Source organism: Medicago truncatula, chromosome 6, assembly GCF_003473485.1.
Source record: "Medicago truncatula cultivar Jemalong A17 chromosome 6, MtrunA17r5.0-ANR, whole genome shotgun sequence".
Taxonomy (NCBI): Eukaryota; Viridiplantae; Streptophyta; class Magnoliopsida; order Fabales; family Fabaceae; genus Medicago; species Medicago truncatula.
In genome coordinates, this window is record NC_053047.1 from 30,420,222 (window position 1) to 30,492,310 (window position 72,089).

The window sequence follows — 72,089 nt, forward strand, 5'->3', positions numbered from 1 at the left end:
CTGAGAACTCCCTGCAACATCCCTCATCTGACCTTTACCTCTTTCCCTCTTTGGGATATGCGCGTTTTGCCTTTCCCGCCTGGCGCTTTGTGTCATAGCATGTCTACCACTTATAAGCTTATATGGATCAATCGGCTGCCCCTGATTCGGATTAGACATATCTACACAAAATTTTAAAAAATTAACACCATTCAACTTAAACACAAACTAAACATCATTCACAACATACATAAACTAAACATTCAACTACATTCATTTTGAAAATCAAAACCACATTCAACATAAACCTAACCTAAACATCATTTCCATTAACTACAATTATCTATAACTACATAAACTAACTAAATAATCAATATAATTCTCATTTGGGCATTTTATCAAACACTTTGTGTGCAAAGTATCAAACATATTCAAATTGTGTTCATTTGTCACCATTCAAAACCACATTATACTTAAAGACAATTCAAACATCAACTACACCAAGTAAATTCATCTATAACATCTTAACAACACATGCAATCTACCAAAAGTTCAATTTCAACATCAACCCTAAACACATGCTAATAACTCTTTGTTTTTTTTTTTAAAAATAAACCTAAACAAACTAACATTATTACAATGATTAATGTGACTTACTTGTGATAATGTGGCGATGATTGGTTTGCAAATCGTGAAAATGGATTTGGTGAGAATTGAAGAGCAGTTGAACAATTTTTGAAGTACAATGAAACTGATATGTTTCTGGTGCTTCAGTTTTTGTATAAAGGATGCATCGGCAGTTAACTGCAGATGGAACCGGCGGTAGTTAACTCCCAAAGATTTCCTCGGTAGTTAACTGTCTCCGGTTCTTTTCCTCGGTAGTTTACTGCCGTCGAGGTACTTAAGTCTTTTACTAGTATTTTTCAGCCTTCTTTAGTGTGTCAACAACAAATTTCCTTTTGTTTTGGGTGCTTTGCAAATCATTGCCCATATTTTGTTTCTTGTCTAAAAATTAAAAAAAGCATGGGCTTTGTTATTTTGTTGGATGGGGCAATAAACGATGAAGGTATTCAACACTTTCTCTTCTTTGATGAGTTGCTAAAATAGAAGATAAAAGCAAAACATTATTTTTCGAGATATAGAAGAAATTTGAAAGATGGTGGAAGAGGTAAAATCTGTTTTATAGCTTTGGTCCTTGAGGAAAAAAGGGAGAACATACGGTTATTTTTCTTCGATTGATGTTGTAATCTGTTAGTGTGCTTACAAAGCATATAATTCCCTGTGATTGTATATTTCCAATGAGTGGGGGTAGTCATGGCACTCCCTATTAATATCATTTGCTTAAAGAAAATGTGCTTGTAAAAAAATGTTTTTCTATAAAATAAATTAAGAAAACGATTGTGCATGTTCACTTTGATTTATGGGTCAAATTAAAATTTGAAACCTCGCTGATGAAATTGGTCCACTGGTTGCAATATGGTTTTAGAATAGACCCTTTTGATAAAAGCATTTCGAAGGTGTTTTGAAGAAATGAATGGCTCTCTTTTAGTTTCATGTAGTCAAAGCAAAGACTCATTTTCACCTCTTCTCTCCACATATATGCGTGCATGCATGATGTGATCAAAGTGTCTCTTTGTTGATATCTCAAGTATTTCATCAAAATGTCTTTTTCTTTCTCAAATTTATTGCATAAACGATGTATCTAGTTTTTATTATCGATCAGATACATCATTTAGCAATGAATTTGAAAAAAAGAAACTTCAGTTATACTTAAGACTAGAGGAAGTTGAGTATATATCATGCTTTACAAATGTAGATTGAAAAATAACCATGTATATCTATCCCTCCGTATTTTATTACAAGTCACTTTAAAAAAAAATATATTTATATTATAGTATAAGTTATTTTACAATACCAATGTATCATCAATGATTTTTTTTCTCTATCATGCATTTCACCATTTATTACTATCTTTTCTTTATATTCATGTAATATCCTTTTCTTATGTCTTTAATAAAGAATAATTTTGTAATATCATTCACAATTTCTCTTTCAATACAAAATTAACTACAATTTTTAATACATGTTAAAATATCAAAACGATTTATAATATTTATAATAAAATACAGATGAAATATTTGTTTTTTATTTTTTAAATTATACACCAAATCATCAATTTTTTCACAAACGCTCATCAGTTTCATCCTGAAGATGCAAACTTCTTAGCTATCATTTATTTAGTGTTTTTTAAATGATAGAAGGTCGAAAATATTGTCCGGTTCTACTCAGTTAATTATTATATGTAATCAATATTTAATAATTATCATTAATTTTTTAAAATATTTTTATTCAAATTTAAAATTTTCAAGTTTAAAAATCGCATCCTTAGGATTCGACCTGAATATTTTAGTTTTTTTTTTTTTTTTTTTTTTGTGGTGGCCGGGGTTTAAACCCCGTACCTTGCATATATTATGTATTGTTCATACCAACTAAGTTAAGTTCATGTTGACGTTTTAGTGTATGACTTGATAAGTGGTATGTGATTTGAAAAAATTCATAATTCTCTCATGATACATATACCATATGAAGTACATATTTTTCAATCTGGATAGTATTATAAAATACAAATAATTTAAAGAAAACTGATATTACTTTTTAGGGTAAATTACATCAGGGGTCCTTTAAGTTTGAGGTTTGTAACAGATTGGTCCTTTAAGTTATTTTGTTCTCACATAAGTCCTTTAAGTTTGTGGTTTGTAACATATTGGTCCTTTAAGTTATTTTGGTCACACATAAGTCCTTTAAGTTTGTAAACGTTTTCAATTTAGTCCTTATGTTAACCAAACATATGATGTGGTAGAAGGACTAAATCGAAAACGTTTATAAACTTAAAGGACTTATGTGGGATCAAAATAACTTAAAGGACCAATCTGTTACAAACCTCAAACTTAAAGGACTTATGTGCAACCAAAATAACTTAAAGGACCAATCTGTTATAAACCTCAAACTTAAAGGACCCTGAGTGTAATTTAGCCTACTTTTTATAATCTCTTTGGGGATATGCATAAGCTATTGAGAGGCCAGGGAAACACTTATTTAGGAATTATGGCCCCTCACATTCATCAGAATTGAAGGAGTTCTGTTTCACTTTAGGGAGACATTCCTTTGAGAAAATGGCCCCAAATTAGCATAAAAATCAATTAGCAAACCAAATAAGCTATATGTGTGATTCTCAATTCTCATCCTATTCGATCTCTTTTCTTTTTTATGTTTCTTAAATCTTCTTTCCCACTTATGAACTATATTGTGTTGTGCACGAGTATGGTCATGATTGGATATATGTGGTAGACCAAATTATTCAAAGAGACCCACGTGCATGAACAACGGCACATGCGGGACAATGGTGATTGGATACCTTATCTATGGATAGTACCTTTGAAGATCTTTTGTTTATTTAAATTCAATTCAATAGATAGGGTGATTAGGGCAATGTGATTGTTTGGCATAAAATTTAAATGATCTTTGGCTTATTTAAACTTTATAAAGTAGGTTTAATTATGGCTATGTTATTGTCTGGTTTAAAAGTCGTTACAATGTTTTATTGAGATGGTTTTTATAACAACAAATTTGTTTGTGTGTGGAGTATTTTTCGACTTTACGATAATTTGCAATCTCAAGAAACACTACTACTCTCGTCTCTATTACACAAGAAATTTACTTTTTATTTTTATTTAATAAGTTGTGTCTTAAATTTTTTTTGTGTGAATATATGGTGAGATTAAAGAGTAGTTAATTTAAAACATTCCCTACAAAAAATTCAAACATGATAAGTGATAATATCAAATGAGTTCACAAGAAAATTAGGTTTAACACTTTCAATCACTTAACATATATATCTACTACGCGGTCTTCCACTATTATGTTGTTGAAGCACATAGTCAATTTCAAAGAATATTTTGATTTGTGGAATCAAGATCTTTCAAAAAGTGTTTAATCAAGAGTTTGTAGAAAGAGAGATTGAAAAGGTTTGAGAGAGTGATTGTAAAATTGATTTTGTAAATGAATATGATAGTGATTCCTTACCAGCTCGTTTGCATGTTTGGTTATCCTTTTGTACTGGACATAATCTTTATAGCTAATGAGGTAGTGGATGTTGCTAAGAAGCTAAAAAATGAGTTGTTGTTATTCAAAGTTGATTTTGAGAAAACTTTTGATTTAGTTGATTGGAAATATCTAGAACTAGTGATGGTAAAATGATTTTTCCTACCCTTTGACGGAAGTGGATCATAGAATGTGTTACTACAGCTTCAGCTTCTCTTCTGAGAGTCCAACTAATTGATAAGTGCTCAAAATGATCTAATTCATGTGTTAGTTTAGGCATGTTTGATGAGTTGTTTTACAAATTATTGATGGAAAAGCCTCAATTATGTACCTTAATGCCATTTATGTTTTGCATGCCTTACTTTACCCTTTTTGTGCAGGAAAATACAAGCAAGGAGCAAGAATTGCCAAAGTTCACAGGGAGTTTCGCTATCAGGGTAGTTGGAGGCGAACACAGGAGGATCAAGTGGATAAGGGCCACGTGGAGCAACTCCATTGGTGCAGAGGCGTATTTCACACATTTCGCTAATAGCGAAATATTTAGCTATTAGCGAAATTTCGCAGAAGTAGCCCATATAAATAGTTTTCTCTTCTCTTTCCAAACATTCCATTACTGTTTTATACATTTTTTCTGGTTTTTAGAGAGAGGTTAGGGCATTTCTAGAGAGAGAAACACAAAGCATGGTAGTTAGGAGTAGATTCAAGCCAAGATTTGTTGAGACATCATAGATCTTGTCATGCATGGAATCTTCATCTTTTCTTCATCCTTTGCAAAGCTATCATAGACATATGTAGCTACATCTAAACTTGTGGTTTTGAGGTATTCAAACAAGCTATTATGTAATCTTTTGATCATTTAATATATGGTTCTAGCTATTTATTCAATATTGTTGTTATTCTTGCTTTTATTGTTTTATTGAGATTCAAAATGATATGGACACATACTTTTGAATCTAGAAATAGAATAACAAACTATCTTAAGTTATCACTCTAGACATGGATGTTAATATTTGATAATCACTTTTAATCTAGACCTTAATGCTTTTGGGTAATTTAATCGGTTGGGAAATCGTCGATTAAAATATCCAATCGACTTTTTGATCGTTTAAATGTTTGAGAAATCGATGTTTAAACGACCTCTTAGCAATAACGATATCATTTGGACACGAATGATATTGTCGAGTGATTGTGATAATATCGTTTAAAAAGCTAGAATCCGTTAATCGATTGAGAGATTGCAGCTGTTACGTTTGGTTGATGTATCTGACCGCAAGCGAAATAGCCCTATCTCTTCTCGATTTACTTTTATGTCGAATAGGAAAATAGTTTTACACAAACAAACAATTTATACCCAAACACTTAATGTGACAAATATTGTGAAAATGCTTATGAAATGCGCACCTCCCTGCGGAAACGATCCTATTATACTCACGTGTAAATAGTTTTATGACATGTAAAAATCTTACATCACTAATGAGTTCAATTTTGAAAGAAGAATTCGACAAGGTAACCCTTTGTCACCTTTTCTTTTCTTAATAGCACTTGAAGGAATTAATGTTTTGGTGAAAAAAACAATGGAGACTGGTCTTTTTACAGGGTACTATCTCAGCCGTTTAGACAACATCTTAGTCTCACACTTACAATTTGTCGATGACACTTTATTTTTGGGAGTCAAAAGTTGGGTTAATGTTCGATCCCTAAAAGTATTACCTATTCTTTTCGAGGAAATCTCAAGCCTTAAAGTTAATTTCAATAAAAGTATGTTGGTCGGTCTTAATGTGGCTACATATTGGCTGGTTGAGGCTGCCTTTGTTTTGAATTGTAAAATGGGGCACATACCTTTCCTTTATTTGAGGCTTCCTATTGGTAGTGACTCCCTTAAGCCGAATTTCTGGCAACCGCACTTTGACCGTATTAAATCTTGATTATCGAGTTAGAAGTGTAGAAACCTATGTTTAGATGGCCGATTGATTCTTCTAAAGTCTGTCATGTCCTCTCTATCGAGTTTGACCGTATTCAAGGCTCCCGCGTGTATCATTTTCTCTATGAAAACTACTTTTTAATTGTTTTTTCTAGGGGGAAGTGAGGATGTTAGGAAAATCTCTTGGATAAAATGGGATATTGTTTGCTGTAATAAGGAGAAAGGAGGGTTGGGGGTTAGGCAGTTAAGTGAATTTAATATGGCTTTGTTAGGAAATTGGTGGTGGAGGTTGAAGGGGGAGTGTGGTAGTTTTTGGTTAAGAGTGTTGTCAGCAAGGTTAGGTAAGGCTGATTGTATTGGGGGGGGGGGGGGGGGGGGGGGTTCGTGTGGTTGAGCAAGGTCAACATTAGTCTTGGTGTTGATATTGCTGTAGGGAGTTGGATTGATGATAATTCTGAGTGTGACTTAGGGGATGATAATTCTTTATTATTTTGGTGGAATTCTTGATTGGAAGGTGTGACTTATAGGTTCAGTCGCTTTTTTGAGTTTTGTGATAACAAAATGGCTACGATGGGTAAGATGAAGCATTTAGGGGGAATAGGCTTGGAAGTGGCGTAGGGGGTTATGAGGTTGGGAGGAGGAGGGCCTAAGGGAGTGTAGTATTATGTTAAACTCTATTATTTTGCATGTTGACGTTAGTGACAGGTGGCTCTGCAATTTCAAGTCTTCAAAAAATACACAATCATTAGTGCTTATAATTTCCTTAATAATCAGCAACTCAAAATGTCATTGCATATGACAACCTTATATTTTGGGATAAAGATGTTTCTTCAAAAGTCAATCTTTTTGTGTAGCATCTCCTTCTCATCCGCCTTCCAACGAAAGACAATTTTTTCAAGCGAGGGGTGATTGCAGCTACTTCTAAATCGTATGTGGTAGGGTGTGGCAATCTAGAGGACGCAATTCTTATTTTTCTTCACTGTGACTTTTTTCGCCAAATCTGGATCGTTGTTTCAGATTGGTTAGGCATCATCATAGTTTTAGTATGTCTCCTTCAGAGTTTTCTCTAATCGCTATTGCGGCATTATTCAATTAATTTGGTTTACTACAATTTGGGTCTTATGGAAAGAAAGAAATTCAGGAATCTTCAAGAATAAAAATAATAATATCTACCACTTGCTTGACAACATAAAAAGTGCAATCTTATGGTTGGCTGAAAACAAAACACAACAACTTCGCTTTTGACTACCATATGTGGTGGCTAAAGCCTCTTAATTTCTTGTAATGATTCTCTTTAAATTCTTTTTCTTGTATGACACATGTACCTTGTTGTGAATTCTGGACTCAAATTTCACACCAATATAAACTATGATGTGTGGAGCAAGTATCAATGGAAACCAACAACCAAAAAATGTTAACCACAAGCAACAACAACAATATAGACCTAGTCTATAAACCAAGTGCATAGCAAAACCACAATCCAACTAAGGAATAAACAAGATAAGGAAAGTAAAGAAAAGATAACAACACCAAGAAATGTTCACCCAGTTCGGTCCAACTTGACCTACTCTGGAGGAGAGATTGATCTCTCCAATCCACTATCAATGAGTTCTTACAAAGAGATACAAATGGGTTACAAGAAATTAGCTTCAACAAGCTCACAAAGAACAACCCTAATTTCTACCCATTTTCCCAATCTCACCAATGAACAAGACACTCATGATTTTCACTCTCCCAAGGTGTTTACAATTGTTTCCCAACTCTAGAATCTAACCCCCAAAAGAGAACCAACCCTTAGCTTTGATTTCCTAAGGATCTTCTCTTTTGGTTTCACAAGACTCACCCAAGTTGCTCAAAAATGACTCTCCACTCATGTGTTTTCCAACCCCATGAATCTTCTCCAAAAGGCACCAACCCTTTCCCCAAGAGCCCCCTCTTTTGGTTCTCCAAGATTCACATCTTAAATCTTTGAACCTCACCCAAAGACCCTCAACATTTAGTATCTAAAACCCTAAAAGTTCTAACCTTTGGTTTCCATGAGATTCACCAAGCTTACCCAACAAATGGGTTATGGAGTGCTTACATAGTGTTCATATCCGGACAAAATCGTGTCACATTTTCCCAAATCGTGACACGGTTGGTACGAACGACCCAAGGTACGACCAACCTTATCCTAAAAACATGCCCAGCAAGCCGAAAATCGTGTCACGTTTTCCCAAAATTGTGTCACGATTGGACACCCTGAAAACCATGCTCACTACCTAGAAAATCGTGACACGGTTGCCAAATCATGTCACGATTCTTCACTTTCACAATTTTTTTTCATTTTTGAGCCACATATCAACATACCTGATGTAACATTACTTTGCTCTTTGATTCTATCTACCACTCCTAGTGCAGAGTAAGTAAAGACGGTTGGTTATTATAATTACATTTTAGCTTCTTTAAAAAAATATCAACTTAGAAAATTATGATTTATTTATTTCATATTTGGAAAGATATTAATGTTTTATTTAATAAATTACGGGTTGTAATATGAGTAATATTATTTCTTTTTAATACATTAAATTATATGGACTTTTAATAAATATCATACATATAGCACAAGCACTAATATTATATATGTAACTCGGGCAATCAAGGAAAAAAAAAATACCAGTATGAAAAAAATATACTCCCTCCATCCTTAATTATAAATAAAAGTTGGACTAATAAAATGGATGTACGTGGTCCTAATTTAGAATCAAATATGAACCATTTTACTTTCTTTGACCAATTTTTGCCATTGGCCTTTTATGGCTACACTGGACTCTACGGTGGCTCCGGCTAAGCCAACGGAATCTGCCAAAACTTTTGCACAAGCACTATCTGGTCCAAGTGATTTCCAGCTTTCTAAACTTCATCCGAAGGTTGTTATGGGGAAAACTGTACGGATAAAAATCACCCAATCTAAATACGAATTTGGACTGATTGACTGCAGTAGCAATATCGATGGCAGGTTGACACTGCGCAAGGGTGATACCCCTTTATCCACTATGGCTTTGAAGACGAAATTGAGAAATTTATGGCCAAACATTCTCAACTGGGATCTTACATCATTGGGAAAGGGTTTTTTTGAATTTCACTTCAATTCCGTTGAGGATATGCGTCGAGTTTAGGCTATGGGGGTTGTTAACATAAAACCAGGTTTGATGAGATTCTTTTGTTGGTCTAATTATTTCTCTACAGAGGCTCAAACTCACGCTCAGATATGGGTTCGATTCTTACACTTGCCTCAAGAGTATTGGCGTACGCAAACCTTACTAGAGATTGCTTCCGAACTCGGGACGCCTCTGATCATTGATGATGCCACACTTCATAGACGTTTAGGGCTCTATGCTAGAGTTTTGGTTGATGTTGATCTCTCTGAACAACTTTTTGAATCTGTTATTGTGGAACGAGAGGGACATGCTCTGTTCGTTATGGTGCAATATGAAAGGCAACCCTCATTTTGTACTCACTGTAAAATGTTGGGACATGACGTTCACAACTGCTTGAAGTTGAGCACTCTTAACATGGTGTAACGCCCACTTTCGTTTAATTAATTATTTAATCGAGTTTAGACGAGTTATATTATATTTATATAATATATGTGTGAATTTTGTTGATTTATGACGATTTAGATGATTTGGCCGATTTTGATGTGTTTTGATGACTTGATGAGATTATGAGACTTATTTTATTGTTAAATAAAATAAGATTTGAAAATAAAATAAAATATTTGGTTGAGGGCTGTTTTGAGATTTTAGAGAGTTTTGGGGGAGAAAGTGAGATAAGATAAGACATTAGGAAGAGATATAAAAGAGAAAACCTAGTTTTAGAAAAAACACTTTGTACGTACGTTCAAAACTTTGGAAAAGGAGGAAAAAGCCATAGAAGGGAGAGGACCAAGAGGAGAGCTGCAATTTTCATCTAACAAGGTAAGGGTGAGACTAATAATTCAGTAATGTTAATTCTTACAATTCTGATGATTAGTTAGCAAGAATTAGGATTGAATTGTAGAAATCGAAAACTAGGTCAAATCCCTAAAATTGATGATCAAACGGTAGAAATTGATTAGATTGTTGTAGAAAACGTCCCTTAACCTTAGAATATGTTTAGGATGAATTCTGGAATCGAAATTAGGCTTTAAACCATGAGTTTAGATGAATTTTTGAAGAAAACTGCATTCTGCCCGAGCCAACATTCATCGCTCGCCCTGGCGAACGATGATCCTCGCCTCGCGAGGGATGAAGTTCATCGCTCGCCACGCGAGCCAATACCCCTCGCCTCGCGAGTTACAAGTCGTAGCTCGCCACAACGAGCAACCTTACTCGCCATAGCGAGCATGACCAGAGAGCATGTTGATTTTCGTATTTTGGACTTTTGAGTTGAACCTTAGATGCTTTTGAGTACCTTTAGATGTTTACTAACGATTAGAGGATGATTTAGAACAAGATTGAACCTGGAACAACCTTAGTTGGAAATCTGGCAAGTACTCGCCATGGCGAGCAGATGCTCTCGCCTCGCGAGCACTTCCAGAACTGAGTGCTTTTGATAATGTCGTGACCTGAGTTGAATGAATTGATTAGGAATGAACATTAGGTAGTAATGAAACCTATTTAAGATGTTAACTGAGACCTGTGAAGTTGTTAAGAACTGTTAAGTTGTTTGTAATGTGATTTAACGATTAAATGCATTACTTGAGTTATTCTCGAATAAACTTGATGTTGTTGAAAATGGATTGTTGTTATGAAATTATAATGTTGTTGTGATCTGATTATGCTGCTGCTGTTATTTAACTAAGTTGCATGAGTCATTATAAGATGAATAGATGTTGTTGAGCTCCAAATTATTGGATGCATATTGAGATGTTGATTAAGATTGTTTTAGATTGATTGAGTCCATGCATTAGCATACTTGTTGGGGGACTCATGCCCTGGAGCTTTGTCCTCACCACGAATTGAGCTTTGTCCTCACCACGATGCCTTAATAGTATATTAATACTATGATTGTTGGGGGCTCATGCCCTGATTGGTACCACATGCATAAAGAGGTTTAGATTTGCATTGTCGCATTTGTCGAGTCAAAAGATGTTTTGTTATTGATGATGATTGAAATGATGTGATTACTTGATAATTGTTTATTGAAGATGCAATGATGCTTAAGATTGATTATGTTGTTAATTATGATTTTGAATTATATTGATTAATATTATTGTGTTATGAAATCTCACCCCTTCTGCTTGAAAATGTTGCTCTTCGTATGAGTAACTTGCAGGTGATCGTGCTTAGTGTGCAGTTTGATGTCGTGAGTGGCTTTGCCTCACTGAGTCGTCTAGGTCGCTCTGATACGTAACGGGATGGGGTCTATGTTATGCATGCTTCATTTCCTTACGTGAATCATTTATGATATGTTATGATGTTGATTATTTAATTGAGATATTTTGATGGGGCCTACGTGCCAAAACGATTTACTGATTTTCGAATTAATTTCCGCTGCAAAGTTTGAGATATTTGTTGAAGTTAAATTGTTATTTAACTGATTTTGGATTATGTTTCGAATGTGATATCCCGTTATTCGATGTTTACTCTGATAATTGTTTAGAAATTTTTATATTGGGAAAACGGGGTGTTACACATGGCAGAAGGTACATCAAAGTCTCTGAAGGCACAACCCGGTCCACGCCCTGTCAATAAGCTTCCTTCACACATTGGGAATGTCACGAAATCAGCTCTGATGAATGAAAAAAGGCATGCTGCCCCTGCTACATTTGCCAAGCCGGTTCAGAAAGTTTCAGCCAGTCCTATTAAGCACCCTGCCATGGTGAATTTAGGCAGTCCTGATGAAGATGTGACCTCTAAGGAAGGAAATACGCGGGATGAGGCTGAGATTGCAGCAATTTCGAAGATTGGGACATCTTCAACAAGTTCTCTTCACAATACATTTGATATTTTAAATGATGACAGGGAACTTCCTTTAGAAGAGGCTAGACAGGCTGTATTGGTGGCCAATCACATTCCTAATGGTGAGTTTATTGAAAAACCTGAAATGTTTGATAATGGCATCACGACGAATGTTGATTTAACTCAAATGGTTCAATCTAAGCTCAATGTTGATTGGGAAAAAGAGCTTCAGACTGACACTTTGATTACAAAATTAACAACTCTTGCACAGTGCAGCAATCCAGGGGTGCTGATAGGCCCTTCTGCTGCATCTGTTTCAGCTAGCCTTGCCAAGTGCTCATCATTTGATTACCATTTTTTTACTGGGGAGTACATTAGCAGATCCAGTATGACAGAAAACACTGAGTTTCAGGCTCTGATCAATGCACCAAAGCATAATACTCTGAGCTTGCAGCATCATGTCTCTCTTTCTTCACCAGACCCTTGTTGCTTAATTGCGAATTCTATGCATTCTGATAGCACTCAGGTTGCTGACAACCAGGCTATTAATATTCACTCTGATCGTGTTGACCACTATTTTGCTCCCTCCATTGATAACACTCCGATATCCAATGCGCCCTGCAGTAAGGCTGGTAAACTGCTACCTACCCATGTCAACACAAAAAGTGCTAATAATTCTGATATGCCTTCTGCTACTCTTGAACAAGCAGTTGTTGTTGTTATAACTGTTTATGATGAGATACTTGGGTCGGATAAAGGCAAGATTTCTGCACCTTCTACTGTCACAAGCAGTTGTTGTTATAACTGTTTATGATGAGATACTTGGGCCGGATAAAGGCAAGATTTTACTCTGTTGATCTACTTCTTTATGTTTTTGTCTTCTTAATGTAACCTGGTACTTTCTTTAGTAGCAGGGTGTGTTAGGCTACTTAGGATGTGACTTTGCTTTACATCTGGTCTTTTTAGTTTAATTGGGTTTTGGCCTAGTCTCCCCAATATTGTACTTTCCCCTTTTCTCTATTATTGCATTTTTTTAACTTTATAAAAAAATAAAAATATTTTTTCTTATAACTTGGGACGGATGATTAGTCATTTATTATCTATTTTAATATGTTATTTAGTTTTGTTTTAATTAGATTTAAGTTTATTTTATCTTAATATTATTTCCTTTTTGAGCTATTTTACTACAATTGCATATTGTTATATTTCAGGAACGAATATTTGATGGATTGAGTCTTGGAGCAAAAGAAACGGGTTTTGGAGCTGATTTGGTACGAAAATACGAAGATTCGGAGACAAAATATATCTCCCTCAAGTCAGAAACTTGGCATAGCCCGTGCTAGGCTTGGCACGGCCGTGCCACCCTCCAGAGCTACTTTTGCTGCTTTTGCTTAAATTTAAGCTACTCTGTTTTAGTTTACTTTGGAACATTCTAGTGATTGCTTAGATTTTAAGTCGAATGTAAACTATAAATAGAGTAGCTAGGCATCACAAATATTCATCTTTTCTTGGAATTCAATAAGTGACAATTGTCTTTCTAATAAAAGTTCTTTTCTTTTCTTTTACTTTCTTGTCATTTACTTTTATGTTTTCTCTCTTCTTCTCCACGTCTACGATGACCATGAGTGAGTAGACTTCTTATGTCTTGGGATTGTTGGATAAGTCTAATGACATAATCCTGACCAAGTCAAGCCTTAAACCTTAGTATTGTATAACCCTAGTTTCTCTTCTAAATTCATCGTTTTAACATGGATTAAATATTATCAAACTGTGGAAACGAAAGTGGAGGGTTTGATAATCGTTAATCCATCATTCCAAATGTTAATTCATAAAACGAAAGTGGAGCTTTAATATTCGATCAAGTGAATTTAGACAAGGATTGCGAAACATGAAAATAGTATAGTGAACCTTGAGACTTATAGAGTTTCGATCTTCAAGGATTCTAATAGTAATCAACCATGAAAATAGGCGTGCTTGCTAGAGGAACACACTCACTGAGACCGATAGGAGATGTGATAGGCTTAAGAGAAACTTGTCTTTAGAAACTAGGTCTAAAAATAAGGTTTAGGTTTAATGGCTTGAGTTGTGAATGATTTTGTCGCCTATGACGGACCAACGATCCCAAGGCTCTCTTTTATTATTATTTTCTCTTTCAAACATTTGAAAACAACAATCTTACACTCTTAATTCTCTTCTAATCACCAACTAAAGTTAATTGAATTAAACAACTCCCTGTCGGAACGATACTCTTTTCATTACTACTTCGGTAAGACCGTGCACTTGCGGTTTTATCTCAACAAATTTTTGGCGCCGCTGCCGGGGAGTAAACTAATTTAATTAACTCTTTCTTTGTGATTAGAACTCTCTCTCCTCCCTCTTTTCTTCTACTTCTTACTTTATTTGTGTTACCATTAACTTCTTGGGTTCTCGATTTCTTATGCGAAGAAGTAAAAGTCTCGGAGAATTTATTCCTGAGATTGAAAGATATTTGCATAAGAAAAAGAGAGAAGCACAAAATAATATTGCTATGGCTGAACGCACTCTCAAAGAGTATGCTACTCCTTCAACGGAAGAGCCACAAGCTATTATCGTGTACCCGACGGTTGAGGGTAACAATTTCCAGATCAAGCCTGCACTACTCAATTTGGTGCAGCAAAATCAGTTTTCTGGATCACCCACTGAGGATCCAAATCTCCATATTTCTTCCTTCCTTAGACTCAGTGGCACTATAAAAGAGAACCAAGAAGCCATAAGACTTCATCTCTTTCCCATTTCCTTAAGGAATAGTGTAACACCCCGTTCCCAATAATCAATTATTTAATAAAATAAACATGCATCAGAGTATTAACCCAACGGGCATGTCACACTTCTAAATCAAAATCTTGTAAACAGAATGTAAAAATCTATTTAATGCACAACCTTCAAAAATCATCATTAATTTTTCAGCGGAAATATTATCTCAACATTAACAACCACAACATATTAAATTCTCCGAATAAAATCCTGGCATAAAAGCCTCTACCATAAAATCCAAACAATCATAGGGCTACAACAACATTATCCAAAATTTGATACATAGGAATGAAAGAAACATTAAAAATCCCATCCCACGTATCAGAGCCCTAGACACTTTGAGCCACCACCTACTACTCAGGATCACCTGCAAGTTACCCATAGGAAGGGCAACATTTTCAAGCAGAAGGGGTGAGATTCTCAGTCAATAAAAATAATATATAATAACATCAATTGAATCTAACAACCTACAATATCAATGATTATTCAATAGGCATAAGTATTTCATAATCAACAACAATCATCCAGATATAGCAATTCAGTCAACAACAACAACTCATGTAAAGACATGACACCCCTCTAAGACTCCTCGATAAATGCAACTATGCATGTGGTACCATATTCAGGGCCGTGACCCACACCGTTGTCGAATGGTTAAAGCATTCTCATCAGGACATAAGTCCTCACCGCTCAACACCGCTTTGAACAACTAGTGTTCCACCGCATTGAACGACAAGGCGTTCCAGAGCCGAAGCTCTCCCACTTTTATGCTTATGCAACTAACCCACTTGTGTATATCTACATACAACTCAACTAATGCATATTTGTATATATGACTTACAACTCCACAATCACAACGACTCCTCAAAACCAATTCAACCATTCCAGAAAATGTACAATTAATAATAGTCAGACCAATGCATCAAGTTCATTCAACATAGTGTTTACTCACTTGGTTCATACTCAATCATCTCCCAATTTACTAAACTCAACGAATTCTATTACCAAAACGTTCCTTTAGGATCCAGCGTATATATAAGGGTTATACAAGTTGAAGGAACCATGTTTCAATGCTCAAAAGGGTCTCCTAATGCATGAGGCAACGTTCAAAAAGTGGCTGACTAAGGTCAACTTCGCTTAAGCGACGTCTAGTTCGCTTAAGCGACCGGCTTACAGTAAGTGTGGGTTCTGCTCGCTTACGGTTCTCTTGAGCGAACTCTTGGCAGAATCAAATTGGTTTTTCGCTTACAAGCTCGCTCACGGTTCGCTTAAGCGAACGGGCAAAATTGTATTCTGGGCAGCTTGCTTGAATGCTCGCTTAAGCGACGGCTGGTTCGCTTAAGCGACCATTCATCTGGGCAGTGCAGAAACCTACGGTTTTCAACCCTCTTCACACTCTAAAACCCAATTTTAATCCCCTGATCACCCAAAACGTTTTCCAGCAGATGTTTACAGGTTCTATACACAACTAGGCATCTAAAGGAAACACAAACAGACATCAACAACAACAATACGGATCATTCCACCATCATACAAAACTTCATCAATTCATTCAATCAATTATATTTTCAATCAATTTATGATCACAGTAACAGTATAGATTAAGATTTCATTCCGAACATCACATTACAACATAATTAACATGATCATTACCCATTCCCCTCAGAATCATCATCAAACCCTAACCCTCAATTTTATCCTCAAGGTTAAGCAGTTAGGTCAATTTTCCGAAATTAAATATTATCTATTAATGAGAGATAGTCTCACCCTTACCTGAATTCAATTGCACAACCAGCTACAGCAAAATCGATCCCTTCTTGTTCTTCTCTCTTGTTCTTGCTTTTCCTCTCCCTTTTCTCCCAAAAGCTAGTTTTCTTACGTAAAAACGTTCTGACTGTTTTCTTTCTTTTTCTAACTCCCAAAACTATAACTCCCCCCTATTTCATTAAACTCCCTTAATTTTTATTAAATCCTAATTAACTCCCTAATTTCTAAAATAATATTAATTTCCACTTATTTTAATTATATTTATAATAAACTATATAATAAAATGCACACACCACATAAATCACCAAAAATCATATAAAATCACATATGAGACTCCAAATAAATCAAAATAAAATAAAATAACAACTAGGGCATTACAACTCTCCCTAACTTAGAGAATTTCGTCCTCGAAATCTTACCTCAAGCAAACAACTCTGGATAAGACTCCCGCATCTTACTTTCCAGCTCCCAAGTCAAACTTTCACCAGTCGCTCCATCCCAAACGACTCTCACAAGAGGTATCTCTTTACCTCTCAAGGAATTCACCTTTCGATCATCAATTCTCAACGGTAAGGTCTCCACCGTAAGGTTGTCTCTAACTTACACATCATCTCTAGGAATAATATGCGAAGGATCCGGTACATACTTCCGTAATTGTGACACATGAAACACGTCATGCAAATTCTAAAGATGAGGCGGCAAACCCACTCTATACGCCACTGTTCCAACCCTCTCAGATATCTGATATGGACCAATAAACTTCGGAGTCAACTTCTTAGATTTTAATGCACGGCCTACACCTGTCAAAGGAGTGACTCTCAAGAACACATGATCTCCCTCTTGAAACTCAAGGTCCTTCCTACGTTTGTCATGATAGCTCTTCTGTCGACTCTACGACGCTTTCATCTGTTCTCTTATCAACTTAACCTTTTATGTAGTCTGCTGAACTATGTCTGGTCCCAACATCACACTTTCTCCTGACTCAAACCAACATAAAGGAGTCCGGCACCTCCGACCGTACAAAGCTTCGAACGGAACCATACCAATACTCGAATGGTAACTATTGATGTAGGTGAACTCTATCAACGGTAGGTGACTATCCCAAGCTCCACCTTGCTCAAGTACACATACTCTCAGCAAATCCTCTAATGATTGGATCGTCCTCTCCGACTGACCATCTGTCTGCGGATGATAAGTCGAACTCAACCTCAACTTCGAACCCAAGGCATCTTGCAAACTCTTCCAAAATCTTGAAGTGAACCTCGAATCTCTATCCTACACAATACTCGACCGTACACCATGAAGCTTAACAATATTATGAATATATATCTCCGCCAACTGAGCTACCAGATAACTGATATTGATCGGAATAAAGTGCGCCGACTTCGTCAACCTATCGACCACAACCCATATAGAATCATGTCCTCTCGGAGTGTTTGGTAAACTTGTCACAAAATCCATAGAAATGTTATCCCATTTCCACTCCGGCACATCCAACGATGTCAACAACCCTGCAAGCTTCTGATGTTCGACCTTAGACTTCTGGCAAGTCAAATATGCATACACAAATTGAGCAACATCACGCTTCAAACCGGACCACCAAAACAATCTCTTCAAGTCATGATACATCTTCGTAGCTCCCGGATGGATGCTTAAGTTACTCCTGTGGCTTTCCTCTAAAATTAACTGTTTCAACTCATCATTATCAGGAATACAAATTCTGCCTCTAAATCTCAACACGCCTTGTTCATCAACCTTGAAATCACTAGCCTCAGCTTGATTACTAGTAACCAATACATCCACAAACTTGACATCAACTTGTTGCGCTTCTCTGATACTTTTCAAGAAATCACTATTGATTTTCAACATACCCAGCTGCACACTCTGAGGTGACAATTCACAAACAAGACTCAAGTCTCTAAACTGTTCAAGCAACTCAAATTCCTTTACCATCATAGCCGACATGTGCAACGTCTTCCTACTCAAAGCATCTGCAACTACATTAGCTTTACCCGGATGGTAATTCAAGCCAAAATCATAATCCTTCAACAATTCAAGCCACCTCCTTTGTCTCATATTCAATTCCTTTTGATCAAACAAATATTTCAAACTTTTGTGATCGCTAAACACCTCAAATCGAGAACCGTACAAATAATGTCTCCAAATTTTCAAAACAAAAACCACCGCAGCCAACTCCAAATCATGGGTAGGATAATTCTTCTCATAAACTCTCAGTTGTCTAGAAGCATACACTACCACCTTACCCTCTTGCATCAAGACACCACCCAAGCCCAACTTAGACACATCACAATAAACAACGAAAGGCTCTTCCGGTTTAGGCAAGATCAAAATAGGAGCAATTGTCAACCTTCTCTTCAACTCACTGAAGCTACTCTCACACTGAGCATCCCACACAAAAGAGTTACCCTTACAGGTCAGCTGAGTCAACGGAAGTGCCAACTTCGAAAACCCCTCAATGAACCTGCGGTAATAACCAGCCAAACCCAAGAAGCTTCTGATTTCAGTCACCGACTTCGGAGTCTCCCATTGCGATACTGCATCAACTTTCGAAGGATCAACAACAATACCACTACCAGAAATAATGTGGCCGAGAAAACTTACTTCAATTAGCCAGAATTCACATTTCGACAACTTAGCATACAACTTCTTTTCTTTCAAAACCTATAATTCAATCCTCAGATGTTCTACATGCTCCTCTTCGGTCTTAGAATAAATCAGAATATCATCAATAAATACAACCATAAATTTATCCAGAAAAGCATGAAAAATTCGGTTCATATACTCCATGAACACACCAGGCGCGTTAGTAACACCGAAAGACATCACTTTGTATTCGTAATGACCATAAAGTGTCCTAAAGGCCGTCTTCTGCATATCTTCATCCTTCACCTTTATCTGATGGTAACCTGACCTCAAGTCAATCTTACTAAAAATCTTTGCACCAAACAATTGATCCATCAAGTCGTCAATCCTCGGCAGCGGATACCTGTTCTTTATCGTCACTTTGTTCAACTAACGGTAGTCTATGCACAATCTCATGCTACCATCCTTCTTCTCTACCAACAATACAGGCGCTCCCCACGGTGAGACACTCGGTCTTACAAACTTCTTATCAAGCAAGTCTTCCAACTGTTTCTTCAATTCAGCCAACTCAGATGCTGACATACGATATGGCGCCATCGACACCGGCTTCGTTCCTGGAACAAGGTCAATCGAGAACTCCACCTCCCTCTCTGGTGGCACATCCGGAATCTCATCAGGAAACACCTCCGGAAATTCATTCACCACTGGTAACCTGTCAATCACAGCCTGATTCTCCAATGACAAAGATGCCATCAAAGAATACATCAGAATTCCATCACGTTTTAACTGCTTCATCTGCTTCGTGGTCAAGAATTCAACTCCACCCTCTTCTTCCGCAGAAGAAAAATGCACCGTCTTACTAAAGCAATTGATATGAACTCGGTTATACTCTAACTAGTTCATTCCAAAAATGACATCCATACCCGTCAACGGTAGACACACTAAGTCGACCACAAAATCTCTACCAAACATAGATATAGGACACCTCAAACAAACAAGAGAAGTAGTTACTGAACCCTTAGCTGGAGTTTCAACAACCATCTCTCCTTTCATGTCAGTTACAATCAAACCCAACTAATATGCACATTCTAAAGCAATGAAACAATGAGTAGTACCAGTGTCTATAATAGCAATTGAATAAGTACTATTAAAGAAACAAGTACCTCTGATAAGCATGTCCTTATTAGTAGTCTGCGTACCAGTCAAAGCAAACACTTTTCCACCGGTTCTAATCTTCTTTGGCTGAGTGCACTGGGAACTGATGTGGCCCTCCTTATCACAATTATAACAAACAACATCACCCCTCTTGCAGTTAGCCAATGTGTGTCCTTTCTGACCACACCTGAAGCACTTCTTCTCATCTTTAGTACAAACATTACTTTTGTGGCCTTTCTTGCCACACTTAAAGCAAACTATTTCAGCAGGAGCATCTCTCCTCTTGGGCCTTCTCTCATCATTCAGTCGTTGCTTTCCCTTGTCAGCAGGGGCACTGTACGGCTTAGGACGACTCTGTTGTCCCTTACTCCTCCGCTCACTCATCACCTTGTAATGAGCTTTTGAATCTTCCTCATAGATTCTACAGCTGCTTACCAACTCAGAAAAAGTCCTGATCTTCTGATAGCCAATGGCCCTCTTGATATCGGCCCTCAACCCATTCTCGAATTTTATACATTTGGAGAATTCAACTGTCTACGCAGTATAGTGAGGGTAGAACTTAGCTAGTTCCACGAACTTCACAGCATACTCTGTGACAGACATGTCACCTTGTTTCAACTCCAGAAACTCGATCTCCTTCTTACCACGGACATCTTCCGGAAAATACCTATTCAGGAATTCCCTCCTGAATACAGCCCAGGTCACCACCGCACCGTCCTGTTCAAGCACGGGTAACAGACTTACTCACCAGTCATCCGCCTCCTCCGCTAACATGTGCGTCTCAAACCGCACCTTTTGCACTTCAGAGCACTGCATGACTCTGAAAATCCTTTCCACTTCCTTCAGCCATAAGTATTTCATAATCAACAACAATCATCCAGATATAGCAATTCAGTCAACAACAACAACTCATGTAAAGACATGACACCCCTCTAAGACTCCTCGATAAATGCAACTATGCACGTGGTACCATATTCAGGGCCGTGACCCACACCGTTGTCGAATGGTTAAAGCATTCTCATCATGACATAAGTCCTCACCGCTCAACACCGCTTTGAACAACTAGTGTTCCACCGCTTTGAACGACAAGGCGTTCCAGAGCCGAAGCTCTCCCACTTTTATGCTTATCCAACTAACCCACTTGTGTATATCTACATACAACTCAACTAATGCATATTTGTATATATGACTTACAATTCCATAATGAAAACGACTCCTCAAAACCAATTCAACCATTCCAGAAAATGTACAATTAATAATAGTCAGACCAATGCATCAAGTTCATTCAACATAGTGTTTACTCACTTGGTTCATACTCAATCATCTCCCAATTTACTAAACTCAACGAATTCTATTACCAAAACGTTCCTTTAGGATCCAGCGTATATATAAGGGTTATACAAGTTGAAGGAACCATGTTTCAATGCTCAAAAGGGTCTCCTAATGCACGAGGCAACGTTCGAAAAGTGGCTGACTAAGGTCAACTTCGCTTAAGCGACGTCTAGTTCTCTTAAGCGACCGGCTTACAGTAAGTCTGGGTTCTGCTCGCTTACGGTTCGCTTACGGTTCGCTTGAGCGAACTCTTGGCAGAATCAAATTGGTTTTTCGCTTACAAGCTCGCTCACGGTTCGCTTAAGCGAACGGGCAAAATCGCATTCTGGGCAGCTTGCTTAAATGCTCGCTTAAGCGACGGCTGGTTCGCTTAAGCGACCATTCATCTGGGCAGTGCAGAAACCTACGGTTTTCAACCCTCTTCACACTCCAAAACCCAATTTTAATCCCCTGATCACCCAAAACATTTTCCAGCAGATGTTTACAAGTTCTATACACAACTAGGCATCTAAAGGAAACACAAACAGAAATCAACAACAACAATACGGATCATTCCACCATCATACAAAACTTCATCAATTCATTCAATCAATTATATTTTCAATCAATTTATGATCACAACAACAGTATAGATTAAGATTTCATTCCGAACATCACATTACAACATAATTAACATGATTATTACCCATTCCCCTCAGAATCATCATCAAACCCTAACCCTCAATTTTATCCTCAAGGTTAAGCAGTTAGGTCAATTTTCCAAAATTACATATTATCTATTAATGAGAGATAGTCTCACCCTTACCTAAATTCAATTGCACAACCAGCTACAGCAAAATCGATCCCTTCTTGTTCTTCTCTCTTGTTCTTGCTTTTTCTCTCCTTTTTCTCCCAAAAGCTAGTTTTCTTACGTAAAAACGTTCTGACTGTTTTCTTTCTTTTTCTAACTCCCAAAACTATAACTCCCCCCTATTTCATTAAACTCCCTTAATTTTTATTAAATCCTAATTAACTCCCTAATTTCTAAAATAATATTAATTTCCACTTATTTTAATTATATTTATAATAAACTATATAATAAAATGCACACACCACATAAATCACCAAAAATCATATAAAATCACATATGAGACTCCAAATAAATCAAAATAAAATAAAATAACAACTAGGGCGTTACAGATAGAGCTAGCGCTTGGTTCCATTCCCTAGAAGTCGGTTCCATCACTTCATGGGATCAAATGAGGCGAGCATTCCTTGCGCGATTCTTTCCCCCCTCTAAAACCGCCAAACTAAGAGACCAAATCACGCGGTTCAACAAAAAAGATGGAGAGTCTCTCTATGATGCGTGGGAGCGTTTCAAGGAAATGCTTAGACTTTGTCCCCGCCATGGTTTAGAAAAGTGGCTCATAGTCCACACTTTTTATAATGGCCTAACATATACCACTAAGATGTCTGTTGATGCAACTCCAGGTGGAGCACTAATGAACAAGAACTATACGGAGGCTTACGCATTGATTGAAGACATGGCTCAGAATCACTATCAATGGACCAACGAAAGAGCCATCACCGCCTCTACGCCCTCCAAAAAGGAGGCAGGTATGTACGAGGTCTCTGATTATGATCACCTTGCTGCTAAGGTTGATGCATTAACTCAAAAATTTAAAAACTTAATGTTAATGCTGTCACACCTTCTCCTACATCTCCTCCTTGTGAAATCTGTGGTATATTTGGTCATATTGGTATTGATTGTCAGTTAGGTAGTGCTACTAATAGTATTGAGCAATTAAACTATGCTCAATACAACTAAGGAACGAGGCCAAATCAAAACTTTTACAAAAACCCTCAAGGTTCCTACGGACAAGTAGCACCACCTGGCTATACAAACAACCAGAGGGTGGCTCAGAAATCAAGTTTGGAAACTTTGTTGGAAAACTGCATGATGAATCAAAATAAGCAAATTCAAGAACTGAAAAACCAAACAGGATTTCTGAACGACTCTCTCTCCAAACTCACTACCAAGGTTGATTCTGTCGCCACACACACTAAATGCTCGAGACCCAAATCTCCCAAGTAGCCCAACAAGTGGCCACCTCTTCTCAAACACCGGGGGTCTTTCCTGGTCAAACCGAAACAAACCCCAAAGCTCATGTCAATGTTATTTCTCTTGGGGGTAGTAAGTTAGAAGAGACCGTTGCTAAAGCCAAAAATGTCAAGGGAGAAAGTGTTAAGCTTCTAGGTAAGAAAGATGTGATAGAAAGTGAGAAACCGCTTGATAAAAACAAAGCCCTTTCCCCATTAAGGCTTACTAAGCTTAACTTGGAGGCTTAATTCGAAAAGTTTGTCAACACCCTTAAGAAGATTTGCATTAAGATTCCCCTTGCGGAAGCTTTGTCTCGAATGCCTCTATATGCCAAGTTTATAAAAGAAATTTTTTCAAAGAAAAAGGTTATAGACCACAAAGAGACAATAGCTTTGACTGGGGAAAGTAGTGCCATCATCAAGAAGCAACCCCAAAAGCTTAGAGATCCAGGTAGTTTTGCCATCCCTTGTGTGATAGGAAAAGAAACCGTAGACAAAGCCTTGTGTGACTTAGGAGCTAGTGTTAGTTTGTTGCCTCTATCCCTTTTTAAAAAGATGGGAATAGGCGAGTTGAAACCTACCGAGATGACATTGAAGTTAGCCGACCGTTCTGTTATCCCCATAGTTGGATACGTTGAGGACATCCCCGTTAAGATAGAAGGGATATACATCCCGACTGACTTTGTGGTTGTTGACATCGTGGAAGACCATGATTACCCTATGATTCTAGGAAGACCCTTCCTCGCCACTGCGGGTGCTATAGTTGATGTTAAGAATGGTAGGATAGTTTTTCAAGTGAGTGATGATATGGTAGGATTTGAGTTCGAGAATGTTATGAAAGGTCCCGCCCTTTATTATTGCAATATGATTAAAGAACATGATGCGAAAGAACGCTTTTTAGCGTCATCTACACAATACGATCTCTTTGATCCTTTCTAATGGACACTTTCTATCGTCAAGCTAATGACTATAAAGAGGCGCTTCGTGGGAGGCAACCCACGCATTTAACCGCTTTTGTTTGTTTCTTTTTTTTGTTATTTTAAGTTGTTTTGTAGGTAATTGTTCGAGCATGATTCAAGAAAATGGAAAATTTTGAAGCCCCGTAGTCCAGAACCTTGGCACGGCCCGTGCTCACACTGACACGGCCGTGCCAGACCTTGCCAAGCCAAACCCATGCCACATTCCAGGAAGTTGGCACGGCCCGTGCTAAGGTTGGCACGGCCGTGCCCGACCATCAGGTAAGAATAACCACATCTTTTGGCCTTCTTCTTCCTTCACTCTCAACCACAAACATCTCTCCACCTTCAAACTTCTCTCTAAAACCTCCATAACCACAAAACCTCAAAACTCCATATCTACCTCAAAACCTCACCAATTCACACAATTTCTCCACCCAATCAATCACAAACACCATTCCAATCATAACCCCCCATTTAGAAACAACTTTCATCCATCCAAACCAACATCACCCAAATTCTTATCCCCTCCTTAACCTAACCCAAAAACCAGAAATTCATCACCAAACTCCACAACCCAGCTCCTAAAACTCACTTCAACCTTCACCACATCACTCAACCAACCTTTTCCACCAAAACAACCCCAAAACCAAACCATCACCAACACCACACCAAATCAAAAGCAAGGTCAAGGCAATGGCTTCAAAGAGAAGTGGAAAAGAAGTTGCAAGCTCATCAGGGGGCCCTCCTCCAAAGAAGAAAGCACAAGCCAAGAATCATGGCATAATCTTCAGGGACAATAAGCAAAGAGATAGGTACAAAATTCTACTATCTAAACCTTTACATCCTTGCAGGTACCTTGATAATTATGACTTGAATAAACTTGGCCTTAAAGACAATGTGTTTAATCTGCTAAGAAGGTTAGGTTGGGTTGATATGTTGAGACCTATGAGAGGGTATGAGAATTTCACCTACGAATTTTTAAGTTCCATTGTTTTTACGAAAGATAGGTTGAATTTCGATAACCCTAACCATAGAGTTTCTTTCCGGCTTATGAATATTGATTATGAGATGTCTCTTCAACACTTCTGTGATGAGATGGGCTTCGCAAATGCGGGGTTCATCCACGACTCTTGGAATCAAAATCTAAAGCCGGTTGACTATCAACCCGCCGCCTTTTGGGAACAAATTACCGGTCTTGGCCAGTTTAACACACGTGCCAACAAAGCTAGCAACATTCACAACCCTGTACTTAGGTACCTTTAAAGGGTTATGGCTTGCACTATTTGCGGAAGGACTGAATTAGGGAACACTAGGAGCGATGAACTCTTCATGTTATGGGCTATGTTGTACAACCACCCCGTTAACACTTGCTTTTACTTACTTGACTACCTTTCCCATATAGGAAATAGGTCTGATGGTAAGGGAGAAATAGTAGTTGGTGGTATCATCACATACATAGCTGGGCAACTAGGAGTGAGTGAGGACCAAGGAATAAACAAGATTGAGGGAAACAATAGGCTAAACATAGACGCCCTTATTTCTATGAACTTCATAAAACCTTGACTCCCCTTTGTTTATACACTCAAACTCAACGTGCCCATTTTGATTTTACTTCCTAACCCATCTCGGACTAACACCGAGGTGGAAGAAAATTTGTTGTATGTTAATGATGACCCAAATGTGCATGTAGACCACGATGATGAAGACGAGGAAGGTGCACACTTGCACCAAGAAGAGGAAGGTGCACAATTGCACCATGATGAGGAGCATCATGACCGTGATGCCGGAGAAACAAATGAAAATGCAAGATGGGCATGGATGCATATCGAGGTCGAGAGGATAAGCACCGAGCAACAAAGGCAAGGTGTTGAATTGTCAGGACTAAGGAATGATGTCCTAAGGGGCAACCGCATATCCGAAGAAAATAACCAAATGCTTCGGAACATGATGCACCACTTTCACCTCCAAGGTCCTCCCTATGGACCTCAATGGAAAAAAAAATGTGAGCTTTCCTCTTCCTCTGTTCCCTTACTCCTCCTCCTTCTTCTTCTTCTTCTTCTTCTTCTTCTTCTTCTTCTTCTCCTTCTTCTCTTTTATTTTTCTTATTTTGAATCATTGAGGACAATGCTTCTCCTAAGTGTGGGGGGAGCCTAATAAAGTGTCTTTAGTCGTAGTGTTTCCAAACTCCCTTGAACTTTACTCTTTTTGTTTTGTTTTATTGTGAAAGACATGATTAAGTAGCTTGTTTTTATTGAAAAATATCATGACATAAATTTTTTATTTGTCTCCTCTTAATTGGTTATTTCTTGTACATGAAAATAAACTCTTGTGTTTTAAGTTTTCTTGATATACCCACATCTTATTTCAAAATGAATAAATTCTCCAATGAGAAATGCACAAGTTGCTTCCCTTGAGTAAATGTATGAGTAAGATATTTTTAGGAACACGTTCTAATTATTAAGGTAAATTAACCCTCAAAAATCCTCAAAGTAAAAGTAGTATAAGTTAGTATAAGGGAGTGTATAAGAAAGCCGAAATCAACCAAAGGTTGACGTTATCTTGAGAAAAACTTTAAAAAGCGTCATTGAATCTAGATTGGGGAAGGGGGTAGGCCCTCCGACTTCCTACGTGAAGATGACGTTCTAAGGGGCACCATTGAATCTAGATTGGGGAAGGGGGTAGGCCCTCCGACTTCCTACGTGAAGGTGTTGTCTCCTTAGATAAAGTATGATTGAAAATCCAAAAATGTGTAAATGGCAAAGATCAAAAGATCACAAATACTCCCATCTCTCTTATATGAAATGAAGAAAGGATTTTTCTCGGTTAATTTAGTCTTAAGATTAGAACATGTTTCCTCATAATACCTATCTTATACAGGAGCAAGAAAAGGGTCGGACTACACACACACACTCATTTGAAACTTGATTGTTGGGTTGAAAAAGGATTACAAAGAATGCTTGAGTTTGTGATTAGTGCACACTTGAAATTAAAGCCTTTGAGGAGACATGTGTTTTAATTAAATTGTCATGAAGTAATCTTGTTTATGCTACCATGTTTATGCCTTTTGCTTGAGGACAAGCAAAGATTCAAGTATGGGGGAGTTTGACGAGTCATTTATTATCTATTTTAATATGTTATTTAGTTTTGTTTTAATTAGATTTAAGTTTATTTTATCTTAATATTATTTCCTTTTTGAGCTATTTTACTACAATTGCATATTGTTATATTTCAGGAACGAATATTTGATGGATTGAGTCTTGGAGCAAAAGAAAGGGGTTTTGGAGCTGATTTGGTACGAAAATACGAAGATTCGGAGACAAAAATATATCTCCCTCAAGTCAGAAACTTGGCACGGCCCGTGCTATGCTTGGCACGGCCGTGCCACCCTCCAGAGCTACTTTTGCTGCTTTTGCTTAGATTTTAAGCTACTCTGTTTTAGTTTACTTTGGAATATTCTAGTGATTGCTTAGATTTTAAGTCGAATGTAAACTATAAATAGAGTAGCTAGCCATCACAAATATTCATCTTTTCTTGGAATTCAATAAGTGACAATTGTCTTTCTAATAAAAGTTCTTTTCTTTTCTTTTACTTTCTTGTCATTTACTTTTATGTTTTCTCTCTTCTTCTCCACGTCTACGATGACCATGAGTGAGTAGACTTCTTATGTCTTGGGATTGTTGGATAAGTCTAATGACATAATCCTGATCAAGTCAAGCCTTAAACCTTAGTATTATATAACCCTAGTTTCTCTTCTAAATTCATCGTTTTAACATGGATTAAATATTATTAAACTGTGGAAACGAAAGTGGAGGGTTTGATAATCATTAATCCATCATTCCAAATGTTAATTCATAAAACGAAAGTGGAGCTTTAATATTCGATCAAGTGAATTTAGACAAGGATTGCGAAACATGAAAATAGTCTAGTGAACCTTGAGACTTATAGAGTTTCGATCTTCAAGGATTCTAATAGTAATCAGCCATGAAAATAGGCGTGCTTGCTAGAGGAACACACTCACTGAGACCGATAGGATATGTGATAGGCTTAAGAGAAACTCGTCTTTAGAAACTAGGTCTAAAATAAGGTTTAGGTTTAATGGCTTGAGTTGTGAATGATTTTGTCGCTTATGACGGACCAACGATCCCAAGGCTCTCTTTTATTATTATTTTCTCTTTCAAACATTTGAAAACAACAATCTTACACTCTTAATTCTCTTTTAATCACCAACTAAAGTTAATTGAATTAAACAACTCCCTGTCAGAACGATACTCTTTTGATTACTACTTCGATAAGACCGTTCACTTGCGGTTTTATCTCATCAACGGACGGGTTATAATAAAGTTTAATAAAAAAATAAATGAGTGGAAGGGATCAACGGAACATTTTTTTAAGTGATAGACATGACATATTGATTAGAGACATATAACATTAAATATAATTTTATAAATGGCTTGTTACAACTCCAAAGTACTAAAAATTATTTAATTAAAGTCAAGAGAGCATGAAATTTTCACTTATAAAATGACCCAAAAGATTTTCTTTATTACATCTAAAGGAGAGAAAATATGGCTCAGTTTCTCATATTTGTTTATACTTTGATCATTTTTATTTCTCTATTTCTAGTTGAAGCGTCACCGCGTATGACATTTTTCACACCATTTTAAATTTTCCCAATTTATTTTTATACACAATATTGTATCATCTTTTAGTAACTTTTTTTCTTAATTGAGAATGCAGTTCAAAGACCCTGTGTTACTGTCGCTGATTGTCCACCGGTAAAAAAACCTCTAAAGATGTGGTGTATTAGACAGACTTGTTTTTATGGTTTTGGAAAACGCCCCGATCTTTAAGTGAATAATAATATTATGTGCGCGTCATAATAGTAACACGATGCGCTCTTTTTTTTCTTCCTTTTGTATTATCCCACTAAGTTTTCTGCTAGCAAGGATTTTAACGACATTGTTGTCTGTAATATGTATCCCTTAGTAATATAATACTTCCTCCGTCCCAAATTGTATGTCGTTTTAGGGAAAAAAATTTAACCTAAATTATATGTCGTTTTACAATCCAATACAAGATTCATTTATCTTTTCATATAGTTAGTAAGCCCATCTGTAAACAAATATGAGAATTTATTTTTCCACTCTCGATGCATCTTGCACGTCCTTCAAATTCAAAAAATGCCCTCATATCTTTTTATTATAAAATTCAAAATGAGTTTTTTTTATTGCACTTTCAAAGTTTAAGAAATTATCCATGGTCGTTTCAGCAATAGTTCAATTGTGTGTAACTTTTTTTTTTCTCGCTAAATTTATATCATAAAATCCACTTTGGATTTATTAATAAGGTAAATTAGTCCACTTTGGATTTTAAATTATCCAAAAAAATTAGTACTTTACATTTATTAATAAGGTAAATTAGTCCACTTTGGATTTTAAATTCAAAATTTTATACATTCTTCGAGTCCCTCTTGTGTCAAAATTAAATTAATATTTACTCTCATGATTTGATTTTTGCAAAGGGGTTCAAAGGATATATAAGGAAGTGTTTGGATTCTAAAATCCAAAATATTTTTTTGGATTTTATTTTCTGAATTGGTGCAAAGTGCAAACACTTAGCTACGGTTAAAACACAATCCATCTCTGATCAAATGAAAGAAGGTTACTATTATTAGTTTAGCCACAGTTGAAAAAAAATGAAAAGAAGGTAGCCACAAACCGCGGTATATCGAATTATTAGTTACTAACTTTATATCGACATGTTGATATTATATTTTTTATCTTTACCGGTTAGTTTATCAGTCTCCTTAATTTGTTCTCAACAGCCTATCATCTTTTCACTATTTTGGTTAGATTTTGTTAAAAGTCGTGGATAAAAGTAATAAGTATTTTCTAATTAAAAAATCCAGTAACAATGATAAATTGTGTTTATTATGGAAATATATATGATTTATATGTAAACCTAGAATCCATATAGAGTCATTTTGATGTGATTTGTTTCATTCATGTATTCCTTGCCTAGAAATATGCTGGGAGCACTCGTTGCATGTGTCATGTTCATTAACGTTCACTCCCCTCCCTTGTCGGCCTCAGGCGTCACATACCTACCAACTTCAATTAGGTTCGTCTCCAAACCACATTACACTAAAAAAGGTCTGCTCTACAACCATTTGTGACACCCTAAACTGCTTTTAGGATTATCTACCGACCATAGAAATCAACACGAGTCTTTTCAGCGTCCTTTGTCCTCACCTGCACGCCTTCTACGATATTTCCTATGAAGTGTGATAGAGGAAAAAACACATTGAAAAGACTCGTGTTGGTTTTGGGGGTAAGTCGGTAATCCTAAAAGCAATCTAGGCTGTTATAAATGGTATCAGAGGATACGTTTATCAGTGCCACAAGGTTTGGGGACGAACTAAACATAATTTGGTGGGCATGTGAACTTTGAGGTTGATGAGAGATGGGAGTGGTCGTCAATAAATATGGAATGTAATATGAGCGGCTCCTGCAATGCTTTTAGATAGGGGATACATGAATGAATCTAATCACATTGGAATGACAAGGATTCTGAGACCGTGTAGATATAAGATTTCTTTTAGGATTGATTTGTATTACATATAACAATATGATGCATATTTTTTTTTTCTTCCAGTAGCTCAAACCATAAGAACTCTATAGTTAATATAAAGTCACGGATTTTGATCCAAGACATTAAGTCTATTTTTTCTTTTTAGAAAGATAGAAAAACAAAATTTGTTTAATAATAGTCATCAATAATAAATTCTTAACAGAAACTTACATAAAAATCTTAAAATAAATTAATTGGAAACTTATTATTTCAAGACGAGTTAACAACGAAAAACTAATAAACTTCAAAATGTAATTTAAATTACAATTCATTTAAAAACACAATTTTGTTTCCCTCGCGTAAGAACTTCAAACAAAAACATCAATCCCACATCATCACTACTTTGGTACCTAATATGTTGATTGTAAGGGTTAATCTTCAACACCTATGAAATAAAATCAATAATAAAGTAAGACACTTATTAAAATCATGTTACGACCCTTCTTTTAGTGTAAATTATTCATTCTCCAAGAATTTACTTTAGGACATAAAATGAAGTTGATTTTTTTTTCTTTATTCGGCATGCTTAGGATGATAAAATATGAATTTACACAAAAAATTAGATTTTTCCGACTCTGGACGGATTAATTATGAATTTTTATTTCCCGTAAGTATCAATTTCTTAAAAAATTCATAATTAATTTGTATCTTGTTAAATAACTCCAAAATTTTATGGTGAAAGTTCTTTTGATGTTCTAAACATGAATGCCTACTAAATTAGGGAACAAAATTTGACCCGTTAATATATGCTTACTCGGAACAAAGTATGTATTTTGCATGTTTTTGTTGAAAGATTTAAATAATAGTTAATAGTTCTTTATCCCCTCTAATATAGGCAATTTCCCGATTTCACCCTGTAAAAAAAAAAATTGGATTCGGTCCTTGTAAAAAAAAATTGTTTCAAAATACCCCTTAGGTCATTTGACTGTACAAAGTTGATAATATGGCACAGGGTAAACTGAAATTTTCTCAAATTACAGGGGGCGTAATTTTCCATGAAGGTCCAAAACAAAACAAAAAATTACAAGGACGAAAACCCAAAAAAAAATTACAGGATGGAAAACCGGAAATGGCCTATATTACAGGAGAAGTAAAGCACTATTAACCCTTTAAATAAATCAAAACTTCTTAAAAATGCTATTAAATTTTGTAGATATTTTTATGTATTATTATAGATGTATATGCAAACAATCAATTCAAAATTCAATTTCTAAGTCAAGATTTTTGTTGTTTTGTTTGTTAGTTTTTGGCACTTTAAAAATTCACAATTAATTTGTCCCTTGTCAAAAAATTCTAATTTTTCTGTAAAGCTATATTTTAACATCCTTAACATGTTTGTAAAAAATCATAAAATAATTCAAACTCTATATCATTTTATTGGACTTTGTGTATAATAGAAGGTCATAAATAATAAGAATCACAAATTACAGGGTTATACTATATGTTTTTTTATTCACAAGGTTATTTTTATGATTTTGCGTATATTATAAGGTCAATTTCAACAATTAACCCTAAAATGAATTGTCCATTTGGAACTCTTATCAAATTTTAGTCACTTCTAAACCACGTAATTTATCAAATCCACATATTCACTTAAATTAATGAACTTTTACATATTCATCAAATCACATATTTTAAAAAAATTGCAAATCACATATTCTTATATTTATCAACCATGAAAATAAAAATAAAAATAAAACCTAATAAATATTTTCACTTAAATCAAGAAACATATCAAATTCACATTAAAAACAAGAAATTCCAAATTTAATATCATAACCTATTATTTTCATCTAAATATGGTTAAGACAATACACCTTCCTACAACGTTCTAAGACACAAAGCGTTCCCACAAGAAGAAGGTTTGGCAGTTTAAACTAAACCAAAATTGACAAGAACAGATGTCATGAACTTCTTGATGATTTGAGAATTAGGAGATTGAGCTGTGATTACAACATGACAACCTTGAGTTTCTACTCTTATTTTTTCTTTTCTTTTCTAGTCCCTTACTATAAAGCCAAACATGCCAAGCTGGCAGTAAACCCTAATCACCTTAAGTTTTCCCTCCTAAGCTAACATTAAGTTAGATTAAAAAAGAAACAGAGAGATGAGAGAGAGCGATAGCGAGGAAGAGAGAAAGGGTCGGCGGCGTTTTCGTCGTGCGCAGCCCGGCCGGCGTTCTTCTTCGCCGTTTGAGAGAACACAGAGGGGGGGATGGGGGCCAAGCTGGGTGCCACAAATCTGGGGGGAGGGAGACGATTGGCTTGACTGGTAGAGGGAGGTAAATCGGTTCAGCAAAGGGAGAGCTTCAGGCAACCGTCAGTTTAGGTTCAGGGGTTCCCGTGAGGATTCCGGCGGAAGCAAAACGGATGATTTCCTTCGTAGGAAGGCTGTTAGGCGCGATTCGGATTCAGATTGGGATGGGGGTAACCGTACGAATGTCACACGCGATGGGCGATTGAGCTGGAGAGGGGCACGTGACCAGCCAACAGCACAAGGAAGGAACAGGGGCGCTGCTGGTAGGGGGATCAGGTGTTGGCTGTGCGGGGAAGGAGGAGTTTTAAGGAGGTTCTTGGAGGAGCTGAAGCGGTGCGCGGTGGTGATTTCAAAAGTGCAGCTTTCAAAGAAGTTGTCGTTGTTCGGGGAAGGGAGGCGGACAACAATGGTACCGGTAACGTCATTCAATCGCGTAAGTTTGTCACTTTCTATTTTACTAATTTTCCGCCGTACTTATCGAACTTCTATTTACGGAAAGGGTTAGAAGTTTGTGGGATGTTAGAGGATGTGGTCGTTCTGGCTAGGCGTAATGTGGCTGGGGAAGTTTATGGATTTGTGAGGTATTCGAACGTCCGTGATGTGTGTAAATTGTTGAAAGCTGTTAATTCTGTTTGTTTCGGAATTTTCAATATCGTAGCTAAGGTTGCTAGGTTTGATAGGGCGGCGGCGCTAGAGGTTGCGAAGGGTTGCGTAGATGGAGGAGGAGCCGTTGTGGTGAGGAAGGACAAGGGGCTGGACGATGATGGGGGAGCTAAGAGTGCAGAGAAGGTGATTGTGAAAGAGGTTAATGAATCTAAGGTAGCGTCCAAGGGAGGTAAGGTTGCTAACGTGGGGAGCGTAAAGGGAGGTGGCGTGGAGGTTGGAAAAGGTTTATCTAGTGAGCCTGTGTTTGTAGAGGGGGAAGGAACGTTGGCTAAGGTAAGGGATTCGACGAAGGGAGTGAGGGTAGGAGATGTGATGGTTAGTATGTATCAGAGTAAGCCTTGCCCAAAGAAGTTTGTGAGCGCTAAGAAGGGGTCAAAATTTGGAGTTTGTGGTTATTCCACGGACCATAAGGGGCAACCTTCAATCCAAAAATTGGTTCGTAATTATAAATCTTGTAAGGAGGACATTCAGTGGGCAAGTAAAGGGGTGGTGGCGTCTGTGGTTAATGGGGAATCCATTCCGGAGGTTCAGAATAGAATTGCGGACGCGGGTTTTTCAAACATTGAGATTACACCGATGGGAGCGGATAGGGTGTTGATACGCAGTTCTTCTGATGTTCTTGTCCACACAATTATTAAGGATGCTAAGGAATTCTTTGATCATTTTTTTAAGAATATTGTGAGGTGGGAAAAGAAAATTTTGCCGTTTCAGAGGGGAGCTTGGCTGAGGATTTATGGGGTCCCGATTCACGCGTGGAATGTAAGTTTTTTTAAATTGTGTGTTCTTGATTGTGGACGGTATCTTCGTACCGACGCTTGCTCGGTGGAGAAAGAAAGATTTGATTACGCGCGAATCTTGGTATCTACATCTTCATTCGAGATTCTTAATTGTTGTGAGGAGGTTTTGATTGACGGGGAGTTGGTCTCGGTGAAGATTATTAAGGAGTGGGGTTTTAATATTGGTGATGATGGTTGTCTTTACGAAGAAGAGGATGAAGTGAGAGAAACCCAGTCCGATCAGGAAGAGGATCAAGTGGATCACATTCTGGATGGGAATGGGGAGTTATTGGTAGAAAAGTTAGTTAATGACATGGTGGGTTTAGAGGGGCAACGTAAACTGAGTGAAGAAGTGGGGAGTTTGGTCGGTTCAAAGTCGAGTTTTGATGCTTGTGAAGGCGGCATTTCTAAACATAAAACCGGAGGCGAGATTCCTGTTGTTAAAATGGTCGAGATGGATCTCTCCAAGTCAGTGGCTTCACAACCGGTTGAATGTGCGTCATCGAACAATGTTGTTGATGACCAGGGTCTTGATGGGTGTAGTGTTGATCATGGGAGGGACAAGGCGATGTGTGGGGATGGTCAGGAGGTTAATCTTTGCGCTGGTAGTGATGAGGAGGTTAAGAGGAGATTTAGACGATCAAGGACGGTATCTTGTCCTCCAAGGGCTGATCGATCAGTTGTTTCTGGGCCGTGGAGCTTGGAATGGTTATGTGATCAACATCACAGTGAGGAAGGGGTCGTATCTTCATCTCGAAAATGTCTTAAAAGTGGGGTTAGGCCAAAAGGAAGAAGTCGTCAGGTTGATGCTTTTACTCAGAAAAGAAAGAAAGTGAATGGGGTGTTGAGGCATTCAGTGCATAGCTTGAAAAAAGTAGCTAGGCTTCCTGTTAAAGACCGAACTAAGGTTATGCAAATCTTAAAGAAAAGTGAACGGAAGTTTCAAGGTTCGACTAAACTGAAAAAAGCGGTGTCGATGATTTCTAAGGATGTGTCCGATGGTAGTTCTGCTTCTAACTCATTGTTTGATGATTGGAAGAATTGGGTGGTTATGCATGGGAGCGAGAAGGTGTTGAGGGAAGACGTTAGGAATTTGGGAGAATCTATAGGTGTGAGTTTTAATGGGTCTCTTAATAGGTTTGGTGTCTTCGCTAAGAGAGGTTCAGGGAAAAAGAAAGATTTGGTTGAGGGGAAGGGAGATCCTAGGGGATCGGGTACGACTGCTTAGTAGGTGGAGTAGGCGAAGGGGATCAGGGGGAGAGTGTGGGAGATGAAGTTGGTGTCTTGGAATGTTAGGGGGCTGGGAGGGTGTGAAAAGAGAAAGGATGTTCGCTCGTTGGTGCAGGAGAAGCGTTCTTGGATTTTTTGCCTTCAAGAAACTAAATTAGGTAGGTGTGATGATGGTTTGCGTCTTGCGGTTTGGGATGGTCAGTCGGTGGCGTTCTCTTTTCGTCCGTCTCTTGGGGCGTCGGGTGGTTTGATGACTTTATGGGATTCGTCGGAGGTCGAGGTGTGGTCCTCAAGCAGTTTTGATCATGTTCTTAGTATACATGGCCGTTTTATTTCTTCTAATTAGGAGTTTCACTTGTTCAATGTGTACGCTCCCTGTAACAGTAATGATAGACAAGTTTTATGGGATTCTTTGTCGAGTCGTCTTCAAATGCTGCGGGGTAAAAAGGTGTGTGTTTGTGGGGATTTTAATGCGGTTAGGAACAGGGAAGAAAGACGTTCAGTGAGTGCTTCTGGAGGTATGTTGGATTTTGAAGCTTTTAACCAGTTCATTGTTGAAAATGCGTTGTTTGACTTGCCACTGTGTGGCCGAAATTTTACCTGGTTTAAAGGAGATGGTAAGTCGATGAGTCGCATTGACCGGTTTCTTTTGTCTGAAGACTGGTGTTTAGCCTGGCCGAATTGTGTTCAAGTCGCTTATCTGAGAGGTTTATCTGATCACTGTCCTTTCACTCTTTCGGTGGATGAAGAAAATTGGGGACTGCGTCCTTCTCGATTTCTTAAGTGCTGGTCGGACAATCCAGGATATAAGGAATTTGTGAGGAATACGTGGAGTTCTTTTCAAGTGGAAGGGTGGGGCGGCTATGTGTTAAAAGAAAAGTTCAAATTAATCAAATTGGCGTTGAAAAATTGGCATGGGTCTCATTCGCAAAATTTACCTGCTAAAATTGCAGCTTTAAAAGAGAGAATGGCTGTTTTAGATGGTAGAGGAGATATTGAAGAGATGTCTGTTGACGATTGTAAAGAGTTGCATGATGTTTCGGCTAACTTGCACTCTATGTCTAGGCTTAACACCAATATCTGTTGGCAGCAATCGAGGAATCAATGACTCCGAGAAGGCGATGCTAATACTAAATATTTTCATTCTATGTTGTCGTCGCGTCGGCGCCGAAACGTTATTTGCTCTGTACTGGTAGACGGTGAGAGGATTGAAGGGGTTCATCCAATTAGACAGGCGATGTTCAATCATTTTTCGCAACATTTTCAGGCGCAGGATGTGGAGAGACCCAGTATTTCTAATCTTCAGTTTCAGACTCTATCGGTGGGGGAGGAAGGCAGTTTAATTCAACCTTTTTCGGAGGGTGAAGTTAAGGAGGCTATTTGGGATTGTGATAGTTTTAAAAGCTCGGGCCCGGATGGAGTCAGTTTTGGTTTTATAAAAGAATTCTGGTCTGAGCTGAAAGTTGACGTGATGAGGTTTGTTTCCGAGTTTCACAGGAATGGTAAGTTGGCTAAAGGTATTAATGCAACTTTCATCGTGCTTATTCCGAAGGTGGATAATCCTCAGAGGTTAAATGATTTTCGTCTGATATCCTTGGTGGGAAGTATGTATAAAATTTTAGCAAAGTTCTTAGTTAACAGATTGAGGGTAGTGATGAGTAGTGTGGTGGCGGAGACGCAGTCTGCTTTTGTTAAAAATCGCCAAATTCTTGACGGTATCCTTATTGCTAATGAGATTGTTGATGAGGCTCGTAAGGATAAGAAGGAACTCATGTTATTTAAAGTGGATTTTGAAAAAGCATATGATTCTGTTGACTAGGGCTATTTGGATTCGATTATGAAAGGCATGTCTTTTCCGGTTCTGTGGCGGAAGTGGATCCGTGAGTGTGTGAGTACTGTCTCAGCTGCTGTTCTTGTTAATGGCAGCCCTACTGATGAGTTTCTTTTTCAGAGAGGCTTGCGTCAGGGGGATCCTCTGTCCCCTTTTTTGTTTTTGCTTGCGGCTGAAGGCCTTAACGTTTTGATGAAAGCTATGGTCGCGAATAATTTTTTCAAGGGGTTTTTGGTTGGTTCGGGTAATCAGGTTGAGGTGACTCTTCTTCAATTTGCGGATGATACTTTATTATTAGGAGAAAAAAGTTGGGCTAATGTGAGGGACCTTCGTGCTGTTCTTGTTTTATTTGAATCTTTGTCTGGCTTGAAAGTGAATTTTAATAAAAGCTTGTTGGTGGGTATTAATATTTCTGATTTGTGGTTGTTTGAGGCAGCGTCGATTTTGAGTTGTAAAGTGGGTAGAATTCCTTTTTTGTACCTAGGCCTGCCTATAGGTGGTAATCCACGGAGACTTCAGTTTTGGGAACCGATCTTGAATCGCATTAAATCTAGACTGACGGTTGGAATAGTAGATTTCTCTCTTTTGGTGGCCGCTTGATTCTCCTCAAATCAGTTCTGACATCTCTGCTTGTCTATGCTCTTTCTTTCTTCAAAGCTCCAACAGGTATAATCTCTTCCATTGAATCTTTATTGAATAATTTTTTTTGGGGTGGGAGTGAGGACTGTAGAAAAATACTTGGATAGGTTGGGATACATTGTGTTCTAAAAAGGAGCATGGAGGTTTGGGGGTGAGGAGATTGAAGGAGTTTAATATTGCTTTACTAGGTAAATGGTGTTGGAGGATGTTAGTTGATAGATAAGGGTTGTGATATCAGATTTTAGTCGCCCGTTATGGCGAAGTAGATGGGAGGTTGGAGGTGGGGGGTCGGAGTGTTTCTTTGTGCTGGCGGGAGGTAGGCAGGATACATGATGGTGCTGGTGACTTAGGTGGCGGGTGGTTCGGTGATAGTGTTAGATGGAGGGTGGGTGATGGTTCTGCGACTTTGTTCTGGTCGCATAGGTAGCTTGGAGGTTCTCCGTTTTGTGTGCGGTTTCCCCGCTTGTTTGACTTAGCAGAGAACAAAACCATTACAGTAGCCTCTTTGTTCTCTTTGGGTATGGAGCAGGAGGGGGAGGGGTGGAGTTGGAGGCGTAGACTTTGGGCGTGGGAGGAGCTTTTACTAGAGGAGTGTAGAGCGTTACTATTTGATATCTCTCTGGTTACTAATGTTTCAGATACTTGGGAGTGGCTTCCGGATACTGCAGAGGGATATTCTGTGAGAGGTGCCTATGATTTGTTGACGATAGGGGAGGATTCTCAGATGGGATTACCGTTTGAGTTGGTGTGGCATCCTCAGGTTCCTTTGAAGGTTTCAGTTTTTGCGTGGCGGCTTATTCGAGATCGATTACCAACGAAAGCAAACCTGGCGAATCGTGGTGTTCTTTCCGCAAATGATATCTTTTGTGTGTCTGGTTGCGGTCATGTGGAGACAGCTGATCATTTATTTGTATCTTGTAATACGTTTGCATCTCTGTGGCAGTAGGTGCGTGATTGGATTGGTATTTTAGGAGTGGACCCTATTATCATTACAGATCATCTGGTGCAGTTTACTCATTTGGCGAGTGTTGGTAAAGCTAAAAGATCGTTCTTACAGCTTATTTGGCTTTTGTGTTCTTGGGTTTTGTGGAGTGAACGTAACAACCGTCTTTTCAATAAGTCTGTTAATCTTGTCCCTCAATTGTTAGATAAGGTTAAATTGTATTATTTGGGGTGGCTGAAAGCTAAAAATGTTGTGTTTGCTTATGGTACACAGAGATGGTGGTCAGACCCTTTGGTTTGTTTAGGCTTGGCTAACTAGTGTTATTTCTGGTTGTTGTATTTATTAAACTCTTGTAACTTTTAGTGGTTTCCTAAGCACACCTTGTGCTTGGGGACTGCTGTTTGGTGTGTTATTTAATTTCATTTTGATTTCTTCAAAAAAAAGATGCGAGCTAATCTCCCAACTAACCACTAAACCATAACGCATATGGTTTTCAAATTCTCCCAATCAGCATCCCTTATTTATGACTTTCGACCGCCACACTTTATTTTATCATTTTCCAATGTTCCTTGATGGTATGTTCACGCGGTTCAAATTTCTTTTGATCAAGTTTTCTCTTTCTCTTTTATGTCTGTGAACAAATAAAATTTGCATCTTCTCTCATTTTCACTAGATTCTCATCGCTTCCTTTTGATACATTCTTGGTCAATCTTCTCTCTATTATGTTCCCATCGCTTCCTTTCATTTTCTTAGTTCATCATCTATTTTGAAAACCTCACCGCCACCGTCATCAGAAGACCATCATTGATGGACACCATCGTCGATGGAGGTATGCAATTTATTCTTTCTCAATTTCTTATTCAGTTTTTTCTTTCTCAATTTGATATCGATTTTGATTTACGATTTCACTGACAATTCCATTGTTAGTTATACTATTCCAATTCCATTTTTATTTTGGTTTATCATTCCAATGCGGATTTCAGCTTTTGATTTGTTTCAACTATAGGTTTAAGATTGTATCATGTACCATGGTGCTATGGATGGGAGAACCAAGTCTGAAAGTTAGTGCGGTGAGTTTTATTGTATCTCTATTAATATATTTTATGTTGAAAGTTAATTCTCAGATTTTTTGTGTATTTCTCTATTCATGCCAATCGCCCTTTTGGTTCACTTTTATACAACTTTTCTAATGTATTTTTGTTCTTTTTTTTAGGGGAATGTGTTTTTGTTCTTATTTTCTTCTCTTTTTATAATATTGAATATTATGTTTTCAGTAAATTTGGTAATATTAAAGCATCCCAAAGAACAATTTGAATGTGATTAAGTTTTTCTCCTTGGCTGTCAAATAGAGAAAAGACTCTAGATATTATCATCAAATGATTGTTAATTCCTTTACTGAAAGTTTAGTTTTTCTTCCTACCATCAGTGTAAGAAATTTCCGACTTTTGAGAGGATTGTTCCCCATACGTACAAACCTGTGTGGTCAATAGGTGCAACTCAACAGATGGTAGGAAATGAAACCCCGCGAACTCATCACTTATTCAAAAGACGTAAATCCAAGCGCATGGCATGTGCTCAAGGCACCTGAGTGTGCAAGTTTGCACATAATCACTTGTTTCTTCGACTTTTTGGGTGTTTCTTCCATATAAGATGTCTTGGTGGGACTTGCGAACAAAATTCCTCCCTTTGTAATGTCTTTTGAGGCCTCTTGAATCTTCGTTTATGGTGTTCCCAAAGTCTTCACAAGTCTTGAAATGTTTAGCTTTGTCGATTCATGATTTCTTCTTGAATTACACTAAAACACCCTAGAATTGCTATGTTTCGAGGAAAACTAGAATTACATGACTTGATATAGAAAATATTACAAATGTCCCAAAAACAATAAGAAAATTTTCTAATACTCCTTTACTCTAGATGAAAACTGACTAAAAATAATTGACCTGCTAATTACTTCGCATATCAATTTTTTGGAATACTCCTCTAATACCATTAATAAATAAACCCCCTATTTTTATCTTATGGCTGGCTGAAAGCGAAACACAACAACTTCACTTTTGACTACCACATATGGGGGCTAAATCCTTTTAATTTTTTGTAATGGTTTTATTTGCATTCTTTTTGTTGTATCGCACATGTATCTGATGTAACATTATATTGCTCTTTGCTTCTCTCTATCACTCCTTGTGCAGTGTAAGTAAATTCGGTTGGTTATTATAATTCCATTTCAGCTTCTTTTTTTTTTTTTAAAAAAAATCAACTTAGATAGCTAGGATAATATTTTAGGCAGATGTTAATGTTTTATTTAATAAATTACGGGTTGTAATATGAGTAATATTATTTCTTTTATTACTTTAACTTATTTGGACTTTTAATAAATATCATACATATAGCACAAACACAAATATTATATATGTAATTCAGGCAATCACAAGAAAATACACCAATATAAATAAAAATATATTCCATCCATCCGTAATTATAAGTAAAAGTTGGTATAATAAAATGGATGTATGTAGTCTTAAGTTAGAACCAAATATTAATACTTTTATTTTATTTGATCAATTTTTACTTATAATTAGGGACGGAGGAGGGGTTATAATGAAGTTTAATAAGAAAAAAAATTAGTGGAGAGGGATACACGCAACATTATTTTGAAGAGATAAACGCGACATATATTGATTAGAGACATATAACATTAAATATAATTCTATAAATGACTTGTTACACCTCCAAAGTACTAAAAATTATTTAATTCAAGTCAAGGGAGCATGAAATTTTTACTTTTAAAATGACGCAAATGATTTTGTTTATTACATCTAAAGGAGGGAAAATATGGCTCAATTTCTCATGTTTGTTTATGCTTTGATACTGATAAATATTTCTCTATTTTTTGTTGAAGCGACAGAGCGTATGACATTTTTCACACCATTTTAAATTTTCCTGATTTTTTCTTCTACACTATATTTTATCACCTTTTAGTAACTTTTTATTTCTTAATCGACAATGCAGTTAATATACCTTGTGTTGCTGTCGATGATTGTCCAAAGGTAGAGAAACCTTTAAATATGTGGTGCATGCATCAATATTGTGTCTATGGTTTTATAAAACCCTATAAGTGAATAATATTATGTGTGCTTCATAATATTTTCACTTGTCTAAATTATTTCAAAATTTGATTTGTACTTTATCTAGATTTTCAATTTAAATGTATTTGTATGCAATGCGCTCTTCTTTTACTTTCTTGTGTGTTATCCCATTAAGTTTTCCTAGCTAGTAAGGTTTTTATTGACATTGTTGTCTGTAAAATGTATTCCCTTAATAATATAATATATCATTATATTTATATTTGATTTGGTAAGATAATTTTCTACTTTTTATCTTTATGTATGTTTGCCTATGTAAATTAGTTAAACTCTAGATTATTGAAATTAAGTATATTAATCTTATTATAAAGAAATATATATATTATTTTAGATTATCATTTGTTTGGGTACAATGATTATCAGTATTTTAATTGTTGTTAAATAGAACTATAAAAATAAGATTTATTTTCATATTAATCAAAAGAAGTGATTCAATAAGAACCGGAAATAATTGTTTTTAAGAATAAAATAGTGTGATATAAATCAAGGAGAGATCAAACCAAGTAATTAGGTTTAAGTGGTTAATGTGCTACATCAAAAGACAGATCATTTAGAAGAATCCGACTTTGATTCTTGGGTGGAACAATTCTTGGTTAGACTATTCTTTCATAGATGACCATGGATTCTAATTCCTCTTGGAACTAGACACAAAAAAAATCAGGAAGAGATACACAGAATGGCTAAACCGCGAAAGTTTATTAGGTCTTGCAACCTCTAAACCTAATTTTTCCCTCTAATAATCTGTCATTAAATGCTAATCCATACAACCCTAAAAAATTTCCCTCCTATTCCATTGCCAATTTGAATTTCAAAAATCTGATGGTTGTATTTCCCTCACATGCCACTCATTTGTTAATTGAGCAGTTTCCAACGCAAGACTAATTTGAAATTTAAATTCGGCCACTACCAATTACATACTACTCAATTTTATTTTTTGTGAAGAATACACACTACTCAAAATAAAAAGGCAGCTGCATTTACATTTAATTACTGTACATTTCCCCACGTTAAGTAATTTATTAGTAACTTCAGAGACGAAAATTCAAATGACCTATATTTGCAGGGACGAAAGATCTATTTAAGCCATTTAAATATAGGGTTAATAGTGCTTTACCCCCCTGTAATATAGGTCATTTCCGGTTTTCCCCCCTGTAAAATATTTTTTTTGAATTTCATCCTTGTAATTTGAAGATTTTTTGGTTTTGGACCTTCATGGAAAATTTCACTCCCTGTAATTTGAGCAAATTTAGGTTTACCCCCTTGTAATTTGAGAAAATTTCGGTTTACCCCCCTGTTAATTTGAGCAAATTTCGGTTTACCCCCTATCATATCTTTGATTTTGTACTGTCAAAATTCATGAAGGTCCAAAACCAAAAATCATCAAATTACAAGGACGAAATCCAAAAAAAATATTTTACAGGGGGTAAAACCGGAAATGACCTATATTACAGGGGGGTAAAACACTATTAACCCTTAAATATAAGCATATGACAATTAGTTTTCAAAGGTCGTTGGATTTTGGTTATTTGAAAAAATCAGCTGAATTTGATTGTAGTTCTAATAGTTGCTTTGCTTCATTGTTCTTGAGAAATGTAATTTTCCTACTTAATATTAGTTGTTGATTAATTTGCAGCTTTGTAGTTACATCTCTAATCTATCGTTATATTTTTAGTTTCCAATTAAGAATATCCTTTGCTTTACATTCTTTTATTAATCTTACATATTTAAGCTTGCTAGTGGTTGGTGGATGAATATTGTCTCACATGAGCTTTACATGTTTTGGTTTTGATGTATGTCATGCTGATAGAATAATTTTATCCTACTTTCACTAGATTTGTTTTCCGTCATCCAGCAATATTAACACTACTTATCTTAATTTTTTTATAACATCATTTTGTGTCATTCCATAGTCAAAGTCATGTTTGTATGTTTTGCATATGAAATCTAAGAATATAAGCATTAATAAACTATATGATGCATGTACATTAAAAATTGTTTGGGAGACACAACTGGAACTTTATTCATGGGCATGAAAGTTCAAATTTCATTGAACTTTCATTCATATATAATTTGTACACATAATCATTGAACTTTAGACAAGCCTTGACAATGTTTATTTTTTGTTCAATTTCATATATTTGGATTTTCAATTTGAAGATTTTGATTTATGTAATATGGTAAAAAAAAATCACATTACTTGAGCATGCAGGTATGGGAATCAGTAGAGCAACTTGAGGCACTCATCATTTAGCAAGACTATTTGTGTGTCTTTTACCAGGGAATAAGAACAACAAAATATTTATTCAGAGTAAGTATTCTAGAGAACGAAGGAAAATGAATTTTGAGAGTATAATAGTTTACTTCAAGGAGATGAGACTTTGAAAATAGAAGAGTATAAAATAGCAGCATCAATTTTTTGGCTAACCATGACCAAAATTTTCTACAGGTTTTCATTTCCAAAATCTCAATGTCCCTTCACCTTTTGTGTTGCAGAAAATTGTGCCTTCTTCATTTTTTGAGTTCATTTCGATGACTCATTGCCTCCAAATATTTGATTTTATCCATTTCATTGAACCATGTTTGTTGATTGTAAGTTACTTTGAAATAAGAGATTATGTACCATTGGTTGGAGTTCCTTTTTTTAAATACGTATTGTGTTTTTATCAACTTTGTTTATCTGCATTTAATGTTGGAAATTTGCAGGGAATTGAGAGGTTTTTGATTGTAAATTTTGTCCATTTGTTGTGTATACATATTTTATGGAACTGGTGTTTATTTTATGCTATTTGTTCAGGGAAATCAGCTTAAAGGAGCTCAAGTAGAGACTAATTATGTCATGCTATTTTTTTGTTGTCAACTAATTAGGTCATTCTATAAGTGGCTTGATGGCATAACTATTCATTGAATTGCCTTTTGACTTAATCTAATTAAAGTATAATGTTGTATATGTGATAAGTTTTTTTTGGAGTTAAGTATATACTCCCTCCGTCCCAAATTATAAGCAAAAAAACAAAAATCACACTTATTAAGAAAACTAAAACATAAGAATTTGGAGTATAGTTTTTTGTGTTTTCTTTGGAAAAAGTTTTATAGGAAGATGTAAAAACAATTTTTATTGGCTATTGGTTATGGAAAAAATGAAAGAAAAAGAAAATTGAATGTAATTTGCATTTAATATTATGAGAATAACAAAAAAAAATATTGGAAAAGATAAAAGTTTGTCTTTTTTGCTTATATTTTGGGACAAAGAAAATGTGTTTTTTTTGCTTATATTATGGGACGGAGGGAGTATGTTATACACGGATATTTAACTACATTTTTTTGGCATCTTTGTAGATTTCCTATGTCAAAGCAAGGATGTTATATGATCAAATCAAATGAACGCAAGGAGAAAATTGTTTGACCATAGATTGTGCTTAATAAGTTCATGCAAGATTCGTTAGCTTCTCAAAGGATTTCTATGTATGGATTTGTTATTAATTGACCCATTTTTTTAACAACTTTTATCATTTTCTACTGTTTTGGGGGGCTTATGTAATTGTGACTGTGCGGTAGTTTTTTTTCCTGGTTTATAAGTTATATGGTCCGCAGTTTTTGTACTGATTCTAACAAGGATGCTGAAATATATGCTTGAAGGAAATTTCATATTCGGAAGTAAAATTGACGACAAAGTTTTTGTACTTATGTTATCTCTGACACATTCTGACGTAAGATTTACTTTTCAGTTTCAACCGAGACGGTTTCTTTTGTTGTTTCATTTGAAATGACTATTAATAAGAACATTTGACATTATCAATTATATGTTGCAGTTTTAAAAGTTACTTCAAAAGAAGAAGATCCTGACAACTCATGAAAACGCCGAATATACTAGATTCTGACAAATAATAAAAATGATGAAGATACTAATATAACTTCAAAAGTAGTCTATAGAGAAATACTTCGTAATTTATGAGTAATTATGTTAATTTATATATTATGAGTAAATATTTCAAACGTGTAATGTAAATTCTCAATGATGTCCTAATATTTTTAAACTTCAATTACCAAATTATTTTTACAATCAACGAATATTCATATTTATTTTCAGATGTTCTACAAATTCATTTGTGTTCTTATTGCTACTAAAATATATTATTATCATTTATCTTTCCTAACGTTACAATACTGAATGCATTATACTACTACTATTAAATTTTAGCTCACAAGACTCGTGCGGCGCACAGGTCATCAATCTAGTTCACTAAAATTAATGAACTTTTACATATTCATCAAATCACATATTTTAACAAAATTGAAAATAACATATTCTTATACTTATCAATCACGAAAATAAAAATAAAAATAAAACCTAAAAAATATCGAAATCAAGAAATTTCATATTCAATATCATAACATATTATTTTCATCTAAATATGTCAAGACAATACACCTTCCTACAACGTTCTAAGACAAAGCGTTCCCACAAGAAGAAGGTGTGGCAGTTTAGACTAAACCAAAATTGATAGGAACAGATGCCATGAACTGCTTGATGATTTAAGAAAATTGTTTTGAGATGAACAATTAAGAGATTGAGTTGTGATTACAACGTGACAGACAACCTTGAGTTTTTCTCTTAGGGTTAGGATTTTCACGCTAATAAAGGCTATTACGGTGAGAGAGAACCTATAAACTTGGTCACCACTTGGACTTTGCCACTCTCCCCCGTAACTAATACTCTTTCTATTTCAAAATACATGTTTAATTTTTACAATGTGCACTATTCATTTGACTTACTTTGACCATACTTTTAAACTAGTTTATAAATACAAATATTATAATGTAAAATGTTATTTGATTTGTCTCGACAAATATTTTCAAAATATTAAATTTTTATAATTTTTTACATTAGATAATTAAAGATATTAACGGTCAAAATTGTGCATTGGCATGTGTGAAGTGGTTGACTTGGACATGTATTTTGAAACAGAAGGAGTAATAATAAGGGTTTTTCTAACCTATGTAACATGACATAAGATAAGGTGTAATAAATGTACCTCTTTTTTCAACAAAAACTATCAAATTAATTATCATTTTCTTGAAAAATGATAAGTAATTTTATTTTCCGTCCATCTCTCTGAAGTATTAACCACTCTATTCATTGTATTTTGTGAAAAACTAAATAGTCATATTCTAAAGGCTAAATTACCTTTTTTGGTCCTTTAACTATTTAATTGGTATCAGATTAGTCCTCTAATTAAAAATTGATTTATTTCGGTCCTCTAAGTTTCTCATCGTTACTACATTTAATCATTTCTGTTAGTTTTATTCAAATAAACGTTAGGGTTTGCGTTATGTGGGTCCTCTAACTTTATTTATTAGTATCATTTTGATCCTATGCCTTGTTAAGATATTATGATTAAATAGTGATTGATATTATTGACAACTATTATTGGTAACTATTATGGTTCATGGATGATAAAAAGGTAATTAAGCTTACAACTACTACACTCGAGAATAGCACAGTGACTAACACACTGAACAAACACCACCCCTCCCGCCAAACTCAAAACCCAAAACCCTAATCCACCCTTCAACCTCACTCTCTCCCCATTCAACCTCAAATCAAACCCCCACTTTTCCAACCCACACCCCCACCATGAGTTTCGCCGCATACAAAATGATGCAACACCCAACCGGAATCGACAACTGCGCTTCCGGTTACTTAACCCACTCCCGCTCCGATTTCACTCCTCGTATCCCTCCTCCTGATTCCGATGACCTTGACGCCTCCGATTGGGCCCCGCAACGCGACGTTGCGACATTTCCGAATCTTGTCGTTACTGCCGCGAATGTGCTTGAGGTTTATGTCGTGAGAATTCAACATGATGTGGCAAAGGGGAAGTTGAATGCGGATTCTAGGGTTCTTGATGGGGTGAATGGTGCCAATCTTGAACTCGTTTGTCATTACAGGTTTTGATTCGATTTTCTGTTTTGATTTTTTGAATGTTGCTCTGATTCGATTTTTCGAATGTGAATTGGTTTGGGAAAAATAAAGTGATTTTGAATGTGAATTTGTTGATGTGTTTCAATATTCTGTCTTCATTTCTTGAATGTGAGTTTGTTACCGATTGGAAAAAAGTGATTTTGATTCTTGATAATTTAGAGATTAGTAAAAAAAGTGATTTTACTACTCAATTTTCTGCTTCAATTTTTTGAATCTGAAAATGAGAATTTGTTAGGATATAGAATATAGTTAGACTAGTTAAGAGTTAATTAGTAGAAATTTGGATTTGAGAATAAGAAATTGTCTGTTTTGAGAATAAGCCTTGTGTTTGTTTGACAGAATGAGAATTATTATAAAATAAAAATCAGTTATTAGAAAATGATTTTTCTGAAAAACTACTAAAATAGTTGAACTTTTAGTTTAGCTTATGAAAAGAGCTTATATGAAAACAATTGAACTTTATTTTAGCTTTTCTGCTTCAATAATTAAATCTGAAAACGAGAACGAGAAATTGTTTTCGTGTTGTGCAAATGGTTTATTTTGGCAGGGTATGCTGGCTATCATGTTGTAGAAAAAAAAAGTGTATGTGGAATTTTAGGGAAGTTTGTTACGGATTATAAAAAAAGTGATTTTGATATACAATTATAAAAAATGATTTTATGGAGGAGCTACGGAAAATAGCTTCTTATTTGGTGTTTCCTGTATCGTGCTATTGGTTGTTTTGTTAGGGTACATTGGCCATCATGTTGTAGAAATATGTGGAATTTCTGTAGTTAGTGGTCATTATATAGCTTTGTTTTGATTAGGCATATGAAATTGAGTACTTCCTCTGTCCGAAGTATAAGCCACGTTAGTTCTTCCTCTGTCCGAAGTATAAGTCCTATTTTGGCTATATTTGGTAAAAAAATAGGGGATAACTTATAAGCTGGCTTACTTGAGCTCTTCTATCTTTACTGGTTTCGCCTCGCTCTTGCTCTGTTTTGATTTTTTGAATCTGTAAATGAGAATGTGCAATTGTTTTGGTGTTTTGTTTTTTGTTTTGGTAGGGTATATTAGCCATTATGTTGTAGAAATATGCATAATTTTAGGGCCGTTTGTTACGGATTATATTTTTTAAATATTTAGAGAATCAAGATTAATTTTTATTGATTTTTTAGTAAAGGAGGAGCTTTCGCCTTACTCTTTCTCTGCTTCGGTTACTATTATTTTGTTTAAAAAGGTGATTTTTTCACAACAAATTTTTTTGTATCAAACCGGCTTTGCTTCTCTGTTGCTTTACTTCGATTTTTCAAATCTGAATTTCTGAACGAGAAATTGTTTTGGTGTGGAAAAATGGATTGTATACCTTTCAAATTTGGTGACTTTAGTGTATTTAGGGAAGAAATGGGTGATTCAATAGAATTATTTGAATGAGAGAATGGTTGGTTAAGAGGGTACATTGGATATCATGCTGTTGAAATGCGTGGAAGTATGATTTTTGACACGTGTTAGACACCTATTATTACGGTGTCCAAATTAAAGTATGATTTTTTCAGCTTGGACATCTTGAGCTGACACCTGCCCTTAGCTTTCTCAGGCACTCGTAACATAGAAAAGAATATATATATATATATTATAAAAAAGTCAAGGAGATGCATTTGTGGAAGAATATATACTAACAATGCATTTGGATTACCATATGAATATTTTCTTGAAGTTGTTAATTTGTTACTTGATTGACCAGAACTAGTGGCTATGTTTTTCTATGATGATCAAGGAGGCTACGGGTTTGAACCCTAGCTTAGATCTTTTACTTTTGGAGACAAACAGCAAAATAATGATGCCTCTTAGAATTTTTTTCACTATAATAGGATTAACTAATTGTTATAAGACAAAGGATTCATCTTCTTGTCTTGATATTATTTTTGTAAGGATATGATTGCTCTTAGTCTTAGTATTCTTTTTGTGAACGTATTAATCTTAATTCACAATTTAGACTTTTGGCATGTTAATTGTTGTTGTTGTTGTTGTTACTATTATTATTATTATTATTATTATTATTATAATTACTTTGAATGGCAAATGTTAGTAATTAGTTTTTTCTCCTTCGTCCTGGTTTGAACCTTAGACCTCCAACTCCTTAACCCTTAGCTCAAACTAGTTGAGCTACCCCCCCACCCCTCTTTATTATTATTATTATTATTATTATTATTGTTGTTGTTGTTGTTGTTGTTGTTGTTGTTGTTGAACGTCAGCTTGATTTTGCAAAAAAATTTTGGTTAAAATTTAAGTGATTTACGTGTGGAAACTTTTATCTCAAAAAGTAAGATTTGACAAAGAGCACTTCTATCCAAATTGATTATTTATGCAATTGAATAACTTCACAAGTGTAAATTGTTGTTTGGACTTCGAAATTTAGCTTGGTATGGTTTTGTTGGTTTCCCTGGTGAATTGAGTGGTTGATTTGGGCATCTATCTCAGTCCTGGTTTTATGCTTGCGATTCAGGTTGCATGGCAATGTTGAAAGTGTGGCTGTGTTAAGTGTTGGTGGTGGTGATGCTTCTAGGAGGCGAGATTCTGTCATCTTAACTTTTAAAGATGCAAAGATTTCAGTTCTAGAGTATGATGATTCTATCCACGGACTTCGTACCAGGTCAGCAGGAGGTTTTAAATCAGCATTTAAATGAATGTTATTTTGTTTGGTAAATAATTTTCTTGATGGTGTCACATTTAAATGAAATTGTGCTAATGTTTTTCATGTTACATATTTTGACAGTTATTTCATGTCCAACGTTTCTTATCAATATTTTATCTATTTAATCTGTGAACATTCTTTGCTAGATTATGTATGTATGGTGGATAGAGGTTAGCCTGTACCATCTAAAGTAGGAGGTTTATCTGTTAGCTTATAACCTGATTTCTATTTTCCAGTTCTTTGCATTGTTTTGAGGGTCCAGAATGGCTTCATTTGAAAAGAGGCAGAGAACAATTTGCAAGAGGTCCGGTGGCGAAGGTTGATCCTCAAGGCAGGTGTGGTGGAGTTCTTGTCTATGATTTGCAAATGATAATACTGAAGACTTCTCAGGTTTATTATCTATACTTCATCGACTCATATTTTTGTAGCATCTTATTTCTCTTTTACCTTTTCTTTTTCCTGTAAAAATAAGAAATTACTAGAAAGGTAATAGGGAGAAAAAGATTTCTTCAAATGATATTTAGCATATAAATGATTACTTTTAATGATTCATTGATGATTTCTAAACCATAAAAAGATTTCTTGCCTAATGACCACGTTTTGTGCCTTTTTGGTCAATTAAGTGGTGACTCATCTATGGTACAGACTTTGTAGTTTGTGTAATTATAGAAAACTGGATCTTTCTTGGAGAGGGTTTTGGTGGTAGTAAGGATGGAAAGGTACCTTTCTGCGGGCTATGCATACATTGGTTTGGTGCACTTGCATGGAAAGAAATTCCTGAACTTTTTTTCAGTTTTCTTAGCTTCTTTCTTTTTCTTGCCTATTGGTTTTGTTTAGGCGTATTAATGTAGAACAAAAATGGATCTGGGGAATATCATCAAGTCTCCAAAATTCTTGTGATAATAATTTCTTATAAGTAAAACACGGTGCAAACAACCATAGTTCTACTAGTAGTTTGTGTAATTATAGAAAACTGGATCTTTCTTGGAGAGGGTTTTGGTGGTAGTAAGGATGGAAAGGTACCTGATAGGAACTGATATCAAAATATAAACTAATAGTAAGATTACAATATAATCCCAAGAAATTCGAGAGTCTTGGTTCTCTCCCCTCCAAGAATTCGAGAGCTTGGTCTCTCCCTACCTATCCTTTATCCCAATCCCTGAATACCTTTCTTTTCCTCTGCATCTTATTTATAATACTAATTCCTATAGCTGTTACATAGAAGTTTAGTAGACAGCAATTACTACATACAAGTAACAGTTACTTATTTATAATATTATTAAATAAACTACTATTATTCTATAACTGCTGCCCTTAGGAGTCCTATTACTAACAGTACCTTTCTGTGGGCTATGCATACATTGGTTTGGTGCACTTGTATGGAGAGAAATTCCTGAACTTTTTTTCAGTTTTCTTAGCTTCTTTCTTTTTCTTGCCTATTGGTTTTGTTTAGGCGTATTAATGTAGAACAAAAATGGATCTGGGGAATATCATCAAGTCTCCAAAATTCTTGTGATAATAATTTCTTATAAGTAAAACACGGTGCAAACAACCATAGTTCTACTAGTACTAGTTCAAAAATTATTAAACTTAATATTAAATAGAAAACAGCGCATCAATCCCTCTATTTGTAAGAATTTTCAAGATTTAGCAACTACATGAAGAATTATCAAAGCTAAATCACATCATATATTTGTTAGACTCAGAGAAACTAAGAGAAATGAGGGTCAAAACTGCGTCCCTCTTCATTCTGATTTCTCATATAAATACAATGCAATTACAGGCTTTCAAGTTGACTTTCAACCCACTAAATTAGCTAAACTGGCATATATACATTTACAGCTAATTATGCTAATTGATAGAATGATTATTTGACTATTTACAAATAAATGTGCAATCTTATAAAATTTGATTTGCCATTAATTCCATTGACAATATTAACACAGTACTAATCATAAATTTAAAAGGCACTGTGTATTCACATGGAGTTATTCTATGTTCCAATGACCGCAAAGCTAATGATCAGCAATAAAACTTTCTCGAGCCATTTCATTTTATTGCCAAAACATGTTTATTTTTTTTCCATTAAACTATAAAGGCTTGACTGTACTGGTCTGTCACTTGTTTTTCTTTGAATGGTCAGTTGTTGAAGGATATACTGCATGTATTTCTGTTGCTAATACAACACCATTGCTAGAATGCACTTTGCTACAAGTGTTATAACGTACATCGTTGCATTCTTTAATCCACCTGACATCAAGAATCTGATTAAATGAAACATTAGCTGTGATTTATTTTATTATCTCATGGGAAATTTCTGTCAATTAATTTTGTTGTCTTTTAATCTCTTCCATTTTTGCATTATTTTTGTCAGGCTGGTTCTGGTTTAGTTGGGGAGGATGATGTATCGGGTTCTGGAGGTGCAGTTGCTGCTCGTGTTGACTCATCTTATCTGATAAATCTGCGTGACTTGGATATGAGGCATGTCAAAGATTTCACATTTCTTCATGGTGAGCATCACAGTTTATTTACTACCATCTTGCCACTTATACTTTTTTTAATGGCAATGAGAAAAATGCTAGGTTTCAAGATATTGAGTTCAGGTTAAATTTATGATGAAATGGAATCATGTTTGTTACAAATAACATCAATGTTAATTAATTCTTTAAGTATAAGTTTCAATAAAGATGAGGGAAACTTTGTGGGGTTTGGGGGGAGAAAGAGTGGCCTTAGCCCAAGGGAAATGAAAGCAAAAAAGAACTATCTTTGGCAAATATATCTCCACCATATCATCAGTTATAAGCATGGAGAGGTATCTAGAAGTGACAGAAATCACATGAGATTCAGGAGAGAGTTGTGTGCTCCAATTTGTATGATTTAATTTTCTTCACACTCAGTAAGGACGACTGATTATTAAGGCCTTAACTTCATTCCAGACCTATGAATGTGGCAAAAAAGACGGTCTTCTGATTTGAAGTTCGTCTTCACAACACAATAGTTTTATTCCTAAGATAGACAGGCCACATCTGACGTTAATTTTTATTTTTAAAAAAGAAGTTGATTATATGTAATTCTTTGCTGTTTTGTTTTGGAGAGAAGTAATAAATGATAACAATTGAAATGGAAGCTCAGGATTTCATTTCTAGAGCAATAGAATTTACTTGGCAATTCTTTTGCTGTGTTCTTTTTGGAGAGAAATGATAAACAATAAAAATTGACATGTAATCTACATGCATGCATTCCAATCCACTCACAAATTAAAGAAAGATACCAACTGTACTCTTTGATTACACTTAAAATAGACTGTTGGTTCAGTGAAAATGATATGTTTCTTGAATTCATTTCCTTCTTCCTTTTCTGGTCTCCTTCATGAATTAAATTAGTCATCAGAAGTCAAAATATTACAAATTATGGTTCTTTTGTTTCATGCTTTGTTTATTTTTGTTTACCTGAAGAAGTATGTATATTAGTTTGTGCTATTTTTGATTTAAGGAGTTTTTTGTAAAGAGGTTTAACTGATTGTACAGGCTATATTGAACCTGTGATGGTGATATTGCATGAACATGAGCTTACTTGGGCTGGGCGTGTTTCATGGAAACATCATACTTGCACGATATCAGCACTTAGCATCAGCACAACGTTGAAGCAGCATCCACTTATTTGGTCAGCTATTGTAAGTTTAACATAGATGCCTAGATGTCTCTTTAACCATTGACCATTTCGTTAAATGTGATTCTGACAAAATGGAATGTTTTAATGGTATTGTTTTTTCCTTTCCTTTTTCCCTCTGCTCAATATCTAAGTTAAGTTGGAGTTTTATATGTTATGGTTTTTGCTTAACATACCCATTTTTTAATGCTATCCATTTGTTTTGTATTTGGTTTTTCTTTCTTCTTTTAATAATTTTTATATACACAATGGCCTGTGAATAATGTACATCATGTTCTGTTATCTTTCTTATTTTTCATAAGTTACTTCTTGCACTCCAGGTCTCTCTTGTAAACCGAAAATTAATAAGCACATAAAATAATTATCATTAAAAAAGCACGTAAAGAATTTATAATCTTTGAATGTTATTTCCTCACGAATGTCATACATATCTCCGAAGTTTGGCATAATTTTACTTCTGTTCACTTTATGCTCTTTTTGAAGATTTAACTTTGTGTTTGTCATCTTCATTTTTAGAATCTCCCCCATGATGCCTACAAGCTTCTTGCAGTGCCCTCGCCAATTGGTGGTGTTCTTGTCATTGGTGCGAACACTATTCATTATCACAGTCAGGTATGTAAGTTGCTCAGGCATAATTATGCAATACTGCTTGATTTCTATATTTTGGACAGATTTTTGTATAGATTGTGTGTGTGTGTGTGTGTGTGGATTCACTCATTCTTTAGTTTATGGTTCACAAAGGAGATGTGCAATAATCTAATTAAAAAGGTTCTTTTTACAGTCTGCTTCATGTGCATTGTCCTTGAATAGCTACGCTGTTCCCCTTGATAATAGGTAGTGATTCTCTCTCTCTCTCTCTCTCTCTCTCTCTCTCTCTCTCTCTCACTCACTCACATTCTTTGTAAAATGGAAAAATAAAAATTTGATTATGGGCTTGAATTCAAGAACTGATTGACATAATTCCTATTGTATTTTGTTTAGACATTTTTAATCCAAGGGCCTTCCTTTTCATTTGCCTATTTCTATTTGATTCACATGTCATGGCTTTGTGTGAAAATTGTAATGATATTGCTGCTGGCAATGATTTCGTGGTCTGTGATTTTCTATTTAAGTTCTATTGATTGTGAATTTCAGTCAGGAGATGCCAAGATCGAGTTTCAATGTGGAACTTGATGCTGCCAATGCAACTTGGTTATTGAATGACGTAGCCTTGCTGTCAACAAAAACTGGTGAACTGCTATTGCTTACTCTTATTTATGATGGAAGGTGTGTTGCTCCTCCTTTTCCTTCTTCGTTGTTCGTGTTCATTATGTTGTGGATCTTATGACAATATTACCTGATTGACTGGTAAACTATTTAGATTAAGATTACACTCCAATTGACATTGGATAGCTATGGCTTCTACTTTGGGATTGAGAAAATGATAGTATTCTATACTCACAACAATAACAACCAAGCCTTATCCCACTAAGTGGCTTCTACTTTATAATTATATGTTATACTTCTTATATGAAAGTGCAACGGATTGGAAGCCAAGGCTATATCTGTTTTCTACACTCAACTTTTTTTTTATAAGTTTCTTTTGCATTGAAGGAATCAATTTTGGGCGTTTTTAACTCTTGATAATTTGATCTATAGACTGTTCTCTTAAAGGTAGAAGGAAATTAATTTTAAGAGTTGTAGAGTATACTGCATGATTGAAGAAGAGAACAAGATAGTTTTTCTTTCTCCCTATTGCAGCTGTTGTTGTTTGTACCAGTGTGCTCAAAACAATACAAAGTAGAATTATGATTGAACCTCTTTGAAGCATAAACCTTATCAATGTTTTTATATTTTCAGGGTTGTACAGAGACTTGATCTTTCCAAGTCAAAAGCTTCAGTTCTATCATCTGTAAGTTTTATAGGTCTTACATATTATGCTAATCTTATAGGTTTGACTCTACCCTTTACAAATCAGTTTTGAGATTGAATTTTGCTTCTGTAAAATCTGCAATTTTTTTAGGGTGTTACGACAATCGGAAATTCTATGTTTTTTCTCGCCAGTCGATTAGGAGACAGTATGCTGGTGCAATTTTCTTGTGGATCGGGTGTTTCAATGTTATCGTCCAATCTAAAAGAAGAGGTGCATGTTAGATGCCTTGAATATTTCTGCTGCCTTCTTTTCATAGATTCTTTTAATGATATTTCTTTCAGTATATAAATGTGTTACATTGACACTGCTTTCTTTATTTCTTACTTCCATGGTCTATGTGTTTAGTCATTTTTAACACATTCTCCTGCAAATTTATAGGTTGGTGATTATGATGTAGATGCTTCTTCAGCAAAGAGATTGCGGAGGTCACCTTCTGATACTTTACAAGATATGGTCAGTGGTGAGGAGCTTTCCTTGTATGGGTCTGCTCCAAATAGAACAGAATCAGCACAGGTAGTGTTTCGTTATGCACAGGAGAAGTAACATCATGTATTCTTCTTTACTTTCTTCAATTTTATTGTGGTATTTTCTATAATGTTTAGGTGTATTAAATTTGCTGAACTAGTTATATATTGGCTGCAGAAATCCTTCTCGTTTGCAGTGAGGGATTCATTGATTAATGTTGGTCCTTTGAAAGATTTCTCGTACGGTTTAAGAATAAATGCTGATGCAAATGCTACGGGGATAGCCAAACAGAGTAACTATGAATTGGTCAGTATTTTTTATTTGTTACTACGAGTACTTTAAAAAACTACTATTATCTTGGTTAGATTGTGGTCTGAGAAGAAAGCTATGTAGTCAATAGTTGATAGTGAAGTGTAGCAGCGTACCCCATAAATGCTGTAGCGGTATAACGAGTAACCCTATGGTTGCTACCTTGAAGTTTTAGGAAACAATAAAAGAAATTTATACCATAGTACCATAGGCATAAAACAGTTTTTTTTCTTCTTCAAAGAATACGCAAAATTGAAGACATATGCATGGCTAATAATCGAAGTTCACTGTTACCGATATATGACTAATAATCAAAGTTCAATGTTACAGATATTAAAACCTATTATAAAGCAAATCAGTTTTTCGTCGAAATGACTAGAAAGTCCAATTCAAACCATAGGAAACGGCTATAAGTTGATAACATATTCGGATTTTGATAGGGGGTTCACTACAGCGGATGCTAGAGCCGCTATTTGTCCTATTTTGTTCTCACTTAAAAACACAACACAACTGAGTTCCGTGTAGTGCATAGGGGCTGCTATATATGCAACACTGCTATTGACTACAGAGGAAGAAAGGGTTAGGAGATTGAAAGTGCCTATGAATCTGATTGTAGATTTTTAGTTTTCCATTGAACAGAACACCAAGCCCATTGGGTTTGTGATAGTTCTGTTTTACTGTTCCAATATTTTTTGTTTAACATATCTTGTGCCACTATGCAGGTGTGTTGTTCTGGTCATGGAAAAAACGGTTCTCTTTGTGTTCTTCGACAATCAATTTGCCCAGAAGTGATTACTGAGGTTTGTCCGTGGTTCATTATCTTGAGCCATTTTTTGTTTCACATATCTTGATGCTCATGTTTAAGATTTTTAAATTTTCTCTTCAATTTCATATAAAAAAGCTATTAATACTTTTGTTTTTGATGCTATATCAGTATGATGCTATTATAATACACAATATTTGATTTGAATGTACTGTTTTCATTTTTCAGTAATTTTCGTGTAGTTTACAGAGTGGCATATATGATCTTTTATGAACCAATTGACCTTAATTCCAAAAACTGTATGGATCATTCTCTATATTTTTGTAATGCATAATTTCAGGTTGAGCTTCCTGGTTGCAAAGGAATATGGACTGTTTATCATAAGAGCACACGTTCACTTAATGCTGACTCTTCTAAGCTGGATGAAGATGAGTATCATGCATACCTTATTATAAGTTTGGAGTCTCGTACTATGGTAATTTCTTTTCTTTTCATTCAATTGTGGAAGGATAAGATTATAATTCATAAAATTGTTTTAAAGCTTTTATTTTAATGCAATTCGTGAATAGAGTTTTAATCAAATCAGTTGAGGGTAAGAAGTTCAAGTATTATATTACATCTTAGGAGACAAATTCACTTGGTGGCTTTTGGACAAATGTTTCTTAAATTTGGATTTGGATTGTCCTTTTGATGATGGATTCTGGGGACAACTTGATTATAGGGCCAAATACAGCATTTTTGGACACTGGAAAGAAATCCATAAGATAGCCCTAAGACTGACAGCATTAGAACAATGAACTCTCACTTCCGAACCTAATCAGATAGATCATTTGCCTGTTAGGCTGTTATGCTATTTGCTTCCGAACTCACTAATATGTATACCCATAGTTTTAAAACTCGGACCGGTGATCGACTCGGTCAGGGTACTGGGTCACAGGGTCATTGGTTCAACCACTGGGTCACTGGTCGAACCGCATGACTGAATCGGATTGAATCGGATGACTCGGTTATATGACTCGGTTTAAATAAAAAATTATATGTGTCGAATTAGACTGAACCAAATGACTTTAAACTCAAAAATTAATTTTTTTACACTTAATAGAAGCACATTTTTATGACATAAATAAAAATAACTTGATAAATATCCCTTGAATTTAGCTGCATATATTTTTTATGAAATATAATACATATTCAAATAAATATTAAAAAATATTTCAATGTCAAGTACAACCCAAATAAAAAGAAGCAAAAGTGTGCTGAAAAAATAGTAGTAATCAAGTAAAAAAAATGTTTATTAAAATATTCGAGATGTGCGATAATAGTTAAAAAAGAGTGTGCTAAGTTCCTTAAAAAAAATGTGCTTGGTTTTCTTGAAAGAAAAAAAAAACAACTCAATTATTGTATATAAATTATAAAACGCAATCAAATAACAAAAGATGTTCATAGCTCAGTGGTTAAGTCATTTCAGTGCAATTCATGGGCGTGGGTTCAACACCCACCGCAGCCATTTTTTGGAAAAATTAATATAATTAATTTCTGCTTCACAAAAAACCGGTCCGGTTTGTTAAACCCGCCGGTTCACCGGTTTTCACCGGGTTTGGCCGAGTTACACCGGTTCAGGCCGGTTTGATTACACGGCTGATCCGTCAAGCAACTCGAACCGGTTACCCTACCGGTTCCTGGTCGGACCGGTTGAACCGGCCGGTCCGGTCCGGGTTTCAAAACTATGTGTATACCTGCATTTACTCTTTGGTAAACACCTATTACTTTTGGTTTGATTTTAAATTTAAATGCAAGAGAGAAACAGACACAATATCCTCTTGAAAAATACATTTATATTCAGCCATAAAAGTGGAGGAGTTGACTGGTAATTTTGGAGAATGACATGAATTATATGTTGTTGGGGTTGTTTTGCTTTGCCTATTAAACATTGAAGATTGTGGGTATACAAAATTTCTGCCTCTGGATTAAATAGTATTTTGTAAATTTATTTTAGAAAAAATGTTTAATGGCTGCCTTAATTTAATCTTTGACTGATAAAATTTTAAGCAATCATTTAGGTGGTTCTGTAAGGGTGAGAAGGATAGATTGCTGTTCAAACTAGTCTTTTAGTCTTGTTGGATTTTGGCTCTGTTTGGTAAAATTAAGCTATAAGCTAGCTGATAGCTGAAAAGCTAGCTTATAGCTGATGACTAAAAACTGAAAGCTTATAGCTGAAAAACTAGCTGATTAAAATTAAAGTGTTTGGTAAAATTAACTATTGAAGTGACTCATAAATATAAAATGACATAAAAGGACATGTATGTTTAATTTTTTTATAAATTATACTCCCTCCGTTCCTTTTTAAGTGTCTTTTTAGGATGAATTTTTCGTTCCTATTTAATTGTCGTTTTGGTATTTTAAGGGTATGATTTGTCAATTAAACCCTTTGTCAATTATTCTAATATTTTTCATTAAAACTAATTAATGCTTTATATTTGAAAAACTAAAGTTTGTTTTTTTAAACAAAGTTTGTTTGTTTTGTTTTAAAACAAAATTTGTTTCTTGTTATCTTCAAATTTAAACAAAATTTTGTTACCTATGATAATAGTTCCATGAAGAGTTAAAATTCTATGAATAACATGAGTAGTACTTGTTAAAAATTTCAAGACATATGCATAATATTTAAAAAATTGAAAATTGTTTGTTATGAGAGAAAGATAAAGCGCGCAAGAAAATATGAATTTGTTGGAGAAAAAGAGTAGTAACCAACAATTGTTTGTTACATATTAAATTTATTGAAAAGATAAAGTGTGTGCAAAAAAATAGGAAATTATTAGTGGATTAAAATGAGGGTGTAATAGGAAAAAAGTGTGCAAAAATACACTTCGCTATTTTTGATTTAAAATTCTAAAACGACACTTAAAAAGGAACGGAGGGAGTATTTGTAAGCCTTTTTATCGAATATATCTATTTAACAATAAAAAAACTAAAATATTTATTTTAAATATTTTAATTTATTTCAAAGTATTTTTCATCTTTAAAATATAAATGTGATATATTAATTTAATTGAGATTTTTTTTAACATTTCACTTTATTATCATATCTTTTTATCTTGGTATTTTTTAAAGAATATCTTTTTATTTTGTTAATGTTATTTCTTTTTATTTAAATTGGTAAAAGAAAAAAATGATAAGTAACATATGAATTCATTAGAAAGAACCCATTTAAAAAAAATTCAAATCTGGGAACAATTTTTCAACAAATTGGAACGATAAAAGTTTAAAATATAAGAGCAACATAGGATGTGCATCATCAAACTCAAAAAAACGTGGGTGGTTATTTTTCTTTGGAGTGAACAGTTTTTTTTATTTTTTATTTTATAAATATTATTAAAGGTAAAAAATGGAATAAAAGGTTAAAAGCTATAAGCTCAAAAGCTAGTTAAAATAACATCTTAGAAAAAGCTATAAGTTAGTGTGAGAAGCTTGTTACTAAACACATTTTATTTTTTAAAACAAGCTTATAAGCTAGTCTAATAAGCTATAAGCTCGCTTATTGTCTTTACCAAACATAGCCTTTGAGGTGTAGAACTAGAAAGCATAAAAATATTTTGCTGCAAGACTTTTTGAAATTGCTTTATTGGGTTTGGTCAGAGAGCATGTTGGGGAAGGATCCATCATCCATGGATAGAAGTAGTTTTCGAAAAGTTGGCTAGATTGCTCTCTCTCTCTCTCTCTGTTTTTTTTTTTTTTTTAATTTTCTTTATATGTTCTCTCCCTTTGCTTTTAAGATCTCTCAAGGTTCTTTTGTTCTTTTCTTTCCCCATTTTCCAATAGTGTGCATTTTCATGTATTTTGTTTGCTAAATTTCTTTTGTTCCATCATTTCAATGGAATTTCCCTCGCAAATTTTAGAAAGTAAATGGTGGTAATTTTAATATATATTTTTTTTAATTTACTTACAAAGTTACAATGTCTATTTTTTTGCTTCTTATGGTTAGGTACTAGAAACAGCTGATGTTCTGAGTGAGGTTACTGAAAGTGTTGACTACTATGTTCAAGGAAAAACGCTTGCTGCCGGGAATTTATTTGGGAGGTCAGTCTTGATCAGATTTTGCTTCTTGCTTTTATGAATTTCTTTTGAGCTTTACTGTTTTCTTTTGTGCTTCTATTCCCATTATGACTAGTCTTCACCCTTCAGAGTCTTGTCTTTGGGTAGTCAGCCTTTGTCCATGTTCATAGTCCTCATCAAGGAGAGTTAGATTCGCAGGCTCTCAAATGTTTCTTCATAGGGTATGTCTCAGATAAAAAGGGGTACAAATATTATCATCCTGAAAGTTGTGAGTTTATGTTTCGTGGATGTCACTCTTCATGAAACTAAGTCATACTACAATATTCCTCGGCTTCATAGGGAAAGAAGACCAGAAGCTGAGTCCCTTGAGTTGTTGTCATCTGAGTCTCTTGAGTCATCTTAGTTACTTTAGTTGTCACCCTTTCCTTCTTTGCAGGATTTCACGTTCTAGAGTTCAATTCTTGCCACCCATGATTCTTGTAATAAAAGTTGAATTTCAGCACAAGGTAGGTAGGTATGCTTGTTTATTATCAAAGCTTCAAGCTCAAAGGTTTCTTGTATGAGAGGATGTGTTTAGGTATATATTATGAAAATTTATTCCTGCCATCCTCTTATTATCCAAATTTACCTCGTTGATTGACATGTTTCCTATGTCTTATTGTAGCCAATGTTTTCTTTTGACAGTTTCTCATTTTACTGATTTCAAATTCATACTATAAGGTATACCTAATAGAATCGTGGTTTTGTTGATAGACGCCGTGTTATTCAAGTCTATGAACGTGGTGCTCGAATTCTGGATGGCTCTTTTATGACCCAAGATGTAAGCTTTGGAGCTTCTAACTCTGAATCTAATTATGGATCTGAGAGTGCTTTGGCACTATCCGTTTCAATAGCTGATCCATACATCTTGCTCAGAATGAGTGATGGAAGTGTTCGACTTTTGGTTGGAGGTAAATTTTTGTCAGTTACTTCTATCCAAAAAGATTAAAGCTATCAATTTTATTAGTTTCTTTTCATAATTTTTCGCATGATCAGTTTATCCTCATTCATTTATTTTTTCTGATGATAATACTTCTATTATTTCTATTCTTTATGTTGATTCCTAGTGGACTGAGAACATAGTGCAAGCCTCTTCAAATGTTTCTGAGAAACCGTCTAGTATCTAATTATTTTTTCCCTTGCAATTTCCTTGCTCATCTCAATTTATAGATCCTAGCACCTGCAACATTTCTGTCACTTCTCCAACTTCATTTGAGAGTTCAAAGGGACCAGTTTCATCATGTACACTCTACCATGATAAAGGACCCGAGCCATGGCTAAGGAAAACAAGTACTGATGCATGGCTTTCTACTGGTGTCGGCGAGGCCATTGATGGTACTGATGGTGCAGTTCAGGACCACGGGGATGTTTATTGTGTTGTATGTTACGAAAATGGCAACCTTGAAATATTTGATGTGCCCAATTTCAGTTGTGTTTTTTCTGTGGAAAACTTTCTGTCTGGAAAGAGCCATCTTGTTGATGTTCTCACAAAAGAGGTGCCAAAGGATTCCCAAAAGGGGGATAAAGTTTCTGACGGAGTGGTCAGCCAAGACAGGAAGGATGCCCTGAATATGAAGGTTGTGGAGTTGGCCATGCAGAGATGGTCAGGGAAGCATAGCCGACCATTTCTTTTTGGGATTTTGAGTGATGGAACAACTCTTTGTTATCATGCATACCTTTATGAAAGTCCAGACGGTACTTCTAAGGTTGAGGATTCTGTATCAGCTGGCGGGCCTGGTGGCCTTACCAATACTAGTGTTTCTCGGCTTAGAAATTTGAGATTTGTTCGTGTGCCCTTAGATGTACATGCCAGGGAGGAGACATCAAATGGATCACCTTGTCAACAAATAAATATTTTCAAGAATATTGGTAGCCATGAAGGATTCTTCCTATTGGGGTCAAGACCGGCTTGGGTTATGGTTTTGAGAGAACGGCTTCGTGTTCATCCACAGGTCAGAACCAATCCTTCTCTACATAAATATATCCATGTTTTTAGCTATATCTTCAAGCTATTCAATTTTATTGTGATATAATGCTATGCCCTATGTTTTACCGATATTCTTTGGTGGTTTGGAATGTGACTTTTCAAATGTTATCACCTTTCCTAACTATTATTTGTGTGTTGAATAAACTTGCACATGCCAATTGGAATTAATTCGATGCTTCATATCAAGGCCATATTTTCCGTAATGGTTGTTGCTAAAATGTTAGTTATAGAAACCATCGCAAGTAATGTCAATGCTCTTCACACATTGCATATATATGTTGCTCTTGTGCGCGCACGTGTGTGTTGACACGATCTAATGACATAAAATGTCAAACTTAGAAAATGACGCCAATTGTAACTTCCTGTAAGAAATGAAGTTTTTAAATTCAACCATGAGTTATGTGATATTATGTAGTTTCAAACGTTTATGTTATTAGCTACTAAGGAACATTTATTTATATTTTAAAGATCACAGGCTAGCTAACTTGTGGAACATTGCACACGATAAGTATTAATTGCTCAATATTTTTCTTATTGGGAAGAGAGAGATTAGATGGAGGTAATTTACAAAATAAATAAGAAAGATAGTAACTAATAAGGAAAAAGGTGAGTAATAAGTGCTTCTTATCATGTGCAAGGTTGCACACGTAAGAAAAATCCAATGAATATATTATATATTATCTTTTAAAATAAAGTAGTGCAATGGTCAATGGAGTATCAATTAATTTTTCATTTGCATGAAATTTTATAAGTGTGATCTACTTTATGATAATTTTGGGAATGGTTAGTTTTGTATTCACACCTGGTGTCATTTGATCTGGGCGGAATGGTTAGTTTTGTATCTGTATCATATTATGATCCAGGCTTTTTGGTTTTTCGGTACTGGTAGTCGCTAGGTTTCAAAATTTCTCATTCAAGCATAACTCTACTTGATTCTTAAATTTCATTTAGAATTTAGATGTTGCTTGTATTATGAAAGTTCTTTTGAAAAGTCTCCTTAAACTTCTGGTTCACTACTGCAAAAGCAGAAAAATAATAACCGATACGAAGCAACCTTTTATTCTCTATATGAGGATTCTGGACTCATCAGTAAAAAATGGCTTCTGAGACTCTTCATGATTTTAGTAGCTGTCGAAAGTTAGCATCCCATGCCAATAATATACTTACAACTTTTCTTGAAGTCTAAACGACACTGCACAGGGGTTCCTTACTGTCAATTTGTATCATGCAAGTGGAGATTTATGAGTTTGTATCTTTCTCCTCTCCTGTCTCCCATTCCATCTGAATACACCTCTCCCCTCTTTTCTAAAAATGGCACCTACAATGATCTCCTATTTGTCATTGCTATATTTCTGTTTATCCTTCCCGCCTCTTGGCACTACTGGGCTGTAACAAAAAGAAAGGAGAACGGGATACAGTTGTTTTAAAAAACACTTGTACAAAATCGATTAGATTAATAATTTCATGGAAAATCATCTTAATCTTAATTCAACAACTCTTTTTATTTTTTGTTTCTTTATATAACAACTTTTAAAGCTATGATGCATAATGGTTGAAGTGCATGACAAAATTTTATTTTAGTATATCACCTTTACTGTTGACCGTGCTTCATGTTTTCTGGTAGGCTCTGTAATAGGCACCGCTCCAATTTTTAATGCTTTTTTTGTACACGTTGTAATATGTTATTGATTGGAAGGCGTATCATGTTTGAGCATCACAATGTTTGGCTGCACTGTTCTAGCTTAGTTATTATACGTAGAATAAAGTATATTCATTTTGTTATGGTTTTAGAAAAAAATCGACAGTCATTTTACTGTTTTCTTCTGTGACAGCTATGTGATGGGTCTATTGTTGCTTTTACTGTCCTTCACAACATAAACTGCAATCATGGTCTCATATATGTTACTTCACAGGTACAGGATAATACCTTCCGTTTATTGAGAATTTATCATTAACTAAATCTGTAATTGTGGCTGACTTTTATTTTGTGTATCTTCTATATAGGGTGTTTTAAAGATATGCCAATTGCCTTCTGGCTCAAACTATGATTGTTTCTGGCCTGTACAGAAAGTGAGTTCTTTCTTTTCGTAGTGTCTCTCCTCTTCATATTACTATCTTAATTTTCTGCAATGTTATTTAAATTTTTATTGTTTTGAAGAGGGTTATTTAATGTTTTCTAATTTTTGAGATCATCCTCAGGTTCCTCTAAAAGCTACCCCACATCAAGTAACCTACTTTGCAGAGAAGAATTTGTATCCGATTATTGTTTCATTTCCTGTGAGTATATGTCTTCTCTCTTTGTTTTTTATTTTATTTGAATTTTCCTGTAGCATTCAAGAGCATAATTGATAGAATACAAGGTTATATTTATTACACATTAGTTATAATTACAGGTTTTTCTCGTGGATGGAATCCTTTACACAAAATGCTTCATATTTCAAGCATACGGAAACAATTACATGTAGCACATTTATGAGTTATTTGCAACATTATGCTAAGAATTAGACTACAAAACTAATCATGCACTTTTTTTCCCACTTGCATGTATCTCGATAAGTAAACTGTCTCTATAAATGCGCATACATACATACACACGCGCGCACACACACACACACACACACACACACACACACACACACACACACATATATATATATATATATATATAAATGTTCAAATATTTACATAAATGCCTCTTATTTGTATTTATTTTCTAGTGCATTTTTACTCCATCAGCTGTTCATTTCAATAGTATGTGATTAAGAATTGCTGGTTATTTATATTATTTTTGTTGGTGTGGTTTAAATGATTTATTCTTAATCAACTGGACGACTTCCGTTTTGTTTTTATAATTCATATGGAAGTGGAACATTTTTTTATCCTTTTCTTTTTATTGCTTTATGCATCAAGGTTTTAGATTCATGAAGTAATGCAGCTTTTTAATCATTCTCATCAGGTTCTTAAGCCACTAAATCAAGTCATTGCTTTAGTTGACCCAGATGCCAACAATCTGACTGAGAATCAGAATTTGAATTCTGATGACCAAAACCACTTTTATTCCATTGAAGAATTTGAGGTTCGTATTATGGAGCCAGAAAAATCTGGTGGCCCTTGGCAAACGAAGGCAACAATACCCATGCAAAGTTCAGAAAATGCTCTCACTGTGAGGATGGTTACACTGATGGTAAATTTTCATCCTTTGGTTTTCAAAGCAAGCTGAATGCTAAATATGGTAATGCAAATTATGCTGTGGAATACTGCTTGCAATTATTGATTTCTATTTGTGAAATATATCTTAATTGTAGAATACATCGTCAAAAGAAAACGAAACACTTTTAGCCATTGGTACTGCTTACGTGCAAGGAGAGGATGTCGCTGCAAGAGGGCGTATACTCTTGTTCACTTTGGGGAAAAATACTGATAATCCACAAACTCTGGTATATCTCTTAATGGAAAAATGTTGTCCCTTTACTGTGAATTTAGATAATATCCTTATTTGGATATCTAAAATTGTTAATATTATTTACAGGTTTCAGAGGTGTACTCGAAAGAATTAAAAGGTGCTATATCTGCCATGGCCGCACTTCAGGGTCATCTATTAGTAGCATCTGGTCCAAAAATTATCCTGCACAAGTGGACTGGCACTGAGTTGAATGGTGTTGCATTTTTTGATGTGCCACCGTTGCATGTTGTGAGCTTAAATATTGTAAGTGATATTTCCTTAAGTATTTATCATTATGAATATATGATAAAATCGATAATGGAACAATGAAAGCAATGTTTGATTATTTTCATTGATCATTAATTTTCCTAATAATCTTGATAATATTTTGGAACGTTTTCACGAGGAGCAATCTTCAGATGCTTGATATATATATATATATATATATATATAATAAAGTGACAGTAAAAAATAACATGAATGGGGAACTATGGTAACTGGATGTTATCAGAGGAATTTTTTTCCTTCATGTTTTAGTTTATAACTATTATCAATTTTGCAGGTAAAAAACTTCATCCTAATTGGCGACATCCATAAAAGCATATATTTTCTTAGTTGGAAAGAGCAGGGTTCTCAGCTTAGCTTATTAGCTAAGGATTTTGGTTCTCTTGATTGTTTTGCAACAGAATTTTTGATTGATGGAAGTACTCTGAGTCTCATGGTTTCAGATGATCAAAAAAATATCCAGGTTTGTCTTAAGGTTGCTTGGTTATATATTGTTTCAGTTTATTTGTTGCGTTTGTATTTGTATATTTTTGGCCTGTCCTTAAGACATACAACCTTTATAATGTATGGAAACAGATTTTTTACTATGCACCGAAGATGTTAGAGAGTTGGAAAGGACAGAAGCTTCTTTCAAGAGCTGAATTTCATGTCGGGGCACACGTGACTAAATTCTTAAGGCTTCAGATGTTATCCACTTCTGATCGAACTGGTTCAGCTCCAGGCTCAGATAAAACCAATCGTTTTGCCTTGTTATTTAGTACATTGGATGGTAGTATTGGCTGCATTGCTCCTCTTGATGAGATCACATTCCGTAGACTGCAGTCTTTGCAGAAAAAGCTCATTGATGCTGTATCCCACGTTGCTGGTCTAAATCCAAGAGCTTTCAGACTATTCCATTCTAATGGAAAGGCCCATCGTCCAGGCCCTGACAGTATAGTTGACTGCGAGCTGCTATGCCAGTATGTTTTATTTTCTCATCTAAACATTATCTGAACAATTGTCAAATGGATTTCAGTCTTAATAAAAACGATAAGCAAAGTAGTTTATTCATTATATGTTTAAGAATTGTGTTTTGCAACAAGAAATTAATAGCCATATCAAACACATTATAGATTTTTTTTGTTTTTAAATATTATTGCGATTATGTGAAGAGAACAAACAAGCAGTAATCTGAACATATAGACAAGTATGAACTAATGGACCTAATATGAAAACCCTAATAATTACAATATGTATGAAACCTGCACACTACCAAACAGAAATTGAATTCATAAGAAGTTAAAAGTTAAAACAATCAAGGTACATTTGCATAATGAATCTATGATAGCCATGTTGGGAAAGCTATACGATGTTGATGCAGTTACTGACCTTACCTGTGTTAGACATCTACAATTTGTGTATCTTTTTAATACTTTGGTTCCTTATTTTGAATTGTAAAATCTGTCTTGATCTGCTTTATTACAGTTATGAAATGCTTCCATTGGAGGAACAGCTTGAAATTGCTCACCAGGTTGGAACAACTCGATCACAAATTCTCTCAAATCTAAATGATCTATCTCTTGGAACAAGCTTCTTGTAAGAACGGTCATCGTTTGTAAATCGAGAAACAAGGCTGCCCATGTCTTGCCAAGTATTTGGCGGAGTTATTCTCTTCAATAAAGTTGCATTTATCTTTAATTGCTTCAACATGGTCAAAAGCTTGGGCAAAGTCATCTGGCAGTGGATACAGGCAGCCTTTGGACAGTGATGTCCAAAATTGATTCCGATGATAGGTTTCATATTCTGTATATCAAGGATTAAATTGTACTTATCCTCCATCGTAGAGCAATTAATGGAAAGGCCAAAGTGGGATGTAATGTAATGTAACAATCATATTTTCTAGGCTTGGGTCAGAAGGATGAGTGTGCCAAATTCCCAAGTGGGATGTGATGTAATGTAACATGAATTTTGTTAATTTGTTCACCTAGAAAAGCAAGTTAGAAAACTGAACCATTAGAATGTAGGTTCTTTTCTGTATGTCAGCATTTAGAATTCTTTGTTGTAACATTATGTAATTAGTCTTTATTCTCCGCATCAAAATATGAAGGTTTAGATAAGAGCAGATGAAATAATATGAAGGTTTAGTTACAAATGAATGACATTGTAATTTAATTGCCATATATTATTTGTTTGTCCCTGTAGAATAAAACTGTCTGAAACTGGGCTTTTTTGCTGCTGCAATGCGCCCAATTTTTTTGAGCATTACTTTTCCCACCCTATGCCTTTTCTCGCGGGCCATATTTTTTTTTCCAAAATTACCCTCGGAGCATTCTGGATTTTATAATCCGAAATGGTGTTTTTAATTCTTTTGTTAAAGGGTGAAAAAATGAATAACGGATTTTTCCGGATTACAACTCCAAAAAATAGGGCGTGCTACATAATGTTTCCGGATTACATAATTCGGAAACCCCTTAAACACCATTTTTCAAAGTAAAACAGTTTGGATTACGAGCCTGTTTGGTTCAGCTTTTCACCACCAAGAAGTGATTCTACAACCCTCAAAAGTGAAAAGTTGAATTTTCAATGGTGTTTGGTTTGACTTTTAAGAATTGATTCTATCCTCCAAAAGCAATTATCCATGAAGCTACAAATCCTAGCTTTTGGCTTTTGTAGAATCAATTCTACATTAAACTATTATCAATTCCATAACTACCCTCTTAATTAACATCAATTTTTATCACCCTTTCTCCAACTATATTTGCTTTTTTCTACTTGGAACCTTAAATTCATTCACTCCACTGTCCACTTTTCTCTAGCTAGAACTCAACCACCCTTCACAAATTTAATCTAAAAATTTATTGCTATTAGGTTATATAACAACACCACCTCCTGCTAGCAAATATTGTGCTCAAGAGAACAACAAAAAGGAAAAATTCTGCTCAAAAGATAACAACAACAACAAGGTAATTTGGCATTTTTGAGTGATTTTTACTTTGATTTGCTTACTTGTTTGTATTAAATTTAACCTTTTTTCTTTGCTGCAATGCTTATAAAATTTGTTTGGTTGCATAATATAACATCTCTTATGAATTTCTACAAACAAAAAATATAATTATTATATGTGTTTGATAAAATGTCTCTTAGAGCTTAAAGTGATTTTTTTTATGAAAATTATGCACTTAGTAACTTAAATATTTATGCTAAAGTATTTGAATGTAATTTTAAACACTAGTTTAAAATGAACACTTGTTATGTAAAATTTATATATTCATGCCATGATGTAAAATTTATACAATCAAAAGAAAGAATACTTGTTATGCAATAGAGGTAGTGTTGGCTCATTTTATCTTTTATTTTTCCTATCATACTTTGTGTACATAGCATTATGGCTAAACAAAAGAAAGTTTCTGCGGATTGGTCGGATCTTAAAGTGAATGAAATATTCATCCAAACATGTTTGGATCAAGTTGTCAAGAATGAACGCGTTGGCACTAGCTTTACTAAGAAAGGGTGGGAAAACATTGTTTACCAATTTCATGAATCAACCGGGAGAGATTATGACAAGATTCAATTGAAGAATAGGTATGATGCCTTGAAAAAGGAATGGAGAGTATGGTTTAACCTATTTGGAAAAGTTACCGGAATGGGGTGGGATAATGAGAGGAATACCTTCAAGTGGCATATTGCCCAACGAGGACTGTGGTACTGATGTTGGTCAAGACGTAAATAATATTGACTTGGATGTGGGAGAAGGATCAGGTGATAGTGAAGATGTGAGTATTGGAGCAACAGGAGAATTTG

At 35.2% G+C, this 72,089-nt stretch overlaps 2 protein-coding genes, 3 long non-coding RNA genes and 1 other non-coding gene across 7 annotated transcripts in view; 5 read left to right on the forward strand and 1 right to left on the reverse strand.

Annotated features, from left to right (window-relative positions):
- Nucleotides 1-22,862: 22,862 nt before the first annotated feature.
- Nucleotides 22,863-22,969, reverse strand: LOC112416921 (small nucleolar RNA R71). The gene has a single exon (XR_003007432.2). It is a non-coding gene; the product is annotated as a small nucleolar RNA R71 (small nucleolar RNA).
- Nucleotides 22,970-29,115: 6,146 nt separating this feature from the next.
- LOC112422895 (uncharacterized) lies at nt 29,116-29,795 on the forward strand. The gene is made up of 2 exons (XR_003013344.2): nt 29,116-29,252; nt 29,352-29,795. It is a non-coding gene; the product is annotated as an uncharacterized lncRNA (long non-coding RNA).
- Nucleotides 29,796-37,319: 7,524 nt separating this feature from the next.
- Nucleotides 37,320-37,991, forward strand: LOC112422815 (uncharacterized). The gene has a single exon (XM_024786490.1). The coding sequence runs from the start codon at nt 37,320-37,322 to the stop codon at nt 37,989-37,991; it is 672 nt and encodes a 223-aa protein (XP_024642258.1).
- A 2,126-nt stretch (nt 37,992-40,117) lies between these two features.
- LOC25497137 (uncharacterized) lies at nt 40,118-42,928 on the forward strand. Its single transcript, XR_003012975.2, has 3 exons — nt 40,118-40,414; nt 40,592-40,655; nt 42,595-42,928. It is a non-coding gene; the product is annotated as an uncharacterized lncRNA (long non-coding RNA).
- A 5,280-nt stretch (nt 42,929-48,208) lies between these two features.
- LOC25497136 (cleavage and polyadenylation specificity factor subunit 1) lies at nt 48,209-70,547 on the forward strand. Of its 2 annotated transcripts, XR_005646576.1 has the most exons (27): nt 48,209-48,677; nt 51,197-51,343; nt 51,622-51,775; nt 53,760-53,895; nt 54,913-55,058; nt 55,571-55,666; nt 55,836-55,888; nt 56,189-56,320; nt 56,894-56,945; nt 57,057-57,176; nt 57,345-57,479; nt 57,609-57,737; nt 58,463-58,540; nt 58,844-58,978; nt 62,486-62,580; nt 63,310-63,506; nt 63,766-64,547; nt 66,415-66,495; nt 66,587-66,652; nt 66,782-66,859; nt 67,539-67,766; nt 67,888-68,019; nt 68,112-68,288; nt 68,587-68,772; nt 68,886-69,268; nt 69,774-70,395; nt 70,428-70,547. XR_005646576.1 is itself a non-coding variant. In XM_013596999.3 (26 exons), the coding sequence occupies exons 1-26, from the start codon at nt 48,364-48,366 to the stop codon at nt 69,886-69,888; spliced, it is 4,347 nt and encodes a 1,448-aa protein (XP_013452453.1). In that variant the 5' UTR covers nt 48,209-48,363; the 3' UTR covers nt 69,889-70,417. The 2 variants fall into 2 exon arrangements, 1 of the variants encoding a protein (XP_013452453.1); XM_013596999.3 differs by lacking the exon at nt 70,428-70,547 and having other exon boundaries at nt 69,774-70,417.
- Nucleotides 70,548-70,999: 452 nt separating this feature from the next.
- LOC120575902 (uncharacterized) overlaps nt 71,000-72,089 on the forward strand; it is a 1,936-nt gene continuing 846 nt past the window's right edge. Inside the window, exons 1-2 of the long non-coding RNA XR_005642149.1 lie at nt 71,000-71,251; nt 71,670-72,089. The exon at nt 71,670-72,089 is cut by the window's right edge and continues 301 nt beyond it. This is a non-coding gene — a long non-coding RNA (uncharacterized lncRNA). The remainder of the gene's footprint in view (nt 71,252-71,669) is intronic.

Excerpts from the sequence above, each read along its gene's own strand:
- LOC112422815 (XM_024786490.1), top strand. The coding sequence starts at position 37,320 with ATGTTGTCGTCGCGTCGGCGCCGAAACGTTATTTGCTCTGTACTGGTA.
- LOC25497136 (XM_013596999.3), top strand. The coding sequence starts at position 48,364 with ATGAGTTTCGCCGCATACAAAATGATGCAACACCCAACCGGAATCGAC. Across the intron at positions 66,860-67,538 it reads CGATTATTGTTTCATTTCCT|GTTCTTAAGCCACTAAATCA; the intron begins GTGAGTATATGT and ends CATTCTCATCAG. Across the intron at positions 69,269-69,773 it reads GACTGCGAGCTGCTATGCCA|TTATGAAATGCTTCCATTGG; the intron begins GTATGTTTTATT and ends GCTTTATTACAG.